Genomic DNA, 71,138 nt, shown 5'->3' with positions numbered 1-71,138 from the left:
TCAGCGAATATTTTGCGAAAATGAACTTCGCGGGAATGAACTTCACGAAAATATCGCGCGTTGAGCCCCCGGCGAATGAGTCACGGAATACACACGATATCATGGAGTCAGGACTAGCGGTACCCTCCACGGTACCGCGAACGGTACCGGCTCCTGCGGGAACTGACAACATAGTATCATGCCGCTCCAGCTGTAGCTGGTTCCGACGGTGATGAATTTTCAGTCAGCCGTTTCGGGAAAGAAGGATCGAAGCAGAAAGGGCCGCGACTTTCATTCGGCGAACGTCGGCATTCGGAGCAGGGCGCCCAAACGCCGCGAACGTTGCGGACGAACACTCGAGTCAAACGCAGTGATCACAGTGTGCTACGATAAAGACGTTTTGTGCTTCTCAACACCGAGCTGTGCTTTCGAGGTAAGAAATCCTTCGTTATCCAGACGAACGGAGACGGTGTTGAACAGCATAGAGTGAACAGCATCGACTTCTCGTGATCGTGACACGCTACTACGGATTAAAACACGAGATGCGAATCTTCACTCGAAGCTAACGGACGAGGCGAGCGCAGTCATTAGTGTATCGGGTACTGGTTCATTATTCATTCTTCTTCCTCCACTGAGTTCAGAAATCCGAGCAAGGAGCTCAAAAGTGAGCACACTTCAGATCGTCGAGAGTTCGGAGTCGCGCAGAATGAGCTCGAATTTCAAGGGATATCGGAGCAGCCGCCAGAAAGTCGAGCATTCGACAGCTGCTCCCGGGACAGGCAGCGACTCCATCGGACTGAAAGCGGGGAATCGTTCCATCCTGGGAATGTTCCTCTCGTGTGACAATTTCCTCTCCGTTCTGAGGATCTCATATCTGTCCCCGGATAGCAAGTCGGGGTCGAGTCCGGCGCGCAGCTTCTCTGAATCTTCAGAGGACTCCTGGCCGTTTAAGTCGCAGCCGATGCGGCTAATGATCCAGAGCCCGAACTCGAACCCTGAAAGAGTTGCTCGGACTCTAATTTATCTTCGTGACATTGTGTGACGCTATCTAACACTCTCCGCCGCAGTGTCGCGCCGGGGCGGTCGATCAGTCGCGCATCGCTTTCCTCTCGAGTCGAACATCCGATACGGGGTCCTGGGCTTTGTTTACGCAGCATGGATAGTGTCGTGGAATTAGTCGACTCGAGGTGTGGTGCCGGTGGGTGTTAAGCATCGGGCCCGAGTCCGATGGGCGCTGCAGAGCCCGGTTCCCTAGATTCCTCGGAGGCAATCATCCGGAATGCTCAACCCTTCAAACGGAATCCTTCAGCCCAGCGTAATTCTTGCTTCGAATTCCGCCGCCAGCTTCGGGTTTCTACTCTGATCCGAGTTGTTCGGCCGGCTCTTGTAGACGAGGGTTGCGGCGGCGGCGGCGCCGGCGTTCCAATCACGGGTGTGTGTGTGTGCGTTTCCGACGACGACTACCGTTGTCGGATACGGTTGCCGTTCGGGCAGGCAGGTCGGCCGGCCGACCGGCTGAGCAAACGGACGAACGGCCGCATGAACTCCGGCAGAGCTTGTTGCTCGACCCCGTCCGGCCGGCGATTAGCTTTTGGTTGGCTAGCTGCTAAACGACGACACACGGGATGATTTTCGGTTCCGCGACGAGTTTGGTAGCAACGCTCCGTTCGATAGCGGCTCTCAGTGGTCATGGTAGCGGCGGTGTTGTTGGTGAAGGCGGCGGTGGACGGACTTCATGTGGGTTTTCATTCACACAAAGCCACCGTAGGGCGACCACGCGGCGGCCGGTGTCTGTTGTGTCAACGATATTATGAACGGAGCCAAGGTCGGCCGTTCTAAGATGCCGCGGCCATCACCGATACAGTTACGGCAACGCACTGAATTCGCCGTTACTGCGACGGTCATGAGCCAGCAGCCGACGAACCCCGGGTCTAAGAAGACGTCAATTCAGGAAAAAGGAGAACACTTACTCCCGAAAACTATCAGCTGTCAGCTTACGATTTGGGAAACTCTCGGTGGAAACACGGATCAGTCTGCCTGTTCCTATTTTTTCGGCGCAAAAACAGCATGGGCTGAAGCGGATTCCGCGCAGAAACTTTATTGCGACGCGATGACTCCCGAGGAAGCATCGATGCTTTTCCGAGAGAAAAGCTCAACTCCGGTTTCTGCTCTATGAAAAGCGATCACTCGATATTTACACTCAAGTCTGGAGCCCCTTCGCCCTCTTTCCGTTCCGAATATCTACGATTTTTAAACTCAACATTCGAGAAAGTTTTATGTTTCACGCCTATGGACTCCGGAATCAGCGGTTTTATAGCCTCGGGAGGGCGAGGCCTTCCGGTGGGCAAATGTGCAAAGTCAACCTGCGAATGTGTGTCTACCTTGCGCTGCGAGAAACGCGAGCTTGCACGCCGGAGCCCGCTCGGAGCGAGTGACGAAGAAAGCAAACTTCCGAAGAGTTGTTCTGTGCCAGGCGGAGAAAAACTGCGGCCGCTTTTCGAAAATATTTTCTCCTCCCCACGTGGCGAGGCTTTTCATTACAGTGAACCTCTCGTCGTGTTATCGCGAACTCGGTTGATATTCTTCGAACAACGTCGATGACGACGACGCCGACGATTCGAGACGCAAGGCAAAATCCACACAGTAAAAATACACTAAACGCTCTACGGGATAAGTGACGGTCGAACGCCCTTTTCTAAAACTGCTCGAGCGTTTTATCTTTCTAAATGTGACCGTCACTACTCCTCTGGATTCCCCGTTCTCAGTTTCGATCTACCGTTGCTGGATTTCCACCGAAAACGTATAATCAAGCGATCTCACCGAAACCACAACCTTTTGGCCGAATTCGCCTCCGGAGCTCGAGGGCTTGATGACCGACGACCGTAGACATCCGTATCCGCCGTACACGGTTTTCCCCAACTCATGCTCCCACACAGCTCGCTCGAACGAGACCTAACGAAGAAGTTTTTCCGCGCTCGAGATCCCTCGTAGTCATCTATTGGAAAGGCGTCGTTGATGAGGCGCCGGATGGCGATCGATTCAAAACTTTTTTCCCTTCTTTCATTCTCGCAGGCGATGGAGAAGACGATTTCTTAGTTTTCTCTACGGTCTGATATGTGAACGAAGCACCGATTATCGCTCTTCGGGCTATTCCTAAGAAACTAAGCATCGCTGGCAGCCCGTTTTGTCGACAGCTGACAGATATTTTTCTCTACCGGAGAAGACTACGAACGCTGCCCGCGCGCATCGCTCACGCGTTGTGATTAGAACGGCTGTTGCTTTCTCTTTTTCAAAGTTCCGCTTCCCACGAGAATACCTCTTCCCTTGCTCAAAGCGAAAATTTGATAGAATAATTTGCTTATCGACCGCGGTGCTGATTGTAGTCGGGCAACGATGTACTAATAATAGCATTGTTTACATCTAGAAGACGAAACGAGACGACTTCGGTGCGACCGGCCGCCAGCGCTCGGCTTATCTCTGAAAGAAGGTGGAGGATTCCTTCCGCTACAATCTATCCGGAATCCGATGCACTTCCGAAATTTCTCTATTTGAGGAGGGGAGCCGGGCTCGAGAATTCTAAAGCAGATTCGAGGTAGGACTTGGAGGTTCGTCGAGTATTCCTTGCGTGGCAGTGTCCAGGATCGCAAGCCTCCTCGTGTTGACAACTTGACAACTTGTCTCTGGTGCGTCAGGTCCAAAATCCCCATCAGGAAGAAGACTAAAAAAGACTCGTCCTCTAATTCCGCTCGTCCTCTTCGCCCACCCCGGCTCCCCATCGCAAGAGTCCTCCTTTCCGTTCAGCTCTGTGCCGTCTCCAATTTCTTCTCGTCGAATGTGACTTGATCTCCTTTCACGTTTAAGGAGGCAAATTGACAAGCGAAATTCGGTGAGCGATGGTATTCTCAGAACGTCCATTCATGAGGCAACCGTTCGCGTGGCCAGGAGTCACAGTCGACGATCCCCGGGGAAATCTATGGCCAGAATGAATAAAAAAGAGGAGAAAAGCTTCCTGGAGTATTTCCACCTCGTCTACCAATGAATCTGTCGACCGTCGTCAATGGTCACTTGACGAGCCGCAGAATCTTCATTACCTGAATGATTGAATGATTCAAATCGTTTTTGTTGTCAATTCCGCAAAGCGACCGACCAACTGACCGTAGAAACGAGAGGCTCCAGGGAGGCAAAACACCACACCGATTTCGCGTGACCAAAACGAGACTAGACGAGTGATGGGTGATTTCTCGCTGGGGCTGGAGTGCTATTGTAGCGCCCTGGACTTCGGTGTCATTTACCTGTATGAGTCTGCTTCGCGCCGTACCTCACTCTTTCGGACCATTTCATCTCGATAACGACTTTATCCCAGAAAGTCCGAACCGTGTTTCGATGGATAGTTTCCGCGTTGCCCCTGAAAATCCGCCGCGTATTGACTACCCTGGTTGAGACATTTCTATCAATCTGTTGTCTGATCCATCCACTTGTCTCACTTCGGCTTCTTTCTTCCCGAAATCTGTCGTGTCTCGCGGCTTCCATCCCAACCCGAATACATGATTGCGTCGGTCGCGTTGTGCTGCTCGATGTCAGTAATTTTGTCGTCCGCCGTTACGAGGCACCCAAAACGTTTTCTTGTTTCGTCGGAAAAGGCACGTGAAGGAGGAGAAGAGCAGAGTCACAAAAATAGCACCGTCAGTGATTTCTGACGAGCTGACACACGAAATAACAGGAGAGACAACCTGCGTATGAATACATGGGTTTCATTCGGCCCACCTCTCGATTTCTCTACAATGTCAAACGTGCGTCAGAAAAGCCGTAGGCTTCGACGCCTCACGGCGCGTACACAGAGCTATGTCGCCGGCGAGTTTGGGCTGTAGAAATGATTTGATTCAATTATTGTTTCTTTACGCAATGAATACTCCCCGCCGATGCTGCATACCATGTCAGAGCGTTCGAGTTGTTTCAGCCACGGCAATTAGTTCGCATGTCAATTTTTTTCGACCCTCCCCTCCCTCGAGTTCAAGACCAAACGTAGCTATTTTCTTTAGGTATACTATTTCTCACTCTTTTTACTATTTTCATTCATTTCCTATCCCCGATCGATCCCCATTGTCTGTATCTTCATGAGATCATTTGGAGGGGCGACCGCCGAAAAAAGGTCGATGGAAATTCATATCACAGTTCCCGCCGATTGCTCCAGTTCTGCATTATCATGAGGAATCGTCACGATCATTTCGGATGAATGATTCTGATCCGTGAGAAGATTTTCGTTTTGGTCCATTTTACCGCTACATACTCTTCTCCCGACCAGACAGAGGTCTCCGAGCGGAATCGCTTTTTAGATTCCTGATGAAGAATAAACGGGACCGATCACACCGACACACAGTCGTATCGCGTGCACGCCCTGAGTCTGGTAACACGTCGAAGATATTTGTCGTCTCCGACGCTTCCGTTCGGAGCAGACTTCAGTGACTGTTCGAAATCCGCCAGAAAAAAAGCTCGACCGGCTTCTCGACGGAGTTTTCGTTTTGGCTCACAAGACACGATGATTGAGCAGAAATTCAAGATGCCTCGCCGCTCGCCTCCTCGCTCGGCGGACTTGGCATTTTGGTCGCTGCCTTCCTCCGTGGGCCGCTCTGCTGTGAGGATGGCTCGGTGTTACGGTTGTCGGGCCGTGGGTCGGTCCCCCGCTGAAATCTGCTGCTTACCTCCACGATGCCGATGGGGATCAGCACCGGAAGGGGTCCTTTCACCCACTAGAACTCGGTTCATCTCCGAATATCGGAGTTAACTCGAGTTCAGAAAAGAAAATAAAAAATGACAGAGGATGAAATTCCGCTCACAGGTCCCAGCACGGATCGTTGGAGCCCAACTTTCGAACAGGGAGAGGGGGAAATCGGGTGAAACTCGGAAGAATCGAACGACTCTCGAGAGCCATGGAGACTGCCGAATCTTGGCGTAGCCCCCAATTGTGAAAGCGAGAGACACCCTGAATATCAAGAACTCCGCTCATCTTGACGGAACATAGAGTCTTTCGACGGGGACCGCTTTCGATTTCATAGCCGAGTGACCACGCGCGAGGAAGAGTTGAAACAAAACACTGCGATTGTCGAGGGCTCGGACGGACAAACGGACGGGCCGGCGGATTGATCGAGACTAGGAGCCCTCCGGTTGTGGATCTTAGTCTCTTGATCGGTCGGATCTCGATTTCCGAAGACCCGAGGAACTCATCTGAGTTTTCTCTTCCTTAGCGGCTCATGGGACTCTTCTCGGGATTTGACGCAGGGCGGGGCAGCCGCTTCTCTCAGATCCCCAGTTCCCTTCGATCACTAAGCAGCGGAATTAGACTTCGGGCCCGGCCGAATAGGTGGGGAATTCTACGGATAAATAAAAATGCTGAAGGGCGCGTCGAAAGGAGATGATGAAAAATGTTGATGTTGCTGAGGGGAAAAAGGAAAAACTGACTGAGAGAACGCGGGGATACCATCAGTGATAGGATCCAAATCGGAGAAATCTCAGTCCTCAGCGTGAGGGACGAACACGCAAGGCGAACGGATGGAGGTGGCGCAGACGAAACAAAAGCCGAATTCCCTCAGGAAATCATTCATTTGGTAGCTTGCGCATCGACAGGCTTCTCCGCCGTTGTGTATGCCTCGTTTTTCTCTCCCTATTTGACCGGTGGTATCGCCAGCAGTGGCGGCACTGGCACCGCAGCTTGAGTTGCCGATAGCAAACGCGAACCCGGCCGTAGACTTGACCGTACCGCCAAAGTACCGCCACGATGGCGGTGGAACCACCGGTAGCCGCCAGTGCTACTGACTAAGTCTCCATGAGAGATGGTGGCGATGCCGGCCATCTCCTCGCTCATTCGCTATCGGTCCCCGGTGAGCCAGGTTCGTGACTCGTTCCACGAGTCGTCCATCGGTATGCTTTCGCCACGCCGAAGGGTCGTCTTCGATGCCTAATCTCACATCTTGAGTCAATTTAGCAGCCGAGCGGAGACGCCGCGCACTCTTCATCGGTCAGACGTCAATCTTCATTCGCGTCGTAGACATACCCAGTAGTATACTCGCCTGTATTTCGACTCAATTATGGGACCCCGGACGATTTTTTTCTTTCTCGATCCCTTCAGAGACCCGTCATTTTCCTTCTTTCGTTTCGTGGCTCGATGAGCGCGTTCCATCCGGGATGTTCTCATCTCGGACAGGTACTCATAATTCCTGAAGCTCCCCGAGAGGCAACTTTCGCTCTCGGTGCGCGGTCTCCCATGGAGAATATACGATTTTCCCTCCCAATTTCTCATGCTGCCATCCCTCCTTCATCGATGTACTCGCTTCGTTCACTCACGCTCCTCTCTTGTGTACAGCTTCAGGTTGTTTCGAGTGATTGAAAGAACTCCCGTACACTCCGCAAGAGGAAAAAAACCTGTCAAGTACGAGACGGGGAGGAGTGGAGAGAAAGGGAGAGGCGAGAGAGATAGAGCGCGGAAGGGAACATCCCCCTGTCCTAGTAGAGTAGCTCATCAATTGTGTGTCATCAATCATCGAGTCAGTGTGTCGGTGTTTCGTGATTACGACCACTCGGGGGCTATTCGGTCCGAGTTTGTTTCATTCAGGAAGCACGGGGAAAACTCACCCCACCACCACCATGGTCTCCACCTAGCGGCTACAAGCGCTGCTTGATGCCGCGATGACAGGCACCGTCTGCTCCGCCGCAATTTTTGCCGCTTTTATCACCGGTACCACCGCTTGCAAGGCTGCGCTTTGCATCCTCTGGGTAACGGATTCCGCCCGGATGCCCTGCCTTTCGCGAGCCGCTCACGTTATCCTAGCTGGAACGTCAAGGCGGAGAAGAGTGGAATTCGCTGAATCAATCATTTTTCTCTCTTCCGTCGTGTCCACGATGGACATCAAATGATTCTAGGATTAGAATGGATTCCGCGAGGCTCGACGGGAGAGACAGGAACGAGTACGCGGAAATCACCCGGAGAAGCCGTAATCTCTTATGTATTCCTGCTCAGCTGTCCGTCATCCGTTCTTGGTTCATGCGGCGCGGAGGTGTCTGAGGACGTAGGAACCGACTGCTTGTTCTGCTCTGAACTGAAAGTATCTGAAAGTAGAAGACGGAACCAGAAAACTTGGAGACAGCGAGGAAAGAGGACCGGGAGAAAAGGAGAAGGCCTCGGGACACACCCGCTTATTAGAGTTTTTCCACCGCACCAGGTCGTTCTGACTCGAAGCACGAGGTCTCTCACGCTTTGATAGTTTTCCCTCTCGTACTCCGGTCTTCGGCCGATCGCCGCTAGGAAGCGGGAGCGGAAAAACTGTGGGGAGCACAGAACAGTACTCGTAAAACTCTCAGAAATCTCAGACGACTCGAATTCTTTCGCCATTTTTCGCATGTTCGATACAAAAATACCGACGGCTCTCCGGCCTGGGGTCTCACGCCGTATCTAAGTAAGCATGGATGGGGTCTCTGCAGCAATGAGTACGTCGAGGGGAATTCCCTTCCCAACGCGAAACTCTGGAGATTCCGAGACCCGGAGAAGGGAGTAAATGAATTCACGGTTAAGGTCCGAGCGTGAGAGTCCTGTTCAGGGGTCTCGACTCCAACCAACGGGGCTTTCTGGGAGTTGCATGGGAGCTGATATTCCCATGCCGAGGAGCTCGAGTCGAGCGGACTGTGCGGAGTCAATAGTGCCTCCATCGCAGAGAGTAGGAGTCCAAACCGCCGCAACGGCTCGAACCGCGGCTGGTCGGTCCAGCGCGTTATGGGCTGGCTGGCAAGCGAGCGGGCGCTAGTCGCTGGAGAGAGCAACGCCAGTTTAGCGCTTCATTTCTCAAAGTCCGGACAGCGCAGAAATGTTCGGTCCATCCGTTCCGTCTCTCGCGGAGAGAGGAGAGACTTTTTCGGTAGCGTTCCGGACAGGGGACGTTCGAGCGACCGTCCGATCCCTTTTCGAAATCGCCCGAGCTTTTTTCCAGAACACTCTCTCCGCCCCTGCTCTCTTCGAGACTCCTCCTGTTATCCATCTGCTCCTTCTTCCGCGCTTTTGAGATTCTCTCCCCTCCGTCGCTGGCCGCCCTCCACTCCCCCCTTGAATTTCGGCCTTTTCCCCTTCGAGATCTGAGGGTCCCATTTTTCCAATCCTTGTGAAGTCTGTCGTCCCATTTTTCTGTGTCGCCCTCCCCAAATCTCTTGACTTCTGCCTCTCCCTCGCTCCGCCGACGCAACTCTCAGACTCCATCCTCTTTCTCGTCTGGATCGTGCTCTTCTCACTTTTTTTTCCGACTTGAGCAGCTCGTCTCCATAATACTCTGGCCTCTTCTCCGAAGTTTCCTCGCGCCGAGTGACGCCTTTTCTTTCCGACTGAGGTCGAACCGGACAAGTTCGGATAAAAAGAGCGGGGAGTCGCTGGCTTCTGCACTTTCTTGCGTTTCTTTTTCTCCGATGCGTTCGCCCTCCTGCCGACCGAAGTCCTCCGATGCTCTCGAAGCCGGCTGAAAAAGAGTCTCTCCATTTTTTCGTCCAACCCGACGCCTTCGAGCGGTGGCGAAGGGATCTGTTGAGGTGAAGAAGGGAGGACTTTGCGGTGGGATCGTTTTTCGATCCCGTTCCGTTGACGGCGACGTCCACGTAGCTGTGGCTCTACTGGGAGTTGATTCCTCTGGTCACCGACCGAACCAATCCGCGAAAGTCCTATACCGAATTCCCTCCATATTCTCTTCTCGGGGTCCCGCTCAGGCTGATTCTCCCGAGTAGCTCCTTTACGATTCCGAGTCGCCCCTTAACGTCCCTCTTCCTTTTCGGTGATTTCGAGGATTAGAGCCAGAAGGAGCGTTCGCCAGGGGAACAATGAGGATTTGGCAGAGCGGAGGAAAAGAAAAGAAAGGAGGAGGGGACTGCAGATACGCTCGTCGAGGGTAGATTTTTTCGACGACGAACGATCTCTTCGACTGATGAGAGCCAGGAGGAAGTGTTTTTCCTCCATTCCGAAGAGGGAGATATCACGGAGAACTGCGAAACCGTCAGAGAGAGAAAATAGACGAGGGGAATTCAGGGTTTTATTCGGAAGTCGAGGCATGAGAGGTGCTCACGGAGCTATAACAGGGAAACTGCGGTCGCCCCCACATCGAGCCGACTCGAGTGAGCGAGTCAGCGCGCTCCGATGGGAATAGAAGTCAGAATAGAACAGCTGTTTGAATTCAGTCGAGAAGGGGGATGTTTGAAAGCCCCAATCAAACCAGCTCCCCCCCCCCTGCTTGACAAAAGTGAGCTCATTCTCCCTCCGACGTAGCCGCATAGGTTGCTTTCTGGGTGTCCTCGGGAACGATCGGAATCTATTGGGAGAGCGCCGGGTCTGTGATTGAAGGGGAGAACGAGCATGAAAATAGAGTATTCCATCATGCGCCTCTCCGGATTGTCGAAATATGCACCCACCGTACTGGGGACGCTGTGAGTTAGTCATTGGCCGCAGGATGGATCCTCAGGGGTGTGTCTTGATTTGAAGATGTTCGACTATCGAAGACCGCGCGATGGTCGTCAATATTTATAATGACCGTTGTATCTAGTATTTGGTGCATCCAGGGAATGACTCCCATAGAAGGAAGGGTTCCTCCAGCTCCGAGATGAGACGCATCGATCCACGATTGGATCACCGGTCCCCATCGGCGATCTCTCACGGTATGGCACCGATTCCCCGCGGATGAAATCATCCTCACCGCGTTGGTCGGTTTTCCTCCTCGAGCTCAGACGACCCCCGGTTCCTTATGCTCCCGCTTACGCTCAGAGATATTTGGAAGGCGAGGACGGTATGAGATCAAGTTCAATGACGATCAAATGGCTCGAGTCGATACGCGATTTCTTATTGCATCAAGAGGGCCATTCGGGAGCGAATCGGGGAAGAGCGAAGGCGGACGGACGTACGTGCGGGTGGACGCGCCGGCCAGCAAACAGACGGAGACAGGCACTTAGGTGTCCTACATAGTGGGACGGGTTATCTTGAAAGCTTTTCCGCTCCCTTTATTTCTCGCTTCTTTTACGTCTCATCCTGCGAGAGGGCGGCTTCCCATCTTCTTTTTTCCCCCTGTTGTTCCAAAACGGAGCCCAATAAAGATGCCTTCACAGCCACCGCTAGCAGTAACTTTTATGGACTAGCTAGCTTTCGCCACCTGACTTCCAATAAGAGCGGAGCGTGGCATGCCCCCTTCTGCTGCCCCAAGAAGCAGCTCTCAACGCATCGTTTCCCCCGATGGTTTTCGACCGTCGATTCTCGATGTTTATCTTCTTCGCTTCTACTTCATCTCTGGGCTGTTCATTACCCCGAAACGTGCATCTAGGCGGCACCAAGATTATTAGGTGACGAAATCCCTTTGTCCGGATCCGCCTACGACAATTTGTTAGGTCCCACCCACCCCACCCGCCAGGCAACTCACCAACGACCATGGAAGCCTCCCTACCTCCATTAAGATCATCCATCTCGCGAGCGGCATTACTCAACGTTAGCTCTTGTGATTTTTCGTCCTACCGCGATCTCCCCGTCATCAGACTATTCTTCTCTCCCAGGACTCTTCTCCGAGTCCCGTTGATTCCCACTGAGGTTTTTCCGAATCTCTTTCCTCTGGCACACCCGCGTTCGAATATTGCACGGAGTCACCTCAACTAGAAGGTCCAGTTTACCCTTCCCTTGCCTCCCCCACCCTTTACAATTCGGAACCGCCCCCCTCCGCTCAAGCTTCTGGGAACATTCCGGGATCTCGACGGGAACTGGAGTCTTCGGAGCAAACGTGATCTTTCTCCGCTCCTGCACCTCGAGGCGTCCACATTCTGCTCCTCCCCTATTTGATTTTGTTTTGCCTGGGGTGCTCTCTCCTCCGTTTTCTCTCAATTTCCCCGGCGACATCTCCTCTGCCCCACAGCCGCCCAACCGTCATTCCTCCCGGTCCCCCATTCTCCCGCTGAAATGTCCCTATCGCAGAAATCCGACAGGGCTTACTCTTTATTTTCGCCCCTCGACAGAGCTTCGTACATCTGACCAAATCTCACCATGTACCGCGCTCCAGGCTCGCCTCGGGGCGCCCCTCCCCTTACCTCTTCCCCTGAAACCCAATCTGTCCCTTGCCCGACGCGACCCTTGAGCAAACGTTGTACCACCCATCCGCCCGCACTGCCTCTCATCCGACAAACACGGCGCGCTCGGTCTCTGAACGTCGCGAATTCCTTCGAACCGTCGTCGAGGGAAAGAAGAAGCCACTTCTAACAATTTCATGCTCATTAAACTTCTTCATTAAACCCGCTTCTGTCTCCCGCGACGGAGGGTCGGGTGGTGTTTTTTCCTCGAGCCGACTCTACGGGAAGAATCCCTCGGATCCTCGCCTTATGTTCGTCCACCGAACCCACATCGTTTGACTCGGCCCGCTCGCTTGCTTCCTAAGCTCCGTTGCCTGAGGCGACCAATATTTCGCACGAGTCGCGAGTTCCCGATGTTGACTTTGTCTGAAGTCATCTGACAGTCACTCCGCGAAGCGACAGAGACACAGCTCTTAGTCAGTCGACCGCCTCCCGGCTAGGATGGGTGGGGGGCGAGGAGAAAGAAGAGAATCGTCGACAATCCGAGAGCCCAACCGGTTTCGAGCTTCGGTACCATCCGGAATCCGATTCATGCCCGTTCGACCTACCTCACTGCGTCATATAAAGGTCGCGTCGGAACAGCATACGCGAGAGCCGATCGCAGTGAAACACAGTAAGCAGATCGCAGCTCACGAGAAATAGCAGAGAACGAGTCTCGAATCGTCCTGCGCTATAAATTCGATAGTGGATGCCCTCGAAAATTGACATTATGAGTCAGAGCGCTGCCGAGTCGCGAGCACGAACGAAGGCTCACCAGTCGACGACGCTGGCCGATGCTCGGGGATCTGTCGGAATCCTAGGGAGCTTTCTTAATCTATATGCATTAACGGGAGCAGTAGCAATATTAGCAGCACCCGCAGGAACGGTAGCTGTAGCCTTGTCCCAAGAGGTCCCTTCTCAGATGATGATGTGAGAAAGAAAAACGAAGCCGGATCGAGTGACTAGTAACAGCGGCGGAGGGAGAAGAGAAACAGAGGGAGTGTGCCGAGGAATAAGATGAGAAATAGGCCGAACGACGGAACCGATCGGGTGCCTCTCCTTAGGAATTCGTCTGGCGTCTTAATTTGCTTATGTATGAGAGCAGAAAGACTGAAAGAGTGCTTAGGATAAATAGAGGCAGAGTGGTGGAAGAGAACAGGGGAGTAGGATGGGCGAGTCGGGGGTAGGAACGAGAGCAAAGGGGAGAGTTTCCAGCGTAAAAAAGATAGAGCGAGGGAACTCTGAGGTGATGAGTAGGCGGTATGGTGAGGGCGGTAAGGATAGAACGGGAAGCGGAGAGACCGAATTTCCGATAGGACGCGCCGTGGGGTACACCGCGGAACAGAATTCTACCTTCGGGGAGCCTCAGCAACACTTCTCCCGCCACAACAACATGAGGCCCAAAACGAGAGCGCTCCCTGAACTTAATCAAGTTCAGACTTCATACCGAACAAGGGGATAAGAGTCGGGAGAATCGGCATTGTATCGATCGCGATCATCGCTGGCGTTGTCGAGGACATCCAGCCTTTACATGGAACCCCCATCTCCGGAATGGATGTTCCGTCTTCTCATGTCTGAAATCCTAAACAACCAGATTCTGGGTCCGGTGAATATTGATCGTGGTCGCCTCTCTAAGAGAACGAAGATGGATATTGATCAAAAGTTCAGAGACAGGTTTTGGATGGGGATCGATGTCTTCCGCGGCCGCTCCGCCGCTGCCTCTCATCGGTGATCATTGATTGAACTTTGAGGAGATGAGGGGAAGAACGTCGGTAAATGGAGCGGACTACCTTAGAGGCTGGCGGTAGAGGTTGAGCGCACTACTGTATTCAAGCAAACCGGTCGAGTAGAGTGCAAGCCTCGCGGCCGGAACTCTAGAACAGCTTCAGCCAAGAAGTTAGACACGCCGACAAATTCGATTGGATAAATGAGTCGAAAGAGAGACTTCATGGAAGGCGCGGCCCTCTCGAGTGACCGGGGTTGTGACTGACAGAATGCATCTATGATTCAGTCGACCTCTCATCTCATTGTGATTGAAATCCCTGCCTGACGTACGCTTCGACAATTGCAGATCTATTCGCGAGAATTTGCATGCCCTCTGGATTCGAGTGAGAACTTACTTACCCGGGTAGCCAGAGCCGGTGCACATCGCGAGGTCGGGGGAGGGAGACGGGTCTTGTTAGTCCATTGATCAGGATCGCATTCTCAAATCGCTCGGATATCGGGAGGTGACTGCATGACCCGATCCCGACAGTCAATGTGCTCGGCGATTTCATTCAGTTTCCGATTGAGAACAGGCCGAGGACAATCCGCGCCGCGTTTCTTTTCCGCCTCAACATGGATCGGATACCTGAGAGCGATCTCAAATCAAAGCTCGGTGAAATCCGGAGGGCTCGGCTATTGATCTCACTCAGTTCCGGAGGAATTGCTTCATCCGCTCCCTCGGTCCCCATTTCTCTCATTCTCGACAGGGGCGAGGCTGCCATATCTGGTTTGCAAATGTGTCAGCCGGAAACTCTACCTGTGTTTTTGAATTCTCTTCCGTGAACACATACATCCGACTCCGTCGACGATAGTTGAAAAATAAGCTGCCAGTCATCTTGGCAAACCTGAGTGCAAAAACGTGTCCTGCCGACAAAAACTATACACCTACCTGCGACCGTATCTTTATGTACCCCCGAGCAACAGCGGGCTAGACGAACTACCTACCCACTATCTCCATATTCTCTCACGGAGACATCCGACTCCTCAGCTAACAGACGACAATAGCAGAAGGAAAACATCAGAGACTTCTTCTGCTCCTGATCCAACACCGACGTAGCAGCGGAATAATGCACTGCAATGACGAGGGACCAAGGTTAACAGGAAACGGTTGACCCGGGGTGTCTCTGAGGTCCACGATGCGGCGGGGGAGAGAAGGTGACGGGTGGAACGAGGTGGTCGGGTTTCGAGGGACACGAGCGAACGACCAAAGTAGAAACAGCCTAGAAACCATAAGGTCCACTGGGGGAAATGTACGGTAAGAAGCGAGTGAGGTGTGGCAGCCAAGGAACCGGTGGGCGACACCGCGGTGTCGCAGTCGAGAGGCTCTACGACGGATACGAGTCTTTCTCGTCGACTAACAGGATACGGTCTCACCGAGAGGGCAGCAAGGGATGGCAACGACGTGAGTGACTTAGGGTAAATGTTTCACCTTGTCAAGATTACCACCCCGGTCGAGAGCGGGGTAAATGGCGAAGCGGATGGTCTTTTTTTCCTCCGACGTAGGAGCTCATATTTAACTAACTAAGCGAGCGAGGGACCGAGCGCCTATAAATGAAGGCGAATGCCGGCTTGCTGCTCGAGGGTTCGCACGGGCGAGAACGAGATTCGGCTGACGGTCTGAGGAAAAGACGATGCTGAAGGAGAACAATTCTCCCTGACTCGGCAACCGAGGAGGGGGTTGTCGTACGTGGGCTCGGAATTGCTCGAGGGAAAGATGCCGTCGCGGCTGGAATTGGCCGGAGAGCGAGAGAGAGAGCGACGCTGGGTTTGGCGAGCGAGCGGGAGAGAAAATAAGGCGGAACTCGTGGGACGAGGAACGAAATGAAAGACATCGCTTCCCGTCGGGGTACATAGGTATTGCAGGAATTCCTCTCAGGAATCCTTCTCATTCGGTCCCATGTCGGTCCAAATGCGTCGAGCGAAACCATCCGTTCTGATGCTTGTCCTGTGTGGCCGATCCTCGCTCCGGCCGAATTCCTATCTCTGATCCCCCTCCCAGGATTTGGCAATCGGATCTCGAGCGTGCTAATGGCCGCGAGCTCAATCGATGCGTCCCCTTACAAAGGCTGTTTCATCGCCGACGAGAGGAAACTGGGTTAGACCCCCCTGATGGAAGTCCCGATTCCCAAGAACCTCACGATTTTCCTCGAAGAATGATGCTAACCGCCTGCTGTAGGCTCCCGAATGCTTCCGGTTCGTTATCGGGAACCCCAAGATCCATCGACAAGGGTCCGATTGTTGACCTTGTGAGTAGTTTGCTCCACGAGGCCCAGACGAGCGGCTTGACGTCTGTTCCGAATCGACTTACGCTAATAGCCGAACGGTGCTATGTGTTAACCTGTACGGTGAAGCGTTCGTAACCACGTCGAGCGGTTACGTGGACCGTTAGCGTCTGCGAAGGTCAGAGGTCTAATGACTGCGTAAAAAGCACAGCACGTTTATCGATCCTTTTGACTCCGGCGATGTCGTTGCTCCACGGAGATCATGATGACGCTGATGATCCGGAAACGGAACGCGGACGCACTAGGTTTCATTGAGAATTTGACACATAGATTGATTGAGTGATCAGCTAATCAGGAGAAACTGATGATCGTCATCATATAACGTCGATAAGTAGCGGCAGGCGTCCGCCCCCGGGGACGCGGTCCTGATTTCATAATTTCTCTCGGTCACGGGTCATTCATGGGGTCTTTTGGATACGCGTCAAGAAGACATTGCACCGAGCGGAACAAAAATATTGAAGAGAATTTTCAAGAGAGCAACTAAAAGTGAAACTGAAGGCGGAGATTCAGATGTCGATGTTTGCGATGCTGATCGGTCGATAGCTATCGACGATGATGTTGTCCCGGACAAGTCATTATTGATAGAATTTCACATGTTACTCGTCGAAATTGTCGATTTCTTTTTATTTCTTTTAAACCTCTGCTTCTCTTGCCGGCAGATGACCGATAGCTAAGTTAAGAGAGGGTATTTCCTCTTCCTTCCGGATTTAGCGCTACCAATGGAGCCTAGCGACGTCCAACGGAGAAAAATTGAAAACATGGTTCCAAACGCTGTTCAAGCTGACGCTAAGACCTAGATCTCAGCAAGATGCTTCTCGTGGCCACGAGCACATTTCCTTGGGCCCCATTCCTCGATCGGAGTGATAATTTCTGCCACACGATTCCTCCCATGTTCGATGGCAAAATGGATTCCACTCGATCCACCGGTTCCCTTATTCGATGGAGCGGCGACGGATGTAACGCGTGAATTAGGCGTACACCAATAATGCTACCATACCGATCTTATCCGGGCAGCTGGCTTCGCACAATCTGCTAGACTGACAATCGGAGCGACCGACCGACTGAATGACTGACTAAGCGCCAAGCTCCCTTCGATGGGCTGCTCGAGCCGAAGAGGCGAACAATCCAAGGTGAACCGCATTCCGAACCAAACAAGTAACGGAGAACTCGTTGTTCGATGCTGTTTCCGGAGCATTATCGACGGTGGCGCGCGGCAGGAGTGTCCACTCGTTGGCATGCGAGTGGTGATAATCTCGCATGCGCCGACTATGTCTTCGTTGGTTTTCCTTTTACTCTTTTGTTTAATAATCTCGGTCGCCTTAATTGACTTTTTCCACCGAGAGAAGCGCTGCTACAAGCTTTGCATCGGCCAGTTGGATTCATAGCGGCGGGTGAGGAGAAACAATCAGTGCAGATCAGTCCGCGGGAAGTTATCTCGGTCGAAGAGGGAGGAAAATCCTCCCTTCCAGCCTCAGGAGCCGCGACAAAACTTTTTTCAGTCGGTCGACCGATCGATTGAGCGGAACTTATCCGAGCACTCGGCGGTCTTGTGTCTGCACCGAATCGCGGCATCGGCATGTCCGTTTTCGTCTGGCAAACTCCCACATCCCGAGGATAAGTTCCAAAGTTGGATCTTCGCCCCAAGTTTCGCTCCGGGGATGCTCAACTGCTTGTCGATGGTGGTCGAAGGAATCAATCGTATCTTCCCATATGCCGACTCGAAGATCGGTCAGAATAGAACGAAGGGCACGAATGGGTGACTTATAAATCTCACGAAAGCGTTTCAGTGGATTTGAAGACTGCGGAATAATTTGCCCAACGATCCACCCCGACAGGCAGGGGAGTTTTTACGTCGACGACTTCAGAGTCAATCGAATCAGCATCGAAGGAGTCGGGAGAATCTTTGAATAATCTCTGTTTATCGAAGGGCGTCACGTGATCAGTTTGAAGGAAGTTTGCAAGTCATGCCCGCGGGCAGGAAAACGCAAGTGTGGGCTGGGTTGCAACCGAGTTTGCATAATGCATATATTGCTGCAGCCGCCTCTGCTGCCGCTGCGAAGTTCGAGCGTCGCACACAGGCCAGTTGTATCCAAACTGACGTGGAAGGCTCCCGCGCCTACTCTTAATAACATTAGCAATGCGTCAGAAAGGCGAAAACGTGAGCGTTTTCCACAAGTCCGGTCGCTCAAATATTTTGTTCAAGACTTGCTGATTTCCTTCGAGAGGATGAAAAAACTGACGTACGTTGTTTCGGTTTCCAGGAAGACGAGCAAATAGACGAGAAATACACTCGGTCCCCAGTCGAGTGAGACTTGCTGCTGAACACGGTAAGTGTAAAAGTTCTCCCTGCTCGAAGGGAATAGATTCACCGGGGTTTCCATGACGGTGTTGGTTCAACAAGTTGATGTCATGCGATAAGGACGATTGTCGTGGATGACGACAATGAATGGGTAGTGGATGGAGATTCCGCATCAGCATTTATCCACAACTCGACTCGTTTCTGGTTTATGAAAGACTCTGACTTCGATTACACAAGGTGATTCTGAGTCAGATTTTCCTGCATGGCATTGTTTTTTAAATGAAACATTGCTCACAATGAAATAATACAGCCATTGTTATTCTACAACGCCACGATGACTTTATCTGCTCGACCACCCATCCGACCGGTCGGACTCTTATAGCCGCCGCAAGGATGAACTTCAATTCCTACGCGACCGCCAGGATCTCGAACAATTTAATTGTTCATCAATCGAATCATGCTTTTCCCGAAGTCCTTGGTCGTTGAACTTCGTCCCGCCACTGACTCGTCAAGTGCAAAAATTGATTGAAGTAGAACGAGGCGATCGATCAATCTTGAGGGAAGACCGAGTCCGCGGACTCCGCTCACTCAGCCCTCTCGATCACATACGACGTAGCTGCCAGCAAATCTGTTAGGGGAAACGCTGTTTGACAGTCGTCTGCTTTGAATGGTCAAACTCTTGACAGGGACGAAACCACTTGGAAATCGAATATTCTGCCTATCGGAGCTATCGGGACACCTCTGCGGGAGACTTCCTGGATAAAACGGAAACAGATTGAGGGGAGGATCGGCCATCATCTACAAGATTCCGCTTATGAATTCGGACCGGGCCGCGACTGGGAGTTGAAGCTCCACGTATCGATCCTACCTCCGAAAATCTTCGAGGAAAACTCCGAATCGATGATTCAGGCTTCTCGATTTGAATTATTCCCTTCCATTCCGGAGGAAAGAGAAGCATGATGCTCTCCCCAGATGGATACGATAAACCTTTCCCTCGGAAGGCTAAATGATACGGAAGTCGCCATCGAAAGTTATTGTTACTCGCTGCCTGCTCTCGATGACAAATAGACCCATGGTGATATTCTGCCGTCGCGAAGGTTCTGGGCGCTGGAGAAGGGTTCGGGGCAAAAAGCGGCCAACTTATTATCTCACTGTTTTCCCACAACAAGGAGGACAAGGCTTCGCTTCACAGCAACAAAGACCACAGAAGGTCAACATGTCATGTCATGACGACTTTCTCAAGAATCCCATCAGTTGCCAGGGCCCGTATATATCGTCGAGTTGAACTCGATACAGATTCGATCCATGTTGTGGGTACTATTACTACTACTAAGCTGCTTCCTTGGTCCCCCCCGCCGCGGTTGCTCCTAGATTGTGGATGGAGCCTGCCTCCGCCCCCTTGTAATTGACCGCGAGCTCCGGCATCTCGGCTAACTTCTAATCGCATATTGACTCTCCGTATGGTAGCTCATGAGATTTAGCCTTCCTGATTTCCTTTCCCCTCCGATTTTCCGCTCTTGGCTCTCGACACTAGGTCAATCCTCGTGCATATCGCAGCTCACTCATCCGTCGGCCGAAAACCAGCGTTTCATCGATCTGTCAGTCAGCGGCAGTAAGCGTGGAGCCATACCGAGGACACCGAAAATATGTTCATTTCCAAAACATATTTGGAAAAACAGCCAGCCGACCGGTGTACTGCTCCGAAACGGCCCGAACAGGAGAGTATCATGGAGACTGATTCGTGTTCCGGGTGATGTCAAGAGGAGCTTATGAGCTGATTAGAGGCTCTTCAGTGAGGCGGAAGACAGGAAAATCCCCGCTGCCCTCTAGATGTCCCGTGAGAAGCTCAATATTGGAATTCTCGGAGAGCGGAGTGATGTGTGAGGACAATCGAGGCATCGATGGTCGTCAAATTGAAGCATCCTCTATCAACCGCGAGCGCTTCACGTTGGAGAGGTCGCGCAAGCTCCGGAGGATCCCGGAACTCTAATGCCCATCCGTCCAAACCTGCGGCAGTCTAGGAGAAGGAGTACGCCGTCCACGGAGCCCATCCCAGCTCCCGTCCTCATGCGGCGGGGAAGGTGACAGATCCAGCTGGATTGCTCCTGAACGAAACCCCTCGGGATGATTTGTCTCACCTCACGATGTTTTCGATCGAGAGGGGAGTTTCGGGAAACTGGGTCTGGCCTCTGTGAGATGATTTGGCCGCAGACACGCGACTATGGGCTAAGCTGAACAAGCTAGAAAAATCATATAAAAATGGGCACTTGCTGTGGATGTAAATTCTCCGAAGTAGGCAGCGGTCGCTTGGCGGTGTCACGACATTCCTTATCATCGTGTTGGAGACGTTTACGCGGTAGCTATTCAGAAGAATCATCAGATCTCTCGACATAAAAAAGAAGCTTGATGATTTTATTTTCACTGCGGCAAAAGGTCAGCTCTAGTCGCGGCTACTGCTGCCGAAAAAGAGCGAAGAGTTGCTCTGTTTTGGAAGAACATTGGCGACAAGAACGTTGGTTGAGCGAAGGCCCGAGAAGAAAACGCACGAGAGAAATCGGAGAACCTCAGAGTAACCTTGACTCCAGACGACGCTCTGATAAATATCAGTCCACGGCTGCTTGAACTTTGCGGCTTTCAGCAGAGGATGACGAGCGAGATGACAGGGGCCAAGTCAAGGAACTAGACGGGGAGTAGACGGAAAATCAGACAATCTCCGAGAAAAAATTCTCCGCCAACGTCTAAGTGCTCCTTCAGCTTTTCCTCTACGCACATATCGCGGTAGAAGTTCGCTTCCGGGAGCGGGAAGATCGGAGAATTGAATCTTTGGGATCACCAGTATATCGTGCGGTGCAAGCGTGTCGGGAACGCATATTCCGTGAATGGGGGTTGACTCCGGTGTGACATTATGGACCGTTAGCCGAGCGTCTTTCCGTCGGTCAGATGCGAGCGTCTTTCGCTTTCGCTGGCTGGCTCCGGTTTCGGCTGCTGCTGCCGGTGGTTCTTCAATCCTTACAAGTGCAGTGGCCAACTGAGGAGTCTCGGAATTTTTCCCTGAGAAAACAACGGTGAGAACCGAGCGGCGTTGACGACGACATTGCGCTTCGAGTGGGTTAGTGTTACGAAGAGCCGCACGGAGCATCCAAGAAGAATATGTATGGGAAACAACGAACGCAGAGACGTTCATTCGAAGACGGACAGAAACAATGCTAATGCGTAGGGAGGTGTATTCGCTTGATTTCGGACAGCATCAACAACGACTCCGACGACGGCCGGGACGGCATCGAAGCCAAGACCTGAAAGTCGGCGGCTCCCCTTGAATGCGAAACAAATCTAATTTCGCAACTCGACCCATTCGATCTTTGTGACCCATTCGGAAGCCATTCCCGGAATTCGGATTCGCAAGAGTAATATCCAACATCGGGAATCATCATGCTGTGAATTATCCATCCTTTAAGCTGACTCGGTTTCGTTTTTAATTCTCACCCTGCTTGGGACGAGCATATTCGATTTGGGAGTCAATGACTTCCGCTCCCCGAGAAAAGAATCAAAACCTGATCATTCGAATCAAGTTTCGTCCCGGACTTCCGAAGCGCCCCGAGCTGAGGCCTCACTCTCCTAGAGAAGTTTCGCAGCCTCGTTCGGCAGTAGGAAGTTCCTATCGACTCGGACCGAGTGAGTTAGTGACAAACGTGTCAAATCAGAGAAACAAGAAAACAATGACGGTGAATACCGGGAAACACACGGGACCGTAAGAATAGAAAGGGGTGGCTCTGCCGAACGAAGCCGACCATGCCATGGAAAAGTTGCGCGGTCCTGTCACTGGGGACTCCCAAGTTTTTGTGGGTCACCCTCGGAGCTATCGTCGTGACTTGTCCTGGCGCTGACAGGAAACTTATTGGGACTACCAAGAGGCCGAGTTGGAGCCCCGTGGCAGCGGTCCCGACTGGCGCGGCGAGGGAGCCGACTCGGTCCCGTCAGCGGATGGGGCTGAGCCCTTTGTGGCTCGAGGCTCGAGTCTAAAGACTCTGGGAATATACCTGAAAGCCATCATCACATCCATCCCCCCATTCATTCACTCTGTTCGTCCATTGTGAGATCAGAGACTTTTTAGAGAACTCTGACGACGAATGAGCAGCCGATTCCTCTCCCCTGATGGAGCTTTCGCGGTTCCTGCCGGTGGGACTTGATACCTCTTAATTTGGAGCTTTTGTCTCACGGCAGAGAAGATTCCCGAAAGTCGGCCACACTCGGTCGGCGCATGAAACTCATTGCTGGAGTGGTTTCGTTGCGATTCCAGATGGTGACTCTTCTGTAGTTGTTGTTGTTAGTCCCAAGTCAAGGCAGTTTTTCTGACCTCGCCGCTGATGGTTGCGAAATTCGGACCCGGTGAAATGCTTAAACGGGAGCCATCTTCTTTCTTCTAACAACTCGGGACTCTTCAGCCCGCTTACCTAGCCGCAGTCAGTCAGTCAGTCGGACGGCTGCCGCATGCCGTTCGCCGGCCATTGAGCTAGCGGCTAGACGCACTGGCAGAAGACCACACCACGGCTGGAGCCGGAGTCGCCGCTCTGTCGGTCGGCACGAAAATCGAGGCCTCGTCGTGACACGCTTTGTCTTTCAGGCGCGCGCACCCGCGCCAACCAGAAGCTTCTGTCAGAAAAAAGCTGCGCATTTTCCCCTCCCGCTTCTCATTCGTAGCATTCTTCTCCGTGTTGTGGGCCAAGGCCCCGTTTGAGGGAATGCACTTGATTTTGCTCAGCGTACGGAACGGCATCCGAAGGTATTGCCTTTGGACCTTGAGTGAGGCATCGATTCTCGGAATTTCGCAGAAACCGCAACGCTCTCCCTGAGTTTTCGTCACTCATTCCCTACGCTTAGGAATTTTCGCCAAAAGAATCTTCGAGCCTGAATGTCGGGTCTCTGAGACTTTCGTCCACCGGAGTGGAGGAATTCCGTCACTCCTCGTCCCTCGCCTTCGTCCGATTCTTTCCCCGATCCGAGCTCCGAGAACCGCCGAGCTATTAATCGTCGATGAGCGATCCGATGCTTCACTCAGGCAACAAGTGTCTTTCGTGCCATCGGAGCAATCGGTCCAGAAGTGCCCCAGACGAGCATCTTAGGATCTTGATGAGCTGTAATTTATGAAAGCATGTTCCTTGAGTATTTCCCTCGATGAGACGATGAGAACAACTCATGGGAGAACGTATGAAGCATCAGTATTATCGTCACCCTAATGATTTACCGGCACCATCTTGGATTGATAGAAGCTGGATGACGGAACACCCATCGTTCCTGACGGATCACGGACTCCCAAGCTCCAACATGGGGAACCGGGAATATTCGCGAAAGAACCCGGTACAAAACTTCCGGAGGCACATAACTTCCTGGGAGACTCACCACGCTTATTGGAAGTTCCTGACGCTCGGTCAGAGCAGCCAAGCACGGTACCTGGCGGAAACGCGGTCGATCGCCGAATGTTCGCCGATTCTCTTCAGACCGCATTCCTAACCCAGCTTGACGATAATGACGGCGGAGCCGATTTGGAACTTTTCAGCATTTTGTGAAGCGAACGAGGGGAACCTTTGGTTGAAAGACAGCGAAAGAACTCGCTCCGGATACTGCGGATACTCACCAGCGATTTCGGTGCGTCGCCCGATTTCTGAAAGCTGAGGATTCTCGCCGAACTTCTTCATCGATCGGAATTCAAACGACAACCCAATACCTAGAGCCGACCGGAGAACCTGCTCTCTTTCTTTTCCGCGTAAGCGAAAATTCAAAGAAATCGTGCTTGCATTCATGTTCCCATGCGAGCTCACTTATTCAATTTGCAACGATTGCGAGTCCAAGAGATTGCACTGCCAGCTCGAAAAAAATACAGAAAAGATGAAGCGAACGATTCGGCTGGGGGAACGGTCTTAGAGGAAGCGGGCGGGTCGAATCGAAGAGCTGACGGGCGCTCCTTCGGCGAACCACCGGCGAGACAGCTTTTTGAATTTCGGCGGGCGCCGGGCCAGCGCATGCGTCGTTGTCGAGAAATCGGCCATGTCACAACATTCAGTTCTTCTGCCGCCTGCTTACCATCGGTGGTGGTGCGTTTGTGGTGGCGGTAGTGGTGTGTTGTTGCCTCCCAGCTTGGCTGGCTCATTGGCTGTGGCCGTCTGTCGTCGTCTGTGAAGTTGGACTCGGTTGTGGACCAAGGAAGAGATTGTCGTTGTCGTCGTCGTCGGTTACTCTCTCTACGGCGAACAGGTGGAGAGAGCGCGTGATCATCTACTTGGATTACCGTAGAGACTACAGAGTGCGCGCCTGTCCTCTTCTGCACCTCTGTTCGAGTCCGTGAACGAGATACTACTCACAGACATGCTGTTGCCGTCCATTGGTTCTCGATGACAGCTGGCCAACCATGCTGTGAGTATTTAGGAACTTATCGGTGATTCTCCGTCGAGAGTATCAGCCGGTAACATACGCGAAGCGTCATAATTCGGAAGCGTTCGGGGAAAATCGGAGCTTCTACCCAATTCTCTGACCTGAATTTTTCTAGACTGCGTATCCCCCTGTTCTCCGAGAATAACTCGGGTGGGACTCAGTTTCCGATGCCCTAGCCATGAATGCCGCTCTGACTGGACGAGTGCGGGCGACCTCCTGGAGGAGGTGACGGCTAAAGAGCAACAGATGCCGGGGTAGTTGATCCTGGACATGAATTGAGAGGCTCCGAGAATAGGCAGCTGGCCTGAAGTTTCTTGAAATGTCAGTTCGTTCATCACAGAGCATGATTTGGTGGACATGACGCTCAGCATGTTTGCAAACTGTCGATCAATTCTGACAGCTGTATCGATGATGTATTTGAAAAAGATGCACCCTGCTTAAGAGAATCGCAAGCCCCTCTCTGTGTCGAGCTACATGTGTTTTGAATTCCATCGCTGGTGAGACGGTGTTATTGAATCGTACATGTACCATCGACTTCCTCCCCCGATACTTTCCGGATGTTCGTCTTTGGGCGAAACGACCGGAGAATAATTTCCTCGTCCCCATATGCTCATAGTTCTCGCAAACATACAGCAAACCATGAACACATCATAGATCATGATCTGTTGCGGTCTTGAGGTCTGGATGAGAACTGTGAGAATTTCCACCTCGCCTGACGGTCATGTGGAGAAGCCGTTCAACAGAGCAGCCAGAGACGACTTCCCGGATCGCCGCAGAGGTTCTAGACCTCGCGGCTCGAGCTTGGACCTCGTCATTTTTCGTGGGGGCTTGGGGTGTAGCTTGGTATTCTCTGAGATAACAGGAGATGTCTCAATCCCTCAACTCCTAAACGAGTTCCGATCGAAAGGTTTCCAAGCCCAAGAGGATTACCTAACTCCGAAGCCTCCTCATTGGTTCGAATAACGTTTGAGCCTTGAACAATTTTTACAGCAATTAGCATAGTCGATTACATGACCGTCAATATCGAAGCTAGCCCGCCTGTCATAGGTCGCTCCGAACGCGAGCTCACGTGTCGGAGCATGATGCGTCGACTCGAGCGAACCTACGATTCTCGAACGACGACGTTCCGGAAGTTTCCACAGAAAATCCATTCGAAGGCCAACTGGCCGTTACCACTACAAAATTCCAAATGGTAGAGCTATCGGCATAACTCTGCATCGCTATTCCGTCATTGTTGCGATATTGCTAGGGCTGCTGCTGTTGTCGTCGTCATCGACGAGGTACGTCACCGGCATCGTCGGTTGTCGTTATTGTTGTCGTTGTTGTTCCTGAATCGCTTGCTCGCATTGTTGTTGTCGCTTGTGCTGTTCTTGTTGTGGTTTCTGACGCGCCAGGGCTCGCGGCCCGGCCGGACGGCAAACCTACGGGCGCGGTTCCTCAAACCAGAGCCATAACGACACCACATTCTAACCGTGCATTGTTGATCTTCATTTCGATAAGATTCTACCTTGTTCAAGTCTCGCTCACTCCTCCTCCCGCTCTCTCGCCGGTCGCGGTACACTGCCACGGTTTTCCACGATTGACCAATTAGAATTGCCTCTTCTTTTCTCGTTCCTACTAATCGCGAGGTACACTCGCGCGCATTTTTCTCGACTGGTCAAGCCGCATCAACTCACGATCTGCTGCTAAATAATGATCGCTGCCCGCTGCTTCGCTGCTGCCTACCGGTCTGCATGATGCTCTTCCGTCGCACGTTCGATCGTTTCTGAACGCTGGAAAACTAGAGAAATATTGACGACGAGAATCAGCATCGGATGCTTGCGACCGCCACGCCATTTCCCGTATTATATAATATTATTATATAAAGCGCCCGGCGACTCATCGGCGGTGCCTGTATAGTGTTGGACTGCGGACCCACGCCGATGTACAGTCTGAATCGCCTGTCGCGTGAGTCCGAGCAGCGTCGGCGAGCTGATGGCACTCGGAGCTCGAGATCTGTTCACTCACGTCGACCAAAGTCCCGTGCGTGGTTCGAGGACTTGCCCAGAGCTCATGGTCGGGTTCCTAATGACCGGGCGGAGATTGAGAATTTTCTCGCTTGCATAGGAATACTCCATGTCACTTGCGTATAATTCTGCCGCTCCGGACTATCGCCTCGGCATAAGACCTCGTGGATCGTGAGAGATCCTTTCCGGCATGTTTCCGAAGGAAATCGAGACTTAATTATCCGAGAGGGGAATATTATCCCGGGTTTGTAAAAATTCGGCACGCAGCCGCATCCGAACCTTCGTTTCCGCTCTGGGACAAAAGGAAAGGGGCCGATGCAAGACTGCAAAACGAGAGGGAACCCTCCGGCAATACAATACGAACGATAGTCCGGTCCCAACGATCAATTCTAGGGAGATCTCGTTTCCCCACTTTGAAGAACACTGAATGGGTGATGGTTTGCCTGTAACCAGGGGTTCACACCAAGGCGACTGCGTTGCACGCTGATGGTCCGATGAGCGAGCGAATACATATCGCTCCATTTGTTGGGGGAAACGCGTCTCATTAATAAACGCGTGTTGTGGTAAACGTTGGCAATAACGACGCGGTGCCACGGAGGCATCGAAGGAGCAACCTGAGCAGGAGCGGCCACGGAAGGAGCTTCGTGAGCATCGGCTGATTTCCGTTGCGCGGATCACGGACTGCGGGTCATCGTCGTTTGGCGCTGAGAAGATTTTTGACCCGAAGCGCGATTTGTAACGTTCCATAGACGTAACACACGCCTCGGGCCTTCCGACATTCCCACCACGTCGCTCGTACTATGGCGACGTCGATCGTAGCCCTTGGTGCGCCGCTGTCCGACCCGCAACTGGGCTTGTGGTGGACTTCTTTTCAATGTCGCCGGTTTCGAGCCCGGGGCTATTATCTGCTTATTCGCCCAGCGATATACATAGGCCTTTTGGTCCGTCAGTGAATTCAACTGTCCTTTTCGACCCTTGCAAGAGCGCATTATGATGTCAGCCATCACGACGAGAATATCGGTTCCGCCGAAATTCTCACATGATTTACGGAGATATGCTCGGTCGTCGTCATCGAGTAAAAACGCCCTGCCTACTTCCGAACCGAAGAACTCGGCTCTCTCGCGCTCAATTCGGCTCCGGGCATCTCCGGTTCCCTTTTGATTCATGTTCTCAATGATTCTCTCTGCGACGTTTCCCGATGGATATCCACTGAACAGTGAGTGGAATTACCGTTTCGAATCCTGTGAGGCAACTCTTCCTCCTCCAAGCTTCGATGAGCTCCCGTTCCCCGGTCTTCTCCACGAGTTTCGAATTGTCCGAGAAGGACGCAAGGCCTTGCGCCTCAAGAGTCCTAGCTGAGGAACCGTCGGAGATCAAAAAGAAGAAACGAGTCGCTGCCTATAGTCACGAAGTCAAGTGGAAAAAACCCCGGGACGAAAATCATGGAGGGCCCGTTCCAAAGCTCGAAAGGTCGGCCGCAGAGACTGCTCTCGCAAACCGCCAGAACAATCTCCGCAACCGCAACCAAGTTCTTTTCCATTTCCGAGCGCTGCTGCTGCTTCTGATGCAGCCGCAGAGAGACAAGCATCTTGGCCGAGGCTTCACTCAATGAGTTGAGGATATTTTGGGAGGAAGCGGGAGAGTCGAAGTCATGCCAACAGAGAGCTAACCTCTCGTGTCAGTCGTCTCGAACTACTCCACCTGCAGTGATAGCTGCCGCGGCAGCTGCTGTCGTTGCCGTATTCGAGTGCAAGTCTCGCGTTCGTCGACGCTCAGTGATCATGTTAGCGTCGTCGTCGTCGTCGTCGCATCACCGACAGCGACATGAAGTCCGTGAGTCACTGGTTCCCCGCGGTAGCTAGTCAGATGGTCAGAACCCTTTACAGATCCGTGGTTCCTCGATCCTGCGGTAGCGCGGCATAAACTCCCCGACTAGAATCCGAGATGAGTCATTATCGAGACGATCCCGTGTACAGTCAGACGATTGACGAAGTCTGATTTTCGAGATGCTCGAATTCTCCCTCGAAATCGACTCGCAGGAAAGAAGGGATCCGAATGGATCAAGGTCAAGTCTACGACTACATTCAGCAGGCAGCGCGTCTCAATGACGGTCTTCGTCACCGTCGAATCTAGATCTACGACGCCGACGACGCTGACCGGAAACTTTCTTTATCGACAGTGACACTCGCCCACTGTTTTTTCCGCGATAAACTTCCATTCGTTCGTCTTCCATTCCGATAAGCACCGTCCGATGCGTAAAATCAGCGACTCCCCTTCGAGTACTGTTCTATTCATTAGGTCGTCTGTTGTTGACGTCTTGATCCACGAGAGAGTTCTCCTCCCGGTTTCATTCGTGACTTCGTCCCCTGATCGGATCATCCCACGCATCGGTACACAGCCTCTCATTCTATTCATCAGATGTAGAAAGCATTCCTCATATCGCATGTTCTACTCGTCTTTACAGGTCGCTAAACCAGAGTGATTTCGCATGGCAGCCGTGATCCCAACGCTACCGAAAACCGGCGCTCAACCATGGAGTTCTAACTCGAACCCCTACAACAGGTCAGTGCAACGTCTTTCCGTACAGTACGGCGCCCCTGTGAATTTTCCGGACATTCATTTGCGCGGTGCCAAGCAGAATAATTCATATCTCGGCAAAAGAGCATGAACATAAACTTAGAACCAAAATACGGGTAGCATTTCAAAACAGTCTTGGTGGGAGTGGGTGCGCTAATGAAGGACCGGAGCGCGAGCGCTAGACCGCCTCACTCAGACGGGATCCACGTACGGTCGACCTTGACTTGCGCTCGCGTGCAGAGTTCCATTCGGCCGCGACGGCGGAGGAAGGGTTACACGGTGTCACTTGGTCAAGAGTTCTCTTGCAAGTCAGTGAATCGTTTTCTCCGGTGCGAGCGATTCCGCGAAACGGGAGAGAATCAAATGGTCGGTCAGCAGGAATTTCCTCCATCGGTTCCATCGGAAGCTGTGTAGATTCTAGCGGAATTCCATCCTTCCGACAGACGGCGGGCTGGAATACGATGAACTTTGACTTCTGCACCGACGAAGAGGCATGACATGGCAAACGTCGTGGGCGCGGCTGGATTTATAGTTTGGACCTCGGAAAAAAAGCACAGCTTCTTGAACCTCATTTTTAACATGGAAAAACGCCGAGAATTTGACGGGAAAATAGTGAAGGACGGCATCTGTTGGAATCGGTTCGACCTCTGGCGCCGGGGCGCCGCGATCTCTACGGTGGGAGCTTCGGTTCCCCCGAATGGTCATACGTCGCGACGTTGGAATCCTGCGCGATTCCCAACCCTCCTCGTTCCTGGTCTTCTTCCGCGGTGAAAGCACATAAACACTCACCGAGACCGACGAACTTCACGACGTCAATGATGTGCCACTGGGTCACGCTGCAGCGCCGTCTGGTGGCAGGCACGCGAATCAGCTGGTGATCGGAGCGAACTTTCGGCTTTTGAATTCTTTTGGAAACGGCGAAGATTTATGCACGGCGCAGAACTTCAGATAATTGATGCAGATAAGACGACGGCATCGTGGCGGCACCAGCGTCGCGCGCTCGCAACAAAATCATCGCAGAACTCCGAGCGGTTTTCCGTTCTTATTCCTCGGCCGTTCCGGATACCCGTCCATCTGAATTTTCTGTCGGATTTTCGATTTTCAGTGAGCGCAGTTTACGAACGCGGGCGTCGAACGCAAAGTGGGATGAGTTCACGGAGTAATATCGGGGTCCTTGCCAAAGTGGTGGACATTTGGAACTGGTCCGATCGTGCTCGTGTTGTTAATGGAAATACCCACGGAGGCTACTCTCGGGAGGATTCATCATCACAGAGCTTGACGGAACGTTCAGCTATCAGGAATCGGCTCAGAGTCGGTGCGAAATAATTTGGGGAAAATGTTCTGCTGATCTCGTGCGATCGGCACTGCTTTCGTGCGCTGCTGTCTCTCCCGACCGTAAGGTTTCGGGCTCCTCCGTTCAATCGCTCCCTCGTTTACCAATCTTCCCGCCGCCCTGTCTGCTTTATATCGATATACTTCCTCCGTCAAGAGCCGCAGAGGTTCAATTCTGACGTTTCTCGAGCATTTAGCTCAGGCGGGGATTCACTATCTGAAAGTCGCATCCAGCACTCGGTGAGCGGAGAAATTCGTTGATGCGACCGGATGAAAATCGTTTTAATCGTTCATTTTTTCGCTGCAAGATAGACCTGAAAATCGAGCCGCGAATCAAACTTTCCGCTCTTCATAGCAGAATGGCTTCATCGAAATGAGCGTAATCAGAATAAACGAGGTAGACTAGCGCTAGGATATCACGGAAATCGTCAGGGCAAATTTTTCTTCCGTCGCTTATGCGTGGTGCTCGAGTTAAAGAATGAGAAGCCCGTCGAAACTAGCGATAAAATTCTCGATTGAACCAAGTCGCGAATCGCTATCTCGCGGACCGTTTCCTCAATCTGAGACCCGCTCTCCGATGACCGATGCAGGAACCCTATCGAACTCGTTCAATGCGCGACCTACGCGCTCGGTCTTCATCAGGCAAGCCCTTGGAGCTCACAGTATCGGAAGTCAGGAGATGAATCAGGGAATGCTGTTCGTTTCGAGATCTTTGAACATATCCGGTCCTATCACAACTTCGGATCGTTGGATGACTTGTCGGACTTCAGGTGGAGGAAAAAGCGATGTCGTCGGATCAGAATGGACCGAATAATATTATTGAGCGAAGTTTGCAGATTGTTTATCGTGGACGGAAGTGGAACTGGAATCGCTTCGGGATTGCCAGGAAATAGGAATCAGGAATCATGGCAACCGAGAAATTCACAGGAAGAAATTGGATGCCAGAACGTTATCTGAAATGGAGCTTTGAGGAAACGTAGAGGCGCCGATTGAAGTGGTCGAGGTTTTTTGATCCTTCAATCCGGTCGATCGAAATCGAACACAAGCCCGAGAAGTTGAATTTTGAATTGACGGATGACATTTTGAACTCTTCTGCGGATGTGATGATTGGAGCCTTCGGGTGTGAAAACTAGCGTCGCCGCTGCTGCTGCCGTCATCATCGCCTGTTGTTGACGTTGTTGCGCGGAGCCGCTGTTGCGGAAGGGCTTCGGAAACATTCACTTCAAACAGTGTTTCCGATGCTATATTGTCGATTGTGTGCTGCTACTGTCATCGTTGACATTGTTCCATTCGGCACAGATTTTTGTTCGCACCAACTATTACTACCTTCCCGGGAAACGAGGCCCAGAGAGGTGTCTATCGGCATCCTTTGATCCGGGTAGCGATTTTCCTCCAAACACGGCAATTGCTCGCTCAGGCGATTGAATACAGAGGTCACGATGTTTTCCTTCGAGATCCTTGACTAGGTTTTCCAGGTCCGGATGAGAGGACGAGCTGCGGAAGGATTATTTCCAGACATAGCGCAAAAAAGCGAACCATGAGGGCATTGCTTCGCTCTGGATCCTCTTTTTTTATCCCCGTGATTTTTCTCAGGTCGCGATGACATAAATTTTGTCAGACTTCCGTGCGTGACAGCGATTTCTGTATGTTGGCCGATTGGCGCACACTATGCGGGTCTCTAAAATGTGAAGGATGATGCGCTCCGTGCACCAGGCCAATCATTGCAAGCCCTCAGGTTTCTGTCCGGGCAGCTGAGTTAGTCTGTCGATTAGTCGGCTCGTCTACAGCAAGTTCCCCCCTTGGCCCCGCGGAGCTGAAGTTATAAACATCGCGGTCGCCCGCGGCCCTAATATCCTCGAATTCGTCAAAAAAAAGATTCCGCAGCTCCGCCCTCATTTGGTGGTGTTTCGTGTTCCGTGCTGGGAACAGCTACTGCCGGCTTACTTTCGCAGAGAGAGAAGCAACAAAATGGAAAAGCCGAAAAATGAACGCTTCCGAAGCGAAAATAAGAACATGATCTTTCGAATTATCCCTGGCTTCACAGCGGCGCGTCAGGACCGTGCTTCCATCAATGCATTCGGTTCGTGGTATTCAAGAACGTTCGGTTCCCATGGGAGAGTCATCGGTATTCGAAGTCTTCAGTATATTCCCTGAAGTCACTTATGCTTTTGAAAAGTGAGGCGAGGCATCACATGGCTTGTGAACTGATCGTCGGAGCACGATTACCACATAATCGCGCTTTCCTCCTATCCGACTCGCAATGTGTCCCTCTGAAGACGATTTCTGTTTTCCTGCTTGGATTTTGTCGACTCTTCGAATACCTATATGCGAGCATTCTCGGGATTCGTGTCGGGACCGCTGTGATCTTCGGCTTAGGACATTTTTTATGCGAGTTACCCTCGATCATTGAGGGGAATTTCATAATCGATCAGCCTTCACCTGCGATCGCGTACTTGTCAAAAATTATTGACCGAATCCTTTTCCCTATTGCCGAATCGACCGGGCTATCAGATTGATTGATTTCGATCCATTCGTTCTGACCACCGACGAATAGGGCTTCTTCAACACCTAGGAGTAGTAGAACCTCAAGGCTCTTGGGAATGACTGTACGCAGGGGATGACTTGTCTTCCCTGACCAGAACCCTTAGAGTCTGTTCCCTCTCTTTATTCGCGAAATGGTCATAATTCTCCACTCCATCTGAATAATACGCTCCGAAACCGCGAGAGACTGAACATTGAACAGATACGGAGGCTCAAGAAAAATTTCGAACAACGTTTCCCGATAGCCTTCGAGGAAGTTCTCCGATGGAGCGACGACTCTTCCCCCCGCTTACGGTTGGTCTCTCTCTGGAAGACTCATTTGCTTCATCCAACTCGCGGACCAATTACGAAAGCGGTTAGAGCCCGATGATAAGAGCAGTAAAACCGTGAGGCGAAGCATAAGACGAGCTCTTTCGAATTCCGACTTTATGTTTCTATCTGACAAGCGATTGATTGGCGTTCGGGTGAACGATTTACACGCTGTTAAAGCCTCCGTGCGTCTGTTTTCGGAATGCGGGGTTCAATCCGTTTCCGAACGAAAGGGAACGCTTTCCAAGCTCCTTCGGCTGCCGCTCGAATACAGCAACTCACAATGTACGCGAACCATGTCGTGAAACTGTTCCACGTGCCCCAATCGAAGTAGATCCCACCACCGAAACGCTACCGTGCGTTGAACGAGATGCGCTCTGGCTCGTGACGTTCAGGGGGGAAATCCGGCAACAGTGACTCCGGCGATCGCGCTGGAAACTCCAACGATGCGGCCTCAAGTGGCGATGTTTTTTTTCGCGTGTGATCGGCCAGCTGGAATCATTGTAGCTTGCTTTATAAATAATTTTCGATTCCTCTTCGCGTGCCCCCTCGTGTAATCAACGCGGACAGACGGTTCGTGTTGGACTTTCAGAAGTTCCAGAGGAAGGTTCTGCTTGTTTGCACATCGTAGGACTCCGATTCAGCGCGGTGATTACATGAACTCCATGCACAGAAAGTTCCGATTCGATGGGTTCCGAGTTCCGACGCGCCTCTTGTTGCGAGCAGGGGAACTTCTTTCGGCAAACGCACTGCTTTTTCGATCGGTTTACCACCTATCCGCTTCAAAATGATCAGCTTGAGTGACTGCGGTTCGGTTAGGCACCCGCCCCCAAGCCCCTTCCTCTCTTTCCGTCTGTTTTGGACAGGCACAAGCGGGGAGGAATGATTTGAGGAACAAGATTACAATGTAGGGTTCGCAAAAAGGGAGTTTATTATCACTGCGAATGTATTCGGGAGGATGAGGGTGGACAGAGAGAGCTGCGACACAAGTGACCCTCGCCAGCTTGGGATTTTCGGTGATTTGTGTGAAATACTCGTGATCATTCACCCTATTTGCCTTCCTTCGTTCATTTCGTAGGCCATTCCCGCTACGGTAGAGGGTTGTACGATCGGTTGGGTCACGAGTCATCGGAAATCGATTTGCATTCATAGACAACCATGGCAAGTAGAGAGGAGCCCAATGGACAGTAGCGCTGCGTACTATTTGTTGAGAAGGAATGTCTTGTCGAGAAGTCAGGCGGAGCAATTCCCGATACCAAAACCGTCATCCGAATTCTTGAGAAAAACAAACCCAGCTGATGGAGCACTTCTCACGAGGCGCGGAAGATCTCCTACCGGGATACGATTCTCTTCTCGCGAAATTTTTCAGCCCAATCAAAAGTTTTGCGTCCCCGACTCATCGAGATTGCCTTCATGCGCTGAAAAATCTCTCCATGGGACCGTAGATTCCGGGATGCCCGATGTTCCATGAGAACGGGGCAGAATCTTCCCCGGAACTACTCCTTGACTGGGGAACTACTTGTTGGACGCATCGAATGCTCGATCCCCGTAATCGACTTCGCCGTATTATCGCGGCGTGATGAAACGCCGTCCAATGTCGCGGGATCTTCATCACGTGACCTTATCGAGCAACTGATGCCGGCCGAACTCCTAGCAGCCGTTACTATCGGACGTTTCTTATTTACAACAGAATGAAGGCAGCTTTTCATCACACACTCGTATAATGAACGAGCTATTGATCTGCATTATTCTTTTCCCCGATTCTGTGTCACTCGATTGACGGGCCACGCGTCGCCTTCTCCCCCTATAGTCACGAGGGTCCAAAAATTGTGTCTATCTTCAACCGTTTTTCGAACCCGAGAACTTATTCGCCATGTTTACGACTCGGGAAGTGGTTGGATTTGTCTGGGGGCGCTGGCCGCACCGTCAGCGTCGGATCTGGGGATTTCTATGGCTCCTCGTCGTCAATTGACTTGCAGACGCCACAGGCACAAAGAACAGTGTTGACGCTGTCGCCGAAACATTTGGAGGGGCTGTTTACGTCTTCAGTATGTCTGCCAAAACTGTTTACGTGCTCGAGATACTGACTGACAGAGCCGGAGCGACGGTTGTGTCGAGATATTCGAACAACCATCAAGTATCCCTTGCTGTTATTTATAGCATTACTGATATTTTTTTCCTCCTATTGTTGTCTTTCCTATATTCGGTGCCAGACTCTGAGCGGGAACCCGTCTCGGGGAGTTCCGAGGGACGGAAGTTTTTCATTTCCAAAGCGATTCGGCCTTCTGAGGAACGGGAGGAGGCCTCTCAGAAAGCCAGAGTAGCTTCTCTCGCTGAGCTCACGTATGATAGCTCCGAAAAGGAGAAGTCGGGACGAAGGAAGAGAAGGCCCGTGATCTCAAAACGAGAGTGTCCTTTACGATGTTGAAAAAGCGAGAGATTTCCCACTGCTTCCTGCTGACGAGCCAGAGCACCACCGGGCAAGCTCGCAGTAGGGCGAACTGTCGTAGCCGTCGTGGACTTTAGAGACTTTTACGACTTGACGGCTACCAGAGAGATGGCGGAAATCCTCGTCGAATGCTGTTTGCACAGAAGTTTATGGCGTGTCAGGTAGAGCTAGCCGCCCGCCCGCCTGACCGTCCATCGGTCGGTCTCTCAGGCTGGCCGGCCGGCCGGCTGGACGGACGGACAAACCGTTAGTAGACCAGCCATCCATTGAGTCAGCGAGGGAGGAAGGGAGCGAGCGAGCAATCCAACCTTTGACCCGATGTCATTCAGGTCCCTCGTTTTCTGGAACTTGAAATTCCAAGCCCGGACGTGCGAGTCTAATGATTGCTCTAGAGCTAAAACGTAGCTGTGAGTCTCTTGAATTTCCTCGTTGAGACCGATCGCGCGGCGTTCCTCCGAAGGGAGATCGAGGGACCCCACGAGCCCGACCGCCACCGCAGCGACGTTAACCTGTGCTCGTTGGCGCATGCGTTCCATCAGTTGACCTTCTTCAACGGCGACAATTATGGCGGTTTGATCAAGAATTGGAGATGTTTTTCTAATGGGAGTGATTTCTTTTCTAGTGACTACGAGGCTTTCGACAGCGTAGCCAGGATGCCGCCCCCGAAGGACTCGAGTTCGCGATACTCCAACGGCTACTCATCCGATCAACAATCAGATTCTAACGACGAAGGTCATGGCCCTTCCTATCTGGTCGAACATCTCGCAACCTTCAGGTGAGTAGTAAACACTCAGCGCTGAAGCCCTAGATGTGCACGGAGAGCAACTGTTGCGATTGCAATCAGCCCCCCGGATTACGGCGACCGATTCCATTAGCTGCTGGGCTGCCGAGCGAATTTCGGGGCATCCCAGAGACTTCCCTTGTATGATACCATCGTCCGGGGAACTATTGTGAATATCTCGGCTGAGCCGAATTATCCGCTCCGTTCCGGGACTCCGAGTCTTCTGACAATCGGATAACTCTCGAATCCTGAAGCTAATTGTAAGCTCTGTTTCGGAAGGAATCTCGATAACGGAGCGAGCGACTGACATCCCCCCTGCGATGACTTTCTTCCCCCTCCCCTCTCCCCCCCCCCCCGAAGACCCGAGAGTAGAATGTTCTCTCATGGAGCAGCTATAAACGACGAACACTGGCGGAACCTTGGCCTGGCAAAAGGTCTTTGGCGGGAACATGGCGAGTAGATGTTCGCCGTCCAGATGACATGAAAAGCAGGCCATTAACGTGGCATCGAGAATGCGTTCCTCTCTGCGTGAGTTGCTCTTCGCGTTGGGATTACTTATGCACGTTCGTGCTCGCCTCGAGTGCCTACCTGCCGTCACCGACGAACAAGGCTTGCTGGATCCAGACGGATGGTCCGAACGTACACGTATAATGCGGACGTAGCGCTCGCTGGAAGAGTAGTGATTCCTCGCAGTCGAGGTTTCGTCTCGTAGCTTCATTTGTCAATTTGTGTCAGCGGTGAACGATCATCGCCGACTTTCCTTCCTCCATCCGTCCTCTCTGCGCTCTCGTTCGACCGGTGACGGTGGCGGAACCTTCCGCTCCGTGGATAAAGGAGAAGAACGCGATATACAGGAAATCTGTTGTCGTCATCAATCAGTGTTCGCTCATACAATATTTATATAGCCATCGACGTCCACGTGTGACGTCGATCACCGTCGCGTCGCTCATCATCCCTCGCCCCTATCAACACTATATAATTACAGCTACTCTCTTATAAAAATCTAAACATACACTGAGTCGGGACGGCCGGGGAGAGCCTTCACTGCTCAGCGTAATTAGGGAGTCGGTGTGGATCGACCCTCCCCGAATTCTAATCCTCATCACGAAAGAGGAGCAGAATTGCTCCTTCGCCCGAAATTTCATTGGTGATCTCCGATTCGGTGGCGGAGAAAATCATTCGGTCAACCGGACCCGTGAGTCTGGTACCTACCGTATCGCAGATGATGATGTGCACGTGATCGACTTGACTACAAGAAAAAGAATTGAGTCAGAGCGGCGCCGTCGAAAAACTGTGACCGGTGTTTAATTGAGCCCGCTCCCCCTTGGCCCGAAATTTCATTCGTGATCTCCGATTCGGAGGCGGAGAAAATCACCGAGCGAGAGGGGTCGTGTATCAGTCATTTGTAGGTGTCTTTATGCCCTAATGATGTCATGATCACTACATATGTACATCTGTCCACCCAGACGTACCAAACGTCTGGGTGCCTTTCCGTGAAAAATCAGCTGAGTGTCAAGCGTGCAGACAGCGTCAAGTTCGACCGGATTGTATTCTTCTCCTCCCCTCATCTTTGGCTTTCGTCGTCGCCTAGACAGACCCGGCCATTGAGCGGGCGAAGATCTCCAGCGTCAGCGTTGTCGAAGTACGCTGGCATTGAAGCGGGGAATCCTCATCTCCATATATATTGCTCTTAAGCCAGATAGGGTGAGATTTCGCATGAATTAGCGCCTCGACCGAATTCACTCAGGCGGTCCTGCGATCCAACCCACCGACCAACTAGCGTACCATCCGTCGGACCGTCAGACCGCGCGCGATTGTCATGGATCCATTGTGGGGAACACAAAAAACTCTTCAGCATATCTCCTTCACTGAGGCTTTTCATAATCATTGCCCAAAACGTCGGCGCTGCTCTCAGCCGCTTCCCAATCGCATGCGAGAGCTTGCGAAACCCCGGGCCCCCGATGCTCATCGGAGAAGTACGATTCGAGTGCGAGCGATGCGCGAGGTACTCGCTCAGCTCCCTCGACCGTAGAGCGATACAGGATATCACGAAGGACACAGACGAGTCGGACTTATCGGCGAGGACAGTTTCTTGAGGAAATGGTGATGGAGCGATATAAAATCAAGTAGATTGTATTTCCTCGGAGCCGCTTCAGCCTGTGGCTTGTGGAGGGTTCGAAGATACTGCGGAAATCCATCGAGTGTTTGTTCAACGCTTGTTGATTTTATTTTTCCCTCCGAACCGGAGGGAAAACGAGGTCAGTTCAGAAGAATACATTTTGCTTGTCTGCCCGTCCGCCTTAACCGCAAACCCGAGAAGTGAAGGAGGACGACCACGACTACTACGTTTTCTACCACTGGCGAGAAACTGAATGAAAGTCGACGGACGTGGCTCCACGGGTATGTTCAACGAGCCAAATGATCGTCAATCGTCTCCGGCATCAGCGTTGTCGGAGCTTAAATCCACTTGGGTTTTGCTTCGAGCGAGTCGGGAGAAAAATGAGTTTTTGGTCACAGATGACGGTCCGGTAAACCTTTCCGGATAGCGTCTCAATTCTGTAGCTGATTCTGCTCTTCGAGGGGGAGCTAACTCAATTCGCTCTCATACAGGGGCAATGGATGAGAACGGGAGAGGAGGAGGAGCTGTCCTCCCGGGTGGAAAACTCGACTCAGGAACGGCCCGATGAGCGCTCGAAAAAGAATTCGATGCTCATGGACTCCGATAGCACGAGCTATCGCGCTATACGAGCAGCCCAATCTCTTCCGTCGGGAAAAGATACGGGAGTGAAAGACGCGTCAATAGCCCCCAACAGCGCTGAGAAAGTCGACGTCGCGAATTCCGAAGACATTAGCTCTATTATTTCAATTAGTTCCAATTGCGCCCTAGCTTATTCCGCATCCATATCTATATACTGGCGAGCTGCGACCAACAGATACAGACCGGTCATTGATTCATGTTCTCAAGTCCTCCCTGGACTCTGGTGTTCATTCCCGGCTGGCGCGCCCTCTCCGGCTATCTCGATACACTCCTTGAGAGAATTTATTTCCGATTGTCCGCCTCAGACTGCGATATGACTGAAAAATCTGCACCGGGTCCCATCTTGCTTCCTCGCTCACGAAACGATTTATAAGGGCATTAGCGATGAGACTGGGGCTTGAACACTGGGTCCAATGAAGGCATCGTGTCGTGCCCTCTCTTTCCATTGAATGCTCTTCTGCGTTGAAGGAATGAAAAGTTAGTTATGCAGATACACGGTACGATCCGAACCTAACGGTCGCGCGACCCGATTGCCGCCAGATTTTCCCGTACTCCCCTCAGTCGCGTCCCGGCACGCAGCTTCTTTTTTCCCAATCATGGAAGTAATCTGACGAGTCATGAGCACTGCTCAGTTTCCGGCGGAATAGCTCCAGCTCAAATGATCTGATCAGTCATCTGTAGCATCGATGCGGAATAATTCAGCGCATATGTAGTCATGGAATGCAGTAACGCGAGCATGCCAAATCGAACCAAAGGAAGCAACCGGGACGGAACAATACAATAATGAGACGTCGTAGGTTGATTATTCTCTTTGTTTCACTTCCCGTGAGCGGAAAAAACGGAATAGTAATTAGCGGGAAATGTCTGTGCTCTGGGTCCTGGAAGGATAGAACCCACCAAGGACGAACCAATGGAAGTTTCTGATCGGGGATCGGAGGTTTCAAATTTTCATGAAGTCCTGAAGAAGAGTCTTGAATAAGCGAATGAGAGTGGTCGGTCCTTATTCTCGTTTTGATAGAACGAAGTCCCAGTGAGACGAGGTGACGGGTATTCGGCTCGATAAGGGGCAACAGGCATGCCCGTCCGAAAGTGAAAGCTGTCGGAGACCCTGTAAATTCGAGATGATTCTAGCTGTTCCAGGATCATTTACGGTGCCGCGGGATTCTATCCAGGTTTTCTATGTTTCTGAGTACAGCTCGAGCTAAAAATAATCTTTTCCTTCAGGGTCGGGTCAGCTTACGAAGTCGAATCGCCTAAGGATGGCCTTCGGAAGTTGTTCCAGATGGAAAAGACGAAGGGTATCTGGACTCAGAAAATGAGCATCCGTCTGGAACCGCGCTGGATGGTAATCATCGACGAGGAAAACGGGGTAAGGGGAATGCCACGACCGCTAATCAATTTAGCTGTGCATTGATTGGATCAATAGATGCATGCTCATCGATAGCATGGTTCGGGTTTCGGGCATCCAAACAAAATTAATTCTTCAACACATACATACCTCAGGAACCTAATCGAGGCTCCCGGATATTATTCTCGATGTTCACGCGTCGGTCTCCCGCGTCGTTTAAATTCCGTCTTCGAGACTTCTTATGAAAATCTAATTGAGGGAGCCCTCTTCTTTCTTCATTCCCACGAGGCAATTCCTCTGGAAATGCATTTTGAGTGTAACGTCCTTGGCGTTTGCGAGCGTGCGCCGAGCTCTCGCATGAGTCTGCCATGCTAGCGGAAGCACACAGTAGCAGTAGCGGGAGGAAGAGCGAAACCATTTTCTATGGGGCCTTCAGGTCTTGATGGCCCTGTTTTACCAGGGCATCTTAGCATCATAATCATCAACAACGAGTCCACAAGCATACAAATGTGCTCGTTACCCAGCCGACCATCTTAGCAGCATCCGTACGCCCGCTTTGTCCGCTTGCTCGCTTGCGTGCGTGCGTGCCTGCCTGGGCTTCTGGTGGCTCCACAACCGCTCCTCCACCGACGGTTGCTCTCGAGGTGTAGAGCTCCTGACGATCTCGATGAATGGAAAGAGGTCGCCTCTCGCTGAAGAAGTAAATTATCGCTCGACGAAGGCGACGTAGGATTAAATGTGCCTCCTCACATATAAACGATTCTGTTCGCAACAGCTGCAATCGGCAGGGCCCGATTTGGGATCGAGCGCCCGGAAGGCTTTGTGCAACAAGATCAAGAACAACAGCTCTAACAGTAAGGCAACTTCCCTCGGGGACCTGTATCGCTGCCAGGACTAAGCCCGTTCGGCTTTCGAAGGCTTATACAGATCCGCGCGAGTTTTCGAAGTGACCGCCGAATGAACGCCTCTAAGAAAATTCTTGGTTTCTTCCGCGGCGTCTCGCACGCCATTCCCGTATTGTTTCCCGCGAAAGCTGTGCTCCCGCTTGGAGCATTGTCGATTCAAGACGCCGCTCGTCGGCAATTATTTATTTGTGAGCATTCTGAGTTCAGCAGTCGTGTTACGCGCTCCACCGCCGAGTGGTGGGGGTGGGGGTTAGAGACCCGTGTACGCAAAGGAAGTTTCACCCGGTGCAAATAAATTACAGGAAATCGTGGAGCGTTTTCCAATGTCGCTCATCTCGGAACCCACCGCATTCACATCGAACGATCCGCGAGAACTCTACAACAACATCCTCGTGTTCATCGTTAAAGATGATCAGCCAAAAGGCGCCACCTCCGACGCGGAAATGCACATCTTCCAGTGTGTCAGGATATCGGTGAGCAACCCTCTATACCCATCTCGGTTTCATATACCTCGTCTGATCGACACGATAATTATTGAGCATAGGCATGGATCGGCCCGGAGATATATTCGAGGCTGACTTGCTGCCTTACCGTGTAGTCACCATTGTCCTCTGCGGTGCTGCTTCGCGCCACTCCGTTCGAAGCTTAGCTGCCCCTGGTCACCGTATAACTATTTCTTCCGGATAATTTCTCCTCCGATGTTATCCTCATTCCTCGGGGCGTCTTACGAGGTATTTCTACTCCATGAGCGCCGAAGCGCTCGCCTAGAGTCAGTGTTTTGCGAGAGGAAGTTCCATTTGTCTGTTTGAGCCGGTGGGAACGAGGAGATTCGGAGGATCGTCGCATGAATTCATTAGCAAATGTTTCGCAGGACGTCATCATTTTCCCCCGCTTCCATTCCTTACGAGGTCGTCTTTGTTCCGGCCTTGCCGTTTGTTTACACCCCGCGCTTTTTCGCGACGCCGGGCGTTCAATCAATTATAATTATAATTCAGCGTTCCCCTGGCTGGGGAAATTGGCCCATCTCCATTCTCCGAAGCAATGTGATTTCGTTTTGAGACATTTTCCCTGTGGCGCGTAACCGTAAACCATCGGGACTCCTTTCTCGTTCTCGGGAAAGATATCTGATTTCCTTCGAATTACGCAGACTCTTCTCGAGAGAACTCCTCCGTTTCGGGTAATCGTTCGCCAAGTTCTGCGAGAGAGGAAGTTGCTCGGATGTTGCTCAGAGGCATACCCTCACTCAGCTACATGGCGTATCAGATTTCCGTGATCTATGTACCTAATATGGTTTCCGTGGCGAGGGAAAAAGAATTGGCTCGCGGCAAGTAGGACAATGAGAAATCGGCAACCGAAACGCGAGCCTCCTGTCCTAGCATCACCGCTGTCGGCGCGCCGCGCCGTGGAGAAGGGAGCTCGGATCGCTACTTGAGAGACTTGGACATTCGAGCCGCCAAGCGACTAATGAATTCCGCGGGAGTACTCTACACCAGGACGGCAAAGAATCTCGGATTCTTCTCTGTCTTCCGTCTTCCCTGATTCTAATGAATCTTTTCGTGACTTGGTCGTCAGTAAGCGTTTCCCACGTTAGCTTCGGGGTTTAGCCGCGACTTAAAGCGTTCCTAGCGTTCATTGTTTGCTTGCGACGATCGGTCGCGCACGAACTTCCGCATTTTTGACAGTGTCAGCTCGTCTATCGTTTCCAGTCTCTTTTCCTTCCTTCGTCGCCTTCCACAATCAGACGGAGCAAAACGATCCTTTGAGCTGATCCATCTCCTCAACAAATGAGGGAGAAGGAGGGGAAAACTTCACTCAGTCTATAGGAACCTTAGTTCCGCCGAGCGGAAGTAAATTATTTGTTCTGACTTGGTCCCTAATCTTGGCGAACGATGCCAGCAGGAGGACCTCATCCGGACTCCGCATCCTACCGGTAGTCGATTCGCCAAAGCCGGTTATTCCCGGTATCGTGAGGTTTCCATCGGAATCGCGATCCCGTAGACGGGACGGAGTTCGCGGATTTTTCCGGAGTGTAGTCGAAAACCTCCGTTTCTGAGCCGATTCCCTTTGTATCATATCTTGGTTAAGAATCGTTAGCCGAGACCCTTTCTCATCTCATTCCGACTCTGATCCGTTCCGGAGCATTTTGAGGTAAGAACTCATCATCTGGATGAGCGATCCGTTGTGATTCCGAATCCCCCATAGCTGGCGACGCCCGACTTTCGAATGATCGCGAATCCTGTTCGACAGCTCGACCCGACGTAGAGACCGTCTAACTCCAGCTGTTCCGGAATCAATCTATTCACTGGGAGTCGACGGTCGAGGTTTTGGGACGGAGCAAGGGACGAAGAAGCAGCAAAACTTGGTTTCTCCCAGGAATTCGAACTCGTGCAGGATGGTCCCCACGTTCTTCCTCAAGACGCTAGGCTTAGCGTCCTCCACAAATCTGTAATGCGATGACCTAAACTAGATTCCCGGAGCTTTCTCTCGTGTGGAGGCTTCCGTTGCTTTCCTCATGCGATCCCAAAGCGAATAAAGTCCTTATTCCGGATACGCGAGGAGAGCTCGACTTCATCTTGAATTATAGACTACCGTAGCCTATCATGCATTCAGAATGGGTACACGTCTCTCCGTCGCTTTGAGTGTGCTCCGTTTTCTCTTAGTCTTTAATTTCCTCCATGGAATCCATTCATTTTCCCCCCCTCCCCCGAGCCCGCCGCCGTATCCTAGGGACTCTTGTTTTGCTCGGGAGCCTTCTCTCTGAATTGGCTCAAAATGATTCGCTCGTCTCCCAATTTTCTTCCTATCGGATCCCTCGTGTTGGCCGTCCCCCACAATTTTCCTGTGATCCTATCGCTCCGAGTCCTCTACCCGCGTCTTCCTTCCCATTCGCATATCCATCCTGGCTTCTTGCTTCTGCTGTCGGGTCTACTCTCTCCTCTATATTTCGCTTCTTCCTCCGTCCTATAAAAACAATACTTTCCGCCAGCTTGGACATTTTTGTGGCTGGCTAGTATTTGTGTAATGGTTCCACAGCCCTCCTCGAAATATTGAATGACGGGAAACGAAGCTCCGAGCTACGGTCTAGCCGACCGACCGAGTCGAAAGCTTGCTGTTTCCGGCGAACAGACGCATGCATAAACATGTTCGGCATTCCGGAATGTTCACGCAGGATTCGTGTTGATTTTCCCGACGGGCAGCGATTGATGTCGTTCGGGAGAGTCGCGCTGAAGTGTCGGAATATTCCTCCGTTGCGATCAGGCAAGAACTGCTCAACTATTCCTAGGATCGGCATGACCTTGCGAGAGGTTCTTAATTACGCCGCTCTGCGGCCGAATAATAATCAGCGCTGTCCTCACCGTCGGTCGATCGTCTTTTTTCGCTCGCTGTCGCAACGCGTCGATTTGTCGTTCATTTGCTGGATAATTCCCAATGATCCGGATCCGCCACAGGAAATCGCAAAAAGCCCCGACGACGTGTCACATGGGGCGAAACAATGCCCCGACCTCATGGCGAACTTTCTGTGGTTTGGCTTTCGATTCGCTGGCGCAATCGTCCCACTTCCAGACGTCAGGAAAATCGCATAGCACGAGACTGACATTCAGTCGCCGCGTGTCTCAACAAGATGTCGAATTTGCCCATGGGGAAGAAGAATGGATTTGGAGCCTCCTGCACAAAAGACATGACTTCGTGTATCGAGTTCGAATTAGAGCGGAAAATCAATTGTCGGTCGTTAACTTCTCATGTTTCCGCGGAGCTAACGAGACTCGCTCCCGATTTATTGCTCGTTCCTTCTCTGCTACAAATCGGAAATTTCAATTACAGGCACAGGAAGTTGTGAGCGATGTCAAAGGCCTGATGTTGGGCAAAGGACTTCCGAAGAAAAATGAATTGTCATCCAATGCTCAGAGTGCTCCCAGGAGTGTTTCACCCGGCGTTCACCCGACACCAGGGGTCAACGTAAGGGAACAGGTATCCTTTCTGAAGATTCCGAATATTTTGTCTGCGCTTAGAGAATCAACGCGACAGACGTGGGCCCACGGTTTTGCGGCTCTTCGGGAAGACGACCTTCTCCGGAATCGTCGAGATGCTCAATCGATTTTTCTCTTGATTCCGCAGGTGAGCATCTTCAATAACGCCAAGGCTGAGTCCCGGAGTAGCCTTTCCAACCGGGGTGGCGATTCGGATGGAGCTCCGGAAATCCGTCCTCAGGAGATGCGATCGATCGGGGCCTCTGGAGCGCAGGCGCTCAAATCCTCGCAACACGCTCAGTACGTTCGACGAGAACACGAGAGCAACGACGATTCGTCCTCCACGGGAAGCGATCGCTACGAACGCGACGTCGCCATCTTGAATCATTGCTTCGATGACATCGAACGCTTCATTGCTCGGCTCCAGAACGCGGCCACGGCCTACAAGGAGCTTGAGAAGCGCCGCAAAGGAAAAAAGAGTGGAAATAAGAAGAAGGATATGGGCGGTACGTCGACCCGGATCTCATTTTTTTCGCGGACGGAGGGCTGAGCTCGCGCTCAGTCGAGTTCACCGAGTTCCCAGAAGCCGAAATCCTGTTTTTGAGCTCCTCCCTCTTCACCTGCCTGGATGACATTTTCTTCCAATGGTTTGAGAATTTTGAATCTTTTTTCAGAGGGTCTCCTGAACATGAGAGCAAAACCCCCGCCTCAGAAGGAGTTCGAGGACATTCTGGCCAAATTCAAACTGTCCTTCAACCTCCTCGCGAAACTGCGGAACCACATCCACGATCCGAACTCACCCGAGTTGATTCACTTTTTGTTCACGCCACTCGCCGTAATCGTCGACGCAGCCCGAGATTTCAACTACGGTCCGAATCTTGCGGCCAAGGTCGTTGCACCTCTACTCACAAGAGACGCCTGTGAGCTCCTTGATAATTGTTGTACATCGAAGGAAAACGATCTTTGGAGATCGCTCGGAGACGCGTGGTCCGTGCCAAGGTTAGCGAACGCTTTGCGACTCCTTCAGTAGACTCAACTCCCGACTTGGATCGGCAGTCGTCTTTCCGCCTTCGGATGATAGGGGTTCATAGAATTCCGTTGAGGGCCAACTAACTTTGAGCTTACCCTTGAGGGCGAGGCATCGACACTAAATTACGTCCCTTGTAAATTATGTCGGCTGTATCAGATGTGCGCCATATCATCCTCGCCATAGAGGATTCCCTTTCCAGTTTCGATTATGAGATAAACTACCCCCGCATGATCTCGCCTATGATTTCTGAGATCCTGCGTATCGCGCTGACACATGACGGAGTCGGAAATCGAACCGATCCCGGGAAGAAGCTCAAAGAATTTTTGATTTCCATTCAGAGACCAGTGGAAGAACTACGAGGATACCTACCATCCAGTGTTCACCGATGGCTGGGCTCCAGAGTACCCGCACTTCCCCGATGATACGTCGGACATGGCCGGCTCCAAACGACGCTCAGACGTAAGTTCGAAGCCGAAATATTTTCCGACTCGCAGAAAGAACAGAACTCATTGCGCCGTCGGAGAGATCCGGAACGTTCCGTCCCCGGATGGTCGGTTCCCGCTCGCCGTAACGCATGGGATTCGAGAATCTGATCCGCTCTCCTCTCGATCCAGCGAGGGAGACAAACAGTCGGTCTCGCCTTGATGTGACAACTTTCGAGCGAGAGCAACAGCAGTTCGCCTGCTCATCCGGCTACGCGGCTGTTCGCGTAGCTGGTCATGGCTCTAAGCGAATACGCGTCATTGCCGCGCTACTGTGCCCTTCCGAAAGATTGTGTGGCTCCTAGGAGCAATGAGTATTTGATTTTGACTCTTCCGACGAGAAGTCGGCGACCTCGATCGGCCCTATCGACATTCTCCGATGAAGACGCCATGCAATTTCAGGATTATGTTCGATCGGCCGATCGTTATGAATTGCGCGCCGAAAGCCCCCATGCCCTCTACGGCCCTCCGCCGCCTCGCGGGGGCTATCCCGAGGAACGTGCGCGGACGCCATCGGAACACGAGTTTGTGCAGAGATCCGACATCAGCAGCGACTCGATGGAGCCTCCGAACGGTCTCGACGCACAACGGAACTTCGAACGTCAGCAGGTGAAGCTCCATTCCATGTCTAGTGTTCAGAGTGTCCCATGGCAGAGGAATTATTTCCGGCTATCGAGTTAGTCGTTGCTCTCCGAGTGCCGTTGTCGTCGGAACCGGAGCCGCCGCGCCGTCGGTTTTTCCGAGTCCGTGGGGAACCGAAATGAATGTGGCATCGTCAATTGCTATTGAAAGCTCGGTACCGAAAGCCGAACAACTGGTGTGTGCCAGAGATTCGATACTGAGCAGTGTTAGTCTAACTCGTGATCTATCCCGCGGTTCTACCAGGCGCTGTTCCTCGATGACTTGAAAGCCGCTCAGGCGAAAGTTGTGCAGGTGATGTACCCTCGTACAGCTAACAATGACAAGGAGCTCACCGTCATCCGCGGAGAATACCTCGAGGCGAGTACCATTCATTTTCTGATCTTTCCGCCAACCCACAGCCGAGAGAGCTAGGACGAGCGGACATCCTTTTCCATTGTCTAGAGATCCGAGAATTGTTTGCCATTTCGAAAGATGGCTCAACAGACGCGGACGGATCACCTTTCCATCTCCGAAAAAACACAGTGGAAATAACACCTGAGAGATTCGTACAGTACCTCTGCAATCAAGCGATCGCGCTTGATTGCAGAGGTACCCTCCCGCGCCTCCAGAACTCGTAACTCGCTCCGTGCGAAAAACTCCGTCCTCTCGCAGACAGTGCGCATGGAACAAGCGTTCTCCTAACACTTTGCAAAACCGAACGAGTCAAACAATTGCTCTTCGAATCTTAGAGATTCACTTAGCGTGAGATTCCGAAATTTTCTGCCGATGTGGCAGTCTTGAAAGTATCCTGCGAGCATCGGTCTGAAGGATTTAATTTTCGCTGAGATCGGTGGGGTACTCGATCGAGACATGGCATGCCCCTATTCTGGGCGATCGGAACCCTCGATAACTTCGTTGACAGGATCGCACACGGGTCTCGAGAGCTCCAGGGCATTCGAGGTGAGACATCCTCTGCTGCTCGGCGATGCGGCGATTTCCGTTGCGCCAGAGCTCAACCGATGGTCCGCGAATTTCTCAACAGCGGAACCCATGACCGAATGATGATCGATGCTTGTCATGAATATTCCTCCTTGTCGAAATTAGGTTACATTCGCCCGAAAATCAACTACACGACCTTGCTCGATGCTTGATCTAATTTCCTGCTGTTCATCCAATTAGATCCTGGACGACTCGCGCAAATGGTGGAGAACCAGAAACATCCGCGGGCAGGTTGGTCACGTGCCTCACACGATTGTCGCGCCCGTCGGCGATGATTTCCACAACAATGGTTACGAGTCTGCCAACTACAGTCCGGTAAGATTTTCGACGAGGAGCGAGCCATAACGTATTTCGGGAAATCCTGCGAAGCCTGAATTTGACTGCGAATTTTGAAACCGCTTCGCCCGCGTCCCGGAGCGCTCCGCATGTCCTCCATGTTGTGCGGCGTTCGAAATTTATTTCTCTGTAGAGAATCCATTTGTGTACCCGCTTTGTCAAGATTCACGAGGAAAAAGTTCCAAGGGCACGGCACAGATGTTCCGCAGTCTGAGCGGATCGCGTTCACGCATCTCGATTTTTTCTCGTCGGGAAAATCGTAACGATTCAAAAACGGAAAAACAACATTTTGGAGCTAAAATCGTTTTTGGTAATTTGCAGAGCGAGTCGCCCGTGGAGGGCTATGCCCGCGGGGCGGTTCGAGGTTCACCCAATCAACCAGCTCCCGCCGAGTGGGTCCGCAGGGAACGTCAGGGGAAGAAAGGTGAATTCCGTTATTTTTGAGTGATCGGCTGCTCTTTCGTCTTCACCCTATGCGCCTGGCCAGATATCTTCACTCGTCTGGATCCCCGCGACAAACTCCGCCCGTTCCCCTCCCACCGTTCCCTATCTATCGACCACCAGACTGTGCGACCGCCCGCCCGTCCGACCACCCGACCTTCCTGGCGTCACCTGCTCATTCCCTACCCCGGCATGTACATAGGAACCACCAAAGTCCAGGCTTCACTCGAAACATATTCCCGCGTGCGATCGGCGTCGAGCTACATTAGCTTAATTAGATGCGGTGTATATAAATATTCTAATCCAGGTCACTCACATTCACACACGCATTCGATCAGATGCTTCGTAAATGTGTTCCCACCAGAGCCTGCTCGTAATCATTTCAAAATTTGGTTCATCGCATGTTTCTTGCCCACCTAGACAGACCGTCTGCAGGTCGCAGTATTGTACACCATATGCCTGTGTGGAAATGATAATGTCTCATGTTTCACGGCGAGCTCGCTCTTAGAGCGTCTGACAGAGAACGTTTGATGAATCGAGGGGACGATTCGATAGTGCGAATTGAACATAGCCACAATTGTGTCGATTCTCGGGCCGATTCCCAAGAATGACCCTCGTCGAGACGAAGGGGCGGAACCGCGAACGACGGGATAGAGTGGGGAGGGGCCATAACGGGGAGGAATCAATTCACTTCTATCCATAAGTCCAGAAATTTATAAATAAAATATATATAGATCGAAAAGCTATTCTGATAGACCACGTGATTACGGGAGACAGAACCGTCAGAGAAGAGAACTAACCGAGCGGCAAGCGTTTTTTTTCTTATGAAAGTATCGGGAAAACGTGTCAGCCGGCAAATGTCGCGGCACCGATCGACTCCACCCGATCATGGATCGGAGAGGAGGTTGAAATCTGATTTTCGATTCATTCCCTTTTCCCGGAGAGACTCTCTTCTCTCTGAGCATTCAGTTATCAATCCTCAGAGCGTCTATCGAGTGTCGGGCGACGCGTGCAGTCGACACAGACTCCATGATCTTGGTAGCAAAAAAGAGTCCCCTTATGGCTGTAAATACCCGAGTGCTCAAAACGACTGTCGACAGGTTCAGTTAGGTAAATGAGGGAAAACATGACGTTGGGAGCCCCGCTTTTATACAATAAATGCTTGCTCGATAATGATCGATTGCTCCATTCTTTGACGGCCCGTGCATCTCCGGCATCCCAAAAGCTCTTCCCCGCTACTTTCAATCCTCGCCGAGGGAGCGGCGAGGAAGAACATCTCAATTGTCCCGCTCTTTCCCCCCGTGAGCTAGTTTCGTATGCGCATTTCAGATCATCAACATATCTCGCCGTTGGCCTATCCCCGCTAGCTTGCCTATCCCGCAGGTCTGGCGGTCTTTGTGAAGGCGATATATATCTCCGCGTGTCTCCACCGTACAAAGCTGCATGTCTGAATGTGGTGCGCCATCTGCGTCCGTTTCCTTCACCCCCGCACCTTATGTACATGTATACAGCAGCTTCTACAGAGGCTCAGGGATCTGCCTGGAGCTGCACCCCTTTCTATGCTCGTGTTTCAAATCGATTCACGCAGATAACAATTCGATAGCACTGAGCGTCCTGCGAACCCGCAGCCGATTTTTTATTTTTGATCTGCTACGCAAGGTTTACGACTCGCCGCTGTTTCACAACGAACTCCGGAAAAGGGCTCCGTTGCGGGACAATTTAATTTAATCGCGTCTGAGTCTACTCGAGAGAGGACGCTAGTCTTGAATCTGGACAGTCGTAGCTCAGGTGTTGTTCTCGCATAAGCCGTTCCCTTGCAGGAAGTTACGGAACCGACGAAGTTTACTTCGCTAGCAGGGGTTGCTTTAGATGCGAGGCTACAACAAAGGCTTGTCTTATTTCGGGGCCACGGGCTCGCTTCCGAGGCTGTCTTATTCGTCCACCCACGGGGGAGTTTGAGACTTATGCCGTTCGCCTGAGTCACGGGTTGGCGCTCCATCCAGTCGCCTCTCCCATGGATTTTCAAGCCGTCTGTCCGCGTGAAAATCCGAATATCATTATCCATTCTGACTGCTACCCGACATCGGACTCGCTTTCTTGCTTGCATGCTTATCCACCGATTAATCCAAGCGTAACCCCTCCCCCGCCTTTCCTCAAACCGCACCTCACGTGAGATTCGAGAGAATAAACTCTTGGGAGTCCCTGCTGTGTGTCGAATCGACGATTCGTTCAAGCCTGCTGATATCCGTCGGTCACGAAGTCACGAAAGCCGCACAAATCCTCGCAAATTAATGACTAACCACTAATATCAGGAACGTACTCGTCCGGACCTCTGTACACCGAACAAATCACCGTCTGCGAGAATCACCGCGGATATGCGGCCTCGCTGGACGCCCTGTACGCGAAACCAGAGCTGAGGCCGACTACGCCCACGAATCCCGTATCGTCTGCGCGTAGGAGCGAAATGCAAGCCCTGGGCAAGGTCACCAGACACTCCGTTGCGACAGCGAATCCCGAATACGGCCCTCTGTGCGAGAAACACCGACAGGAACGTAGACATTCTGCGTCCCTCAATCAGGACCTCAAACATCGATACACTTCGCCTGTCGCCAGGCATCACGTGGAGGAGCCAAGGTAACGCTCGAAATCCTTTCCTGCTCCACTAGGTAGCGAAGTATGGGATGGCCCTTGTTTCCCTTCGACTTTCACGCCACCAAAGAGGAGGTGCGAAAATCGGTGAAAAAAATCTTCCCGTGCACAGGTACGATATGCCCAAGAGAGCGCCATCTGAAGAAGGTTGCAGCACGCTGCCCAGATCACAGCAGAAAGCCCTGAAGAAACAGATCCGCAGTTCGTCGAAGGAAACCCAAGATTTGAAACGGTACGGCTCAGTCGACCATGTCGACCGGCAACCGCAGACCCATTCATCGCCCTTCCATTACCACACTCCTTCTCCGCCTACTCCGAGTCATCATCATCATCACAATCATCATCATCGGAAACCACACGAGTAAGTGACGTCATCGCAGACTCCGTCCAATCCTTCGCAGAGGCCGTCGCGACGGTCGCATATTATTCCCTGTCCGACAGCTTTGTGTCTCTGTTCCTGCTTCCTACCGAAGAGATCTCTATCATGTTCAAGAGCTTACGGAGTGGCCCGACGATTCGTGGGCCGCGGGCTTCGATTTTTCGCTAATATTGTGCTGAATGTGCTTCGAGCTGTTGTTTCCATGTGAATAGTACGTGAATAAGTATGAGCTTTCCCATCTGTAATTTAGTCCGGACCTTGTAATCCCGACACCGCCACCGCTTCCCAAATGGACGACCCATCGTCTCGAGAAGCAGAAGAGCATCGGAAGTTGGTCGCAACTCTCTCACGCCTCGAGCCATTCGTCGCATTACGGCAGCATGTCGTCGATCCGAGCTCGCAGAAGGAGTTCCGACCAGGACTCCATCTCCACGCTTTCGACCACTAATTCGTCCATCGTCGGGTGAGTTGCTTAATATGTCGGTGTAAGGTCTGCCGTCAAGCGCTTTTTGTCCCGCGGAGCCGCGTCAACGCTGCTTAGCTGCGAGTCCATGCACCGGCAGGAACCGATAGGGGTCGGGATCCTTGGGGCTTGGGGGCCCGATGGAGGCCGCACCGTATTTCGTGTTTACTGCTCGCGAGCGAATCCTCTGTAAGTCCTTGATTCCTGCTGATTCAACTCGGCGAAAAAATATTTTCCCGCATCGGGAGGCCCGCTTTCGAGACATTGTGTACATAGGAGGCTCGCCCAACGCTCGCGGCGCTCTTTACATTCAAGTCACACGCCTCCGGCAGGTCGCGAAAACCGTCCCCCTCCATCGATTTGAATAGCGAGCAACAGGGGTCGGATTCGCTTCGATTTTCGCTAGGCGTCCTTTGCGCCGCTGAACGAAGGAGGAAAAGGGCCAAACTCGTCAACGACATGAGTCGGTCGCCGCCGGTAGCGCCGTTCGACCCGGGCGACATGGACGTCACGTGCGACACATTCTTCGCATGTCTTGTTCGCATAGTATTGTTATTCTCCCGAGATCCGCGAGCGTCCATGGAAGTTATCCACAATCAAATGAACAGCCGGCAACTCAATCCGAGTCGTGTTTCTGAATAAGTTGTCAAACGTCAGAAAGCGAGCATGGGGAGCTGCACGGGAGATGATCCCGTTCCCCAATCCAGAATGTTCTTAAAGCCCCTGATCGAAATGATTCGGCACCGGAACCATCGCTACAAGCTCAAACCTGTCAGCTCTCGTAAATTCCCTCCCAAGTCAGTATTATAGGCCGAGACCGGATGAGCATCGTGCAGACAGCGAATCGATCCCCCGATACCGAACTCGGAAAAAACAATTCCGTCTCCTCTCTCGAAATTCCTGTCAACACCATTCTAGAGTCTGGGAATCGGCTACACCCCTCCGTGCAAATCGATTCCTCCGGCTCACTGATCGCCTGTGCTGTTGGTTGATAGCTTAAGGCAATGGTCGCAATAGTTCACGGGAAGACGTATCGTTCACCTGTGCGTCGAAAGACCGCCATCAACACCTCCCTTCGCTACTGCCGCCCTCGCTGCTGCTGTTGCCGGTGTTGTCACTGTTGCTGTTCTCGTGTCGTAGTCAACTTCATCGGGTCGTTGCTCGGCCGGAGTGCTCTCGCAATCGATCAAATCGTTCTTTCCGCCTGAATGGGCTTCATTGAGTACATGCTCAGAAGTTATTCGCATTCGAGTGACTACGGCGCCTTATCCATGGCCGGTTCCTTCTCGTCCGTCGTTCCGGACGAGCGCGGAGCCTTCCCCGTCGTTTGAGAATCGATGGCCTCATTTTTCGGGATTTTGAACGGTCCTGATCAATGTTCCCGGAATTTCAACAGTCCTGATCAATGTTTGAATGTAGGGAATATCGCGAAATTTCGAGGGAGGATTATCCAGATCATCCTGTCTCCACGTTCCTCGGAATCTGAGGTCAGCTCTAGCGTCTTTCGTCCCATAAACGCTTCACGTCCATTCCCTCAGGGACAGGCACGCGAATGGCAAGAAGAAGGATAACTCGCCGCCGCCGTTCATGACTCAATTCAGCGAGGAGCTCAAAACTCGGCTATCCCTGCAAAGAGATCAGTCCAACCCAATCGACAATGGGGATCCCTCGAAGAAGCGGAGACCACCGACTGTTTTCAACTACATAACCCCAGAGAGCACTCCCCAAGAAGTGCGCGATTGGATGATTGAGAAAGGATTCGAGCCTCCGTGAGTCGAGCTTCCTCCGTCTGAAAACTTTCGAGTTCTTTGAATTTCCCGATCGAGCCGGAAACCTGGGCTTCCGGAATCCTGAGAGCCGGAGTAGGCCAAGGGCCCTGGCCCCTGGCCAATCTCTTGCGAGCAGAGTAGACGAGTATATTTTTTTCCAATCACAGAATCATGGAGGCCTGCCGACACCGGACCGGCGAGGAGATGTTTGGTTTGACTCGAGATTTTTTCGATGGCTCCAACGTTTGTCAAGAAGAGGTTCGGAAACTCATGAGTCATCTGACAGTGCAAAAGAACCTTTGTGGCGTGAGTACAACCGTGATAGGCATCTTTTCGCGAAAGATTTCCCCTCTGCGTAATCGAGCTCCTGGAAAAATTCGCGAAATATCCTGCAACTGAGATAATCCCTCCTCTCATCAGTACAAGGGCCAAAACAATACTTTGGAAGAACTCTTGCGGAAGCGCAGAACTGTCGTTGATCAGAGTCTCTCTGATGACGCCTCGAGTCCGGATTCCGCTGCAAAGAAACTCGCTCCGTCCAACGGTGTCGAAGACCAAATCCGATCGATGTGTGCACCCACCCCACCACCGAAACCACGCGTGCAAGTTGCGTACGGCTCGAGAGACGATTCTATCTCGCTTCAGTCTAAAGGTAGGCATCCCCATTCGCTGCCTTCTCGTCTATTATTACTTTCAGTAGTGCGATGATACCGGCTCGAATCATTCTATTGCAACTTCCCTCCCCAACAGATTCGGAAGACTTGGGTAGCGGACGTGGTTCGCCAACATCCGTAAGCAGCTCATTCGCCTTCAGCTCTGGAACGATCAAAAGTGTTGTCGGCCAAAAAGGATCTTCCTTGGAGTCCCCCGATAGGACCACTTCGAAGCAGAGCATTTCGATCACACCGACAATCCGAGTCGAAGACGAAAGAGAAGAGACCAGAATGTAGTCAACATCATTGTCTATTTTAATTTCACTCGCCTTCGTTATGCAACTCAGATCGAACAAACGGAGTCCACAACTGCGGTAGAACCAATTTGAAAGTTGATCTGCTCCGAGCACAGGAGATAATCACGTCGCCCCAATGCGAATAGGTGGTGGGCCACAGGACGAGACTCGAATTCAGGCAAAAAAGCTTTCCACTCGACCGGGTCTCGGCGATCCCGCTCGGCTCCGTACTTATATCACACAATTCTGACGACGCAACGATACACGTTTTTCATCTGTTTGGGGAGCAATATTTCGCCAGAAGCTGTTCGATGTCTTACGTCTTCAAAATCCACCGACAGAAGTCGCGTTTGACAGGATTCGGATGGAATCGACAGAGGAAATTTTAACTTGAATGACGGGAATAAAAAGCTTACCGATCCGCGGGCTACAATAGCCACGAGAAGAGGAAGACTGATTTTTTATTATTTGTGAAACGTTGTGGGCATCAAGTCCCGGAGTGTGCGCGGCCAGGAAATCCTCATAGATGATACGGAACATGCGTATCATGGTTCTACGAGGGTACATATATTTAGAGCCTGAAGGCTGTCGGGACGGATCGCTGCGGAGAAAACCTCACGCGAATCCTTTCATGCGTGTTCTTGATACTTGGGGAAGTTCGACTTTTTTCGGTGCTACCGATCCTCTCTCGAAAGAAGCAAAGTGGACTTTCGGGTCAGGACTCAGGACACATTGTTGAGCCATTCCAACGATCTTCAACAAAAGCCAGATGAGTCGCTGGGTAGGGGCCTCGTTTGGATACGAGAGACTCTGACTCGGAGGATTGGCCCTGCTCTCCAACCACCTCCCCTTTGTTTCTCCACCCCAGCGCTGTTCGTATATCCCTTCATGTCCCTTGTGCTTTGCTTCCAACCCGCACCGATAAGACCTCTTAGGCTCAGCAGCGGGGGTCGCAGCGTGACGCCTCATGTCAGAAAACGGTCCCCGTTCTTCGGAGCGAGCTTCAAGCAACCTTGGGAGTGATTTTTTTTCAAGTGTATCGATAGAAATTTTCATTCTTCGAAGAACGCATTGCATCGCTCGTATACTTATGAGGAACTCAATTTCTCTCAGGAAGCTTCTGGACAGTTGCCGTGGTCGTTCGCGGGCGAGGGGAGTCGTACGTGATTCCTCCGCCGCAGAACGCTCCTCGCGGATATTTCAGTGGGGTCACCAGTGAATCGGAGGAGTAGAATGGCAAGCGGGTCGCTTGGGGATGAATGACCATGAATGAAGTGGACGAGGCCTCAAACAAAAAAGCTGTGGCTGATTCGGTCGGCCAGGCAATCGACTTCGTAGGAGGCAAACGTCTTCGTCGAGTCGGGGACAGACGGTAGAGGCATCTCAAGCTGTCGCTCCCTATCACCCCCGACCCCGAGCGATTCCCCTCCCTCGGCGGGAGGCGGCTCAGATCTTGAGGCGAAAGTTCGCTGAATCGTTTGCATCCGTTCCGATCAACATCTTCCTCGACTGTTGCAATGGAAGACGTTCCCCACGTTATCCGATATCGCTGACAACCGAATTGACAACATCAGCAGCCTCTGACGAGAGTGCGTACACAGGCCGCGAGGCGTCAGACCTGACTACCGCTCCAACTCCCAGCCCAAAAGATCGCAAAGGCGTGCGAGATATGATCATTTCCACGCCTCGTCATGGTAACCATCGATCATCAGCATAGAATCCCATCACTTGAGACAATCGCTCCCGAATGACTCGGTCGGGTTCGCGATCATGAGGCTCCAGACAAGACGAGGACTTCTGATCCTATGTTATTGCTCTTCTTCCACTCGATTCTCCGACAGAATCTATCCGCGACGTTACTTCCTCCTCCACATAGATACGATTACGAACTCAGGAGCAATCCTCGCTTTTTCTTCTTCTCATGCAACTCTGGAGAATTGAACTACGTCGGGTCGTTGAATTCTCGCTCGCAAATCATGAAAGATGGCGGCGTCCGCCGCGTTGGGAGGCCAAGTCTTTGGATCAATTCATTGAAAGCCTATTCGATGCACTCAATGATCAAGGGTCGCCAGCTCTGATCATTCGACGTATGATTTCGTGCTGCAGAGCGTCTCGAGAGTAAGACTTATCGAGAGGGGAGTCTTCCACGGAGGTACCGGCCGATGAACTCAAGTATCACCTCCGGTCAGCTCGGGATCGTTGCTCCATCCAAAACCGTCGGAGGAGTGTTTTGAAAAAATCGGTGCGACTATGAGCAGAGTTCCATACGCAGTCAAGGTCCATTTCTTCTCTCGAGAAGCTTCTCGAGAAGTGAATGACCGACAGAACGTAAGGGATCTTCCCGGTGAATCAAGCCCAGCTGCTCCACCGGTCGCTGTGCGAAGCTGTTCTCTATGTGAACATTCACGCAGGCGCAGACTCCCAGTTTCAACAGGGACTGCTCGTGACGCAGGCATCATATCTGAGGGAATCAGCCTGGCCTACGAGTTAGACTGGAAAGAGAGTATAATCTCAAATCTGACATTCTCGGATTTCCATGATCTGTTCTGGCCAATCCTCTTTTGGAGCTTCCAAGCGATGTGAATGTCACCGAGTATCAACAGAAATGTATCAGCAGAAAGTCTTCGGAGAGATTAGCGGGAGTTGAGATAGCTAATCCCGAAATTCGTGATGTGATTCGTCGGCGACTTTCGCTCTTCATCAGACTTGGTCGCATTCTGTGATGGAAGGACAGCACGCTGCGAAAATCCCGAGTGCTTGTGGAACGTGCGTCAAATACGGAACTATGTTCCCGTACGTAGGAGGTATGCCAGTAGCGAGTGCTGAAGGAGCGGTTCCAAAGCCTGTCCAGCCCGGGCAGATCAAGTTCTTCGACTTCATGATGGAGCACTTGGAGTCGCCATTGCCGGACGATACTGATGAAGCCATGGATCTGAGCCAAGATTACGCGTACTACGAGGATCCGAATCCGAGCTCCGCACCTAGCGGCTCCTCAAAGCACCGCATGACGAACGGGTTGCCGGACGGATGCGTAGAATTGACTCCCCTTAACTTCGGGTCTTGGAGTTCGTCAACCGGGAGGTGAAGCCTGCAGCGTGAATAGAGACTTCGATTCGTGAATAATAAGAAAAATGCTCAAGAATCCTTCGCTTCTCATCATCATCGAAGATTAGGTCCGGCGGCGGCGTTGTATTTCTTCGATGAAAATGGAAGCTCATCGTCATGAGAGCATGTGTTCGGTCCAGGGATTTCCGATTCATACTGCGATTCCGAGAATAATAAGTGACGTCCTTGCATTTAGAATCCTTCATCCGTAGTGTACCGTGTACATATCTGTGCTCCCATCCGACTTGCTAATAGATAAGAGCGAAACCATTGACCGGTAATGTAGAAGCCTCCTTAACCGCGTAGCGTAGTTTCCTATCCAGGGACTTCTAACCGGATAGAGTACTCAATTGTGCCGCTCTTACCCGGTCTATTTTCGATTCACTGAAGGCACGTCTTAGGAGTCCTCCATGATTATCTTATTCGGGGTGCCTCGGGCAATGAATCAAGCAACGGTCTACAATATTCACCTCCTCTCGATCCTTCGTCTGATTCGAATTGCGAGAACAAAAACGCGTCCAGTCTGGTCCTAATCGGAATTCGTCTTTTTCTGTTCCAAACGTTGACCTACGAAAGCGTTTCCTACTCGGGTGTGGTGAGCACCCCGTTGTAGAACAAGGGGAGGCGAGAATTTATCGTCGACCTCGCGCCGCCGTAATATCGACAAAAATCCGCCTGAAAATAATGCTCGCGCTTTCGTGTGAGCTCTGTCGAAGTTTCAAACGAACGCGAAGTCGCTCTTCGAAGCGTAAGAACAACCGTCGGTCAAGCTTGCCAATCCGAGCCTCATATCAGCTAAGAGCTTGAGAATCATCAACTCCTTGAGAGGTCAAATACAACATTCGGAGTCCTGATACCCCTAAGTTGTCTTAAACGAACGATTACTTGGCAATGAGCTTTATCGAAATGAGAAAAACTCTACGAAAACCCACGGGGTCGATTATTTTCTCGGAACGGATTTTGGGACCGCTCCCTTCGTTAAGAACCAGAGCATGGAAATCGGCAATTAGATCATCTGCCGCCTTATTGATAGATTCTCCAAGTCGATTCGGCCCGAGCTCTCCCCACAACGTGCTGCGACCCCTACCGTATCCGCTCGCTAGACAGCGGACTTCGGTTCCGAGCTCCCAACGTCGATGCCCGATCGGGTGGACATTGGCAAGAATGGGGATCATACGGAGCAGCGGGAGCACGAACAGAATCTTCGCCTGACAATAATACAACAGCGATGTCAATAGTGTGCGCGAACCACCTCCTCGCTCCGGCGTCGTAGACCCATTCGGGGTCTAAAAATAGAGCTCTGGGCAAGAGGGACACGACAGTGGCGAGCTGTGCGCGTTGAAGCGCGAGCTAGGTATCGGCCTGCTACGTCGTCCGTGGTACCTAGAAGCTGAGGTACCGACGTCGGAGTAGGTAGGCCCGGGCTTCGTCGTGCCAGACGGAGTCGCCTATAGTTCAGAAACCTTGTGTCAGAAACATCTGGGCATACGGAAGAGCGAGATGGCTATTGTGATGACAGCCGAGGACTCCATAGGCGCACCGAAAGGGGTCGTCCGTGTGGTGCACCGATGTGAAGATGCAATGGTTAACCAAAGACTAGGTGAGTGCCGTGGCGAATGTGCGTCCGTGATGGTCGGGAACTCTTCCCAGTCTGGAACGGAATCAAGATTGAGAGCTCAGATAGCGCCTCGGGTGCCTGAGAGGAGTCCGAAGGAGAGTTCTTTTCATTCTTCGGACCTCATTCCTCCAATTCGTCGCTCCATATGACCCATGAAATCGAGACCAGTGAGAAAGCTCGAGGCATTGTCGAAGGAGCTCTGTTCTATCTGGGCTGTCAGAGTCAAGTCCCTCTTCGAGTAAGATAGCTTTGAATGGAAATTCGGGGATTCGGAAACTCTCAAGGAGATAAGCTGATTTCCCGATTGAGGGGGAGTCTCGAAATGCATGGTTGACATAGCTTGGAAGTACGGGAAGCGACATCGAAAGACGTGATCTTAGCTCATGAAGAGAGCTCAATCCTAGCGGTTTCGGGACTTTCCGTAATTTTGTTGACTTCTCTGCATCCATGATTGGTCTGACTCGGTCGCCGAAAAAGTTACGCGATTTTCGGAGCTTTTTCTCATTGCTCAACTTCACGTGGTTTCGGCCGTCGTCGGAAGAAAGATGGAAGTTGCCTGCGCGAGACGTTAGACTTCCCATTTTGGATTTGCGTACGTTCGTCGGAGTGTCAAAGATTCAACGGATAATGCTGGTTTGTGACGCACCGAGGCAAATATCGACAACGGAGCAAATATTCTCATCTAGATTCTGCTCGGCAAAAGAGAGAGTTATTTCAAACTTCCGCGGAGAAAAGAAAAGTTGCTGCAATGCGGGGCTCGTCTTTCTTATTCCGTCTCTTACTGCTGGTTCGATCTGATGTGGTCAGGTGTAATGACTTTGCAAGCTTTCTCCCGATCGAGCGGCTCGGAGCAGCGGCTGCCCGCGGAACGTCACAGCCGCACCACGCATTGGCTCCGAGCTTTGACTGACGGAAAAACTTGCAGCAGAATATCAGAACGGATTGTTGGAGGCTCGAGAGCTGGATGATGCTCCGAAACGAAGACACGTCGCGAGCTAATTGAAGAAAAAACGCTGGAGTATCGGGAGATCGGATCCCGGCCATTTTGGGAGCGATTGTACCGAGTTCGTCCCCGGTCCGGACCGTCTCCCGGGATCGGCACATATATGTAACTTCCATTATTCGGTGTCCCTCTGCTGGCCATGGCTCATGGCTCTGGATTCCCAGCGCAGTGCACAAGGGGCCAGTGTTTTGTCCTATCCTGCATCAAGATCGCCTGGAAAATCCAGCTGCGTAGTAGACGGGTGATCCTAATCGCTAGCCCAAAGATAGAATTGAACTACGCTGCGAAGTGGCATGCAATTAAAGTCGGGAGAACCCGGAGAACTTGAACTTGCCTCCGCGCTTCAGCAGTTTCAGAAACGGGGCCAAGGTAGCTTGCCACCGCTCGGTAAGCGCTGGCGGTGTTGGTAAGACGCTGGCGCAGACATTCATTACGTAACGATCGCATTTCTTTGGCCAGTTTGACCGCTGTTACGTTAGCGGTAGTCACAGATCTCTGCATAAATGGACCCCGATTCCTGCGACGACGTCAAGTCTTCTCGAATTTGGACTAAAAAGCGCCGTTTTTCGTCGTGTGTCAATTCGGGGCTTTCTAAGAAAGGCTACAAAGAATAAAAATCACTCGCAAGTGGAGATTTCGTGAATTGGATCGAATGTCTAGTGTTTCACCAACTTTCAAAGTGGCATCCCGCGCTGCGAAGAGCTCGAAACTCTACGCCGAGATGCGTTTTCCGATTGATTTTTTTTCCAACAAGTCGGAAGTATGATGCATCCGAATTCCTGCGACCGTCAAGAAAAATAGAGATCGGAAGCTGTTCCTCACTCCCTAAGAGATCATTATTGACCGTGACACTCAGACTAAGACTACGATTTTCGATGCCCAACGGCACAGACTTTTCTCATGGAAAGACCGAAAAAACGCGGGGCGAGCTTGATTCGGTGCTGCGTGAATGTTTCAGCCTGATAGAAAGCGGGCAAGGTCGTCTCATTCGAGATAAGATCTCACGCCGGGGGGGCAGTAAGCGACGACCCACCCCGAATGTCTTCGTCCACGAAAGGGTTTTCAATTTTCATGCCTCTTGCAAATCCACTGAAAAGCCCTCAATTAGGTACTTAATCCTCTCTTACTTCTGTGCTCATCCGGATACCGACGGAGGATTCGAATAAGACACATTCGAAGCGACACGGTGTCATGAAATCGATGGGCGCAGTAGGCAAACACTCGTCTGGCTCTATCAATCCATATCTACGCAGAAGCTGATCTATGCGAGAATCAGTCTGCAACAACCGTGAAGTCTAGCTGATCGAATACGGTGAAGCTCGATGTATTGTAAAATCTGCGGGGTCTCCGGCCAAGTCTCACCTAGTCAAATCTTTTCGATTTACAGATCTATCTGCGTGTTTTCTAGCTTCGTTCCCAGACGCAATCTTCATGCTGATGCGGAACACTCAGCTGGAGAGTTTGGATCTGTCGCAGAATGTCATCAGAAAAATACCATCTAAAGTGCCTAGGAAATTCACCGGCATCAGCTCGCTGAATTTAGCGTCCAACAGGTGAGAAGTCTGCCCGATTCGCGGCTCGATTTTCTGACTAGACTTGGGTTGGATCATACCTCTTAGAATGTGCACGACGGGAAGTCGTCATCGAATCTTTCCCGAGGTGTGGCTTCAAGTCGAACGAGCATTCCTCAGTCAGAGTCCCGAGAGATTATCGAGCGTCTTCCAGGCTTCCGACACTCCACTCTCCTCTTCCCTATTTATGACTCAAAGTTCTCATTTATTGAAGACTATTCAACCTCCCGGACGAGATATCAGAACTGGAAAATCTCACACACCTGGATCTCAGCGGCAATGATTTCACCTCGATTCCATGGTGTTTATATCGGATGACTCAGTTGCGTTTCCTGAATCTGAGCAATAATCATATTGTGGGTAAGTTCCATGGGATAGTTTCGAGACGGAGGATTCTATTGTGTTCGTTTGTCGTGATATTTCTTGGGGTTCGGATACTTCAACTGTCTCGTCTTGACTCAACTCCAATAGCGAACTTGAAGCCGCTCAGAGTTCCGACTCTAGGAAAAAGTGTGGCACCAGCTCCCTCCCCCGCTCCCTCGTAACGATGAATTGCTGAGTTTCCGAAATCAAGGAAGAACCTAGAAACGCAACCTTCGTTCCAGATGTGGATATAACGGGACTCAAGCGGTTAGACTGCGAGATCCACCTCGAGAACAATCCGCTCACCACCGAATGTTGCGCCCAGCTAGCCCGGGAAACCCTGCCAAAAGTCAGCTACACTCCCATGAAGCAAGAGCAATGAACAAGTTAGCAGAATTGCTGCGACGAATCGGCTGTGCTGACGGAGCCGTCACTCGATCGAGCTTCCCACCGCCACGACAGTTTTCCGGCATCCGCAGAACACTGTAAACACATTATTGTTGACGTTCATTCTCGAGGCTGTACATACTCGTTTCTTGACACATATTGTTGAGAGTAATCTCGGTTTTCGGCGTCGCATGCGATGCATTGGAAACATTGAAACTTCCGCTGCTCCGGAGAAGACTGAGAATGGTCTTCTCGTATCCAGAATATTGCTGTAAATAAATCATGGAAATTCAGTGTCATTCATGTTGAGCTTTGATAGCTTCAACTTGTATGCTTGCTCTCATAAGCTATCGGGTTTCGGGTTGCGGAAGTTTGGCGCCTTTGCAGCACGTGCAAAATCGTTCCTCGACGCTAGACGCGCAGTCCACTGAATAGCTGAGAATGATCCGAATCCGAGAACAAACAGCTCCGAGAGGATTGGGATCCCCAGAGAGTCCAAATTTCTGAGTCGTCGCAGTCATGGGCGTCAGTTCAAAAGCAAAAGGAGATGTGTAATTTTTGCACGAAGCTCGTACCCCTGACTCCTTCTGGTTTTCCGAGGAAGAATCGTCCAGGTATCGAATTGAAACCGACCTACGAATCCTCTGGCTCCAGAATACCGAATCTAGATTACTCATCGGAGTATCGCATCTCTGACTCGATCTGACCCCTACTAGCGGTGAGCCATTATTGGTATTCCAATATTTCCCGAGAACCACCGGTCCCTAGTGGGATGCGCGGCGATTGACTCACTTCGAGATCGCATCTCGTTGAAGGATCCATCCGATTCGAGCGGTGGCGAGTTAAGTAGATTCGGATTCGAGAGTTTAAATCTATTTGCTTGGAAAATGTCCGAGTCCCCAATCGCTTCTCTCCCACGAGCCGAGGGAGCGTCTCCCGGTGCCGAGCGCATCGACAGAGGCACACGTAATGATGCCGTCTCCCGCATGCGTCCTGGCTTTTCTACGGAGGGTCTCTGTTATCGGTCCCAGGACTTGGCATGATTGTCGTTCGAGGGAATCCTCAATCTCGTCGAGATATACCGTTGATCGGTTCCATTCTCTCGAGAGTCCAGCATTGTTTGCAATAAATGAGAGAAATGACGAAGGGTGAGTGGGATGGCGTCGTCGAAATGTATTAATCAAAGAATCATGATTTTCCTTTCGTGCTGCTCAGGATGGGTCAATTTGGACAACAATGCCAACATCCCAAGATGCTGGAGAGGCGCTTCGGGATGCTCGACGGGCTCCGGCCGTGGAATTGGAACTGGCAGCGGAAGTGGAAGGGGAAGCGGTAAAGGAAGTGGAACAAGAGTCGGAGGGGGAGGAGGAGGTGGAAGCTGAGGTGGGGGAGGCGGGGGAGGTAGAAGCGGAGGCGGAGGATACTCGTAGTGAGCGTATCCGATGTGAGGGAATCGGGTGGCGAAACGTCTCCCGTAGGCACCCGAGAACCACGTGTTTCTGCCGAGTGACGCCGGACCGGTGAATCCGTAGCTGGGATCGCCCCCGTATATGTGGTTGACGCCGGAATGCTCTCCTAAGCCTCCGCCGCCGATAGCTCCCACCCCATGCGCGCCGATCGCATACGGATCCGCGTGGGGTATGAATCCACCAAACGTCAGTGGGTCGGCGTAGAGGGGTGGATCTTCTGGAAGGTGCCGCGCATTCGGGTGTCTTTCGTCAGCGTAAGCCCAGTCATGCGCGAAACGATAATGATTATTGTGGGCCAGAAAATTCTCTTTCGCATATTGTTTCGCATAGTCTAACTGATCAATCGCGAAACCTCTCGGGTGACTGATTGGGGGCATGTACTGCGCTGCGATCCGCATTAGATTGGGTTGAACTTCGCCCCCAGACTCATCCGGAACACTTGCTGGCGAGTGAGTCGTAGAGTCCTCCGTGCTTCCGCTCGGGGTGCTGCTTGGCGAGCTGCTCGGAGAGTCTTCCGAGCTCTCGCTCGGGAAACTGCTTTGGGATTCTTCTGAAGAATCGTCGGGGGAGCTGCTTGGGGAATCTTCTGAAGAACCGTCGGGGGAGCTGTTCGGAGAATCTTCTGAAGAAGCCTCGAGAGAGCCGCCGAGAGAATCATCTGAATGGCCGGTGTGGATGACTTTCCAGGACTCGGTCATGGCTTCCACCGGGGAATCGCCCGTGGAAGCAATCAACGAATCCTCCGACGAGTGATCCTCCGTCACAACGGCGTCGCAGGGCGCGAGAGCACCGACGAGAATCTGCGATGTGTCGAAAAGATTTGAAAATCCGTAGAGTTCGAGGAATATATCGATAACCTCGTGATTCTATGTTGCAGGATATCTTGCGAAATCACTAACGCATAGCAGTATTTTGCAGCCAGTGGATCCTGCCATTGATTACGTTAGAGGATTCCTTCGCGTGGTCAGGTGATCTGTCATGTAGTATGAGTGCTTCTCACGGATCGTAATCAACCGAGAAGCTCGAAGAGAGACTCGGAAATGAGCAGAACAATGCTCCTGAAAGGAGAAACTCCTATACGATTCGAATCGATTTGACCAGATCAGCGGATCGGAGCTGCACTCTTCACATTCGGTGGGCGGTTCTGCAGCACTTTATTTATCACGAACTTTTCCAATCCCGACACGTGATCTGTACGCCATTCCTTACAGGGGTCGAAAAGGATCAGAGTGGGATCTCTGGAGCAGAGTGTTTGTTTCGAATGATCCTCCGTACCACTGTCTGGATTGATCACCCATTGGATACAGATAATCGGATAGGCTTCGCAAGCTCTACCATAGCAGTCGTCTCGCGGTGCGTTCCGCTGTCTAGCATTTGACATGATTGTAAGCCTCTCTGAGATGAGTCGGCATTTCACCTTGGTGAAGACGAAACGACAAGATAGAGGGTCGCGGGGAGAATAGAATTCTTGAAAATGCCAAGCGGATCATATGCGTACCGCATAATCGAAGTACATACAAGCTTCTGGCTTTGCAGTCATGTATCACAGATGGTCCCCACGGGACGGTCTCTTGTGGCGCACGGCTCGAGCGGAGGGGGATTCCAGCCGAAGATCTCGGAACCAACCTGAGCTTATTTCCCTTCGGGATTTCTAGAGACGGGGAGCGACGCATCTGAATGTCGAAACGTGACGATTCATTCCTCCAAAGTTCGGAAGTCGGCGGGGTCGAGAGATATTTTTCGATCCACGGAAGAGCGCCTCTGGATTCCCAGATTATTCAATCGCGTTTCGAAAATTTCGAGTTCGGCAAATCGTGCCTTTGATGTCCGCTTTCTCTCGGTCAGCAAGTCACAAACGTGAGCAGCCTTCCCCGGCGGAGGAACACGATCGCGAGCCATCGGTATTGTATCGTTTTTCGAATATTCATACAAAAACGAGACCGCTGTTCTTCGGATATCACATTTTCAGTGTCCAGGTACTTCCGGTCACTTGCTGAAGTCGTGGAGTCATCCAACGTCAGTTCGGACCTCGGCCTCGTTCAAGAACCCAGGCATTGGTTCGAAGCCCAGGATAGGATTAGCTGAAAAAAGTCGTATGTATGCGCCGAGCTTGTGTTTTCGAATGAGGACTGCAGATCCTCGAAGCCCCCCGCTGGCAAACCGTCGGGGTCGAAGCAGTGGCGACTCAGGGGGAGCGGTCGGGCGATCGCCCGTCCTATAATTTGTTTACGTCCGGCTCTTCCCCACGTTGACGCGGCGCGCAGACTCTGACCCCTCGTAAATACATTGAACTTTCCTCCTCGGAAAATTCTGGAGCTGCCTCTGAGCCGAATCTACTCCGAGTCACAGCGAAAGCTATTAATTGAGATACGAAGTCAATTTGGGACTTTATTCGACTTTATCCAAGGATATCAAGACGTTAAGCTCAGTGTCCTCGACTGATTATCGTGGTACCTCCGGAAACGTACCCGAAGCTCCCGCTATTTGACATCGAATTCCCTATAGACCCGTGACGTCGACCATTGCGTGTGAGTCGTCCCGAATGTGATGTAGAGACCGCCGACATGGATGGAGTGCCCGCACTGAATACCATGGGCCGTCCGTAAACGACGCGACTCGACATCACCGTCGAGAAAGATTCAGCGAGGGTGAATGACATGAACGCGATGAAAAACCCTGGAATAGAAGAGAATGGAGAGGATATGTAAATCTTCTCGAAGCCCGAGGCCCCATCTTCCTGCATCTCGAGCGGCAGACAAGAGCGAATCCGGAAGAAGTTCCCTCTTTTCGTGCGAAAAAGAAGACACTCAGCAAACCAATGGCACAGGATGGTGCCTTCGAAGGCGGTCAGATTTAGATTTCTATCGAGTCATCTACTTACGAAGAGTCTCATGTTTCTTTCTTGGTCGCCGGAGCGGAGTGCGATGGCGAATCTGTGGAATCCGAGTAATTCAATTCACGGACCGATCGACGTCTACCGGGTGAGAATAGATCTTGGACCGAGCTTCCCTCCCTGCTCAGAGTAGTAAGAGCCAATCAGGGAAGCCTGAACTGCAGCTCGGTAATTCAGAGCACTTGACGATTTTCCGCTCATGCCCTCCCGAGATTTCGCTGGACGATCTGATATCATCTCTGAAATGCCGAGTCTGGAGGTGATCCAACCTTGACAATATTCGAGACTGCGCCTCAGTGTCAAGCCAAGATTGAAGAGAATTACAAGGATGCCTCCTCGCGTCCCGTCCGTACATCGAGAGATCTCCTTGGCGGCCCGGCACGTCACGGCTGCCGGTCGACTCGAGGGCCCCACGCAGGTACCCAATATCGGTCGTTGATCCAATTTCGTCCGATAAATGAAATAATCATGAGTGGGCTTCGAATCTCGCATCCTGGCTGATAGTTCACGGCATTTTCGAGCTCCCGTCGATTTCCGATGGGGGACCGCCTCGGATTTTCGGGGAAATTGTGCATTCGGTCACTTGCTGTTGCGGAAGCCGAGTCAAATCATGGCCAAACGGACTTAGGGCAAGCATGGAATTCGATAGAATAGTAGTGAAAACAGGTTCAGATGTCCGGTCGGCGGCATCTCATCGATTCCTCTACTCGGCGACCCATTCGTCATAATTTCTCACGACCGACTGAGGCATGGCATGATCCAAGGCAGAGACTGAGCCGATCCGTCTCAGCGAAATTCTGAGGATGAAGCCAATAAATCAATCGATATGCATGTCGTCTATCTAGCGAATATTGGGGGCTCGATCAGCTCTCAGGGGCATCTGCGAGGGTATCCAACCGAGGTTACCCGACCTGCCTCCTCGACAGACTTCCGATCCCTCCCCTGACTCCTCAAGGAAAAGTTTGTGGAGACCCCAACGTGTTTCCAATAGCCTGAATTGATTTGTTTCCGAAATAAATCAAGAAATTGTTGCGGCTATTTGTAAGCCTCTCCTGTATCGTCGGCTAAGCACTCCCCGGAGCCAAGGATTCTCACCAGTCTCGCACATTCTTGCTCTGTCCAAGAATCGCGATCGGGTAGCGCGGGGATACGTTGACGATGGGCATTCGCATCACGCGCAATCGAGGATCATGAACCGGTGACGATACTGGATAACGCCCCTTGAGATTCGATCAGCTTTCCTGAGGTCGTCCGCTGTGTCGTCTCCCGGAATTATTGAGCGATACTGGTATGATTAGTTAAACGAGGAATCTTGCGCGAAACTCCTGTTTCCTTATTCACCGAACAGGAGCCCATTGAATCAATGAGAGCAAAGGTTTCTGACCTCACAGCGTCATGCTTCCAGACCGGGCGACGTGCACCCTCATGAGAAACATCAGCGAAGCTGCTATCAGACACAAACAATGTTCCGAACGAGCCGGTTGTTACTCGAGAGAGACAGGTCGTTCTATTGTTTGTGCGGCGTGTCTAATCATTGACTAAGTTTCGAACGCGATATAACGGAAACTTCGAAAGTCCATCAAACTTATTGATTGCGAAGATGAAGTTCATTCTTTCGCTCGTTATTCTCCTCCGTCTATCTTGGGACATCGAAGCCCTACGATATACGAGATGCGAATTCGTCGACCTGTTGAGGCAGCATTTTCCGGTAAGAGAGCTGGATACTTGGGCTTGTATCGCGCAGCACGGGAGTCATTTCGATTCCACGATCGTCAAAACGTAAGTTTCAATCTTTCGTGCGGCTAGCTCACGATCCTCGGTGCCCGCGATAGGGACCTAAATCAACAGACTTCGCACTCTTCCAAAAGTAGTTTACAATACTTCTGTCAGGTCGAGTGACGGAAGAAACACTACGTTAGGCTTCTTCCACATCGATCGGAAGTACTGCGCCCCATACGGAAAAGATTGCGAAGATACTTGGTGTTTCGCTCTGATAGCCGGCGACGTCGAGAAAAACGTCGGATGCGCGAAATGGATAAAGAAAAACGTCGGATTCCACGCCTTCCCATCCTATAACTCGAGCTGCTCGGGAGAATTAGCTCTCGGCTATGCCAGATTGTGTAAGTAGCGAAATCCCGATCGTTGTACACGGAGTGCGGAGGAGGATTCCCGAAATCACTCACCGTGCGTCCAGGGATCTCCTCGACATAGATTCAAAGTTATCCCTAATCTTACTCTTACGCAATTGATGCCAAAATTTACAATAAGAAAGAGCGCCTCTTCACCAAAACTCGACGGACCAATTTTGGTGTTGGAACGAAGTCGAAAACGAGATCAGACTGCCGCGAGATACGTCCGGACTCATGATCGACGACCTCATGCTCTCGAATCAAAACCTTTTCGACCCCGCTATTCTCATTCGAGCGTTTGTAAGCCGATTTTACAATAAAAGCTTCTTAACTGGTCGCGGAAGTTCGCTCTTGATCGCCCAATTCCGGGCTTGGTGCCGTGCGGGAGGAACTTCCTCTCCGCATCCTCCGGCTATAGCTGGCTGAGCGAGGTCTGATTTGTGGCTGAGCTCCCCTTATAGAATCGAAGTTGAGGGTTCTTGAGAAAAACACATTGCGATGAGATCCTGACAGCATTATCCTGACACGTCCCACACTGCTTGGTATTGCTTCTTGGGAAATCGAGGTTCCGATTTGGGAGAGAAATCATTATAATTACAATTACTATGATGCCTGCAAGAAGGAGCACGGAAATCCGCGTCCCGTCAGAACGATCCTGA

The 71,138-nt window shown here is 51.7% G+C and overlaps 2 protein-coding genes across 2 annotated transcripts; both read left to right on the top strand.

Moving 5' to 3' along the window:
• Positions 1–36,171: 36,171 nt before the first annotated feature.
• LOC100897714 (epidermal growth factor receptor kinase substrate 8-like protein 2) lies at positions 36,172–56,336 on the top strand. The gene is made up of 18 exons (XM_029111152.1): positions 36,172–36,224; positions 36,686–36,838; positions 40,827–40,971; positions 42,158–42,328; positions 45,678–45,824; positions 45,972–46,329; positions 46,498–46,822; positions 47,192–47,312; positions 47,738–47,944; positions 48,221–48,334; positions 49,136–49,270; positions 49,613–49,724; positions 52,045–52,366; positions 52,494–52,742; positions 54,762–54,992; positions 55,160–55,298; positions 55,413–55,644; positions 55,743–56,336. Exons 1-18 carry the CDS (start codon positions 36,172–36,174, stop codon positions 55,940–55,942), a joined length of 3,414 nt encoding a protein of 1,137 aa, XP_028966985.1. The 3' UTR covers positions 55,943–56,336.
• A 4,210-nt stretch (positions 56,337–60,546) lies between these two features.
• LOC100897418 (leucine-rich repeat-containing protein 18) lies at positions 60,547–64,207 on the top strand. The gene is made up of 4 exons (XM_003737001.1): positions 60,547–60,646; positions 63,055–63,220; positions 63,453–63,598; positions 63,844–64,207. The coding sequence occupies exons 1-4, from the start codon at positions 60,547–60,549 to the stop codon at positions 63,981–63,983; spliced, it is 552 nt and encodes a 183-aa protein (XP_003737049.1). The 3' UTR covers positions 63,984–64,207.
• Positions 64,208–71,138: the final 6,931 nt, after the last annotated feature.

The sequence above is a fragment of the Galendromus occidentalis genome, unplaced genomic scaffold (genome assembly GCF_000255335.2).
Source record: "Galendromus occidentalis unplaced genomic scaffold, Mocc_1.1 scf7180000075388, whole genome shotgun sequence".
NCBI classification, from domain to species: domain Eukaryota; kingdom Metazoa; phylum Arthropoda; class Arachnida; order Mesostigmata; family Phytoseiidae; genus Galendromus; species Galendromus occidentalis.
Note: the sequence above shows the minus strand (reverse complement) of the source record. Positions and strands in the feature narration are given on the sequence as shown.

Coding starts and splice junctions, on each gene's coding strand:
- LOC100897418 (XM_003737001.1), top strand. CDS start 60,547: ATGGCTATTGTGATGACAGCCGAGGACTCCATAGGCGCACCGAAAGGG. Junction 60,647..63,054: donor AATGGTTAACCAAAGACTAG/GTGAGTGCCGTG, acceptor TTCGATTTACAG/ATCTATCTGCGTGTTTTCTA. Junction 63,599..63,843: donor GAGCAATAATCATATTGTGG/GTAAGTTCCATG, acceptor CCTTCGTTCCAG/ATGTGGATATAACGGGACTC.
- LOC100897714 (XM_029111152.1), top strand. CDS start 36,172: ATGGCGGAAATCCTCGTCGAATGCTGTTTGCACAGAAGTTTATGGCGT. Junction 36,225..36,685: donor AGAAGTTTATGGCGTGTCAG/GTAGAGCTAGCC, acceptor TTTCTTTTCTAG/TGACTACGAGGCTTTCGACA. Junction 49,725..52,044: donor GGGGAAGAAAGGTGAATTCC/GTTATTTTTGAG, acceptor CACTAATATCAG/GAACGTACTCGTCCGGACCT.